General features: G+C 36.7%; 2 protein-coding genes, 1 long non-coding RNA gene and 1 pseudogene across 10 annotated transcripts in view; 1 reads left to right on the forward strand and 3 right to left on the reverse strand.

The window, feature by feature from the left end:
* Nucleotides 1-2,653: 2,653 nt before the first annotated feature.
* On the reverse strand, nt 2,654-26,458 carry TRA2B (transformer 2 beta homolog). Of its 7 annotated transcripts, none has more exons than XM_087933080.1 (10): nt 26,346-26,458; nt 17,934-18,213; nt 17,534-17,667; nt 15,364-15,526; nt 13,356-13,544; nt 12,377-12,492; nt 7,939-8,022; nt 7,057-7,113; nt 5,904-5,977; nt 2,654-3,022 (listed from the first exon to the last, which is right to left on the reverse strand). In XM_087933080.1, the coding sequence occupies exons 4-10, from the start codon at nt 15,394-15,396 to the stop codon at nt 3,012-3,014; spliced, it is 564 nt and encodes a 187-aa protein (XP_087789206.1). In that variant the 5' UTR covers nt 15,397-15,526; nt 17,534-17,667; nt 17,934-18,213; nt 26,346-26,458; the 3' UTR covers nt 2,654-3,011. The 7 variants fall into 7 exon arrangements, with proteins under 7 accessions (XP_087789206.1, XP_087789204.1, XP_087789207.1 ...); XM_087933078.1 differs by having other exon boundaries at nt 15,322-15,526; XM_087933081.1 differs by lacking the exon at nt 26,346-26,458 and adding an exon at nt 22,581-22,756.
* On the reverse strand, nt 25,235-25,429 carry LOC148125838 (uncharacterized). The gene is made up of 2 exons (XR_015743546.1): nt 25,316-25,429; nt 25,235-25,282 (listed from the first exon to the last, which is right to left on the reverse strand). It is a non-coding gene; the product is annotated as an uncharacterized LOC148125838 (long non-coding RNA).
* A 7,728-nt stretch (nt 26,459-34,186) lies between the features above and the next one.
* LOC148125839 (uncharacterized) lies at nt 34,187-36,262 on the forward strand (annotated as a pseudogene).
* Nucleotides 36,263-41,844: 5,582 nt separating this feature from the next.
* ETV5 (ETS variant transcription factor 5) overlaps nt 41,845-72,089 on the reverse strand; it is a 32,888-nt gene continuing 2,643 nt past the window's right edge. For both annotated transcript variants that reach the window (XM_026701373.2, XM_087933076.1), the window contains 9 exons: nt 72,076-72,089; nt 59,093-59,222; nt 57,427-57,714; nt 54,109-54,365; nt 50,838-50,900; nt 49,465-49,533; nt 48,835-49,004; nt 44,213-44,314; nt 41,845-43,938 (listed from right to left, as the gene is read on the reverse strand). The exon at nt 72,076-72,089 is cut by the window's right edge and continues 37 nt beyond it. In XM_026701373.2, the coding sequence (XP_026557158.1) occupies nt 43,717-43,938; nt 44,213-44,314; nt 48,835-49,004; nt 49,465-49,533; nt 50,838-50,900; nt 54,109-54,365; nt 57,427-57,714; nt 59,093-59,222; nt 72,076-72,089 (1,315 nt within the window). In that variant the 3' untranslated portion in view covers nt 41,845-43,716. The remainder of the gene's footprint in view (nt 43,939-44,212; nt 44,315-48,834; nt 49,005-49,464; nt 49,534-50,837; nt 50,901-54,108; nt 54,366-57,426; nt 57,715-59,092; nt 59,223-72,075) is intronic.

Genomic DNA, 72,089 nt, shown 5'->3' on the forward strand with positions numbered 1-72,089 from the left:
AACCTGGATGAATTTGGTTCCATGTTAACATTTGAAAATATGAAATATGATTTGGAAGTTCGGCTGACATAAGAAACGTTTGCCACTTTTGCATGGATATTTAAATGCTGAATTGCAAAGTGATGACTTTCTTTGGAGGTAATGGCATTAGACTGATTTTCATATCTGTACATCTTAATGAAAAAAGGGACTCAAGTAGAGTGAGCAAGTTTTTGGTTGTTATATCAAAACCCATAGCCCTGGATCCAGCTCAGGATTACTGACAATCCCAACTTGAAGTAAATAAGTAACAAAATAAGTTGGTTAAAAAGGAACAGTTCTGAATTGGAAATACTGATTCTAACAGTCACCTGAGAAATTTTCTTTGCACACGATCATCTGGTACATGAAGATGTTTCTATATAATTTATAGAAGCCATATTTGCAGGCTGTGTAGTAGTGATTTGACCAAACATGTGATACACCACAATGTATTGATTTAAATCCACAACTATTTTTGGAAATTACAAAAACTATGGAATAAACCCCTAAAAATTTTTATTGCAGAAAAATAACTATAACTAAAAGATGCTTGTTGTTTGGTTTTGCTTGACAAAGGATAAGGGCAAATAGAAAATGATACCTGAGGGATTGAACCTTACGTACTAAGTATTCGGATTGGGGATATAGTGAGATCATCCTCTCCTCACTAAGACACTGTCATAAATGTACTTTCTTGGATTTGGAAGATGGAGAAAAATAATCCAGGTAATTCAGAGATACGAGATTTAGTGCTGGACAATTTGGAATTAAAGTTGGTTTGGAAAACTTAAGTTCCGCTCTGAACAGAAGATTCCTCGCCTCCCCCCGGAAGGAATACAATTTGCAAGATTTCTGCTATTTTCTGATCTGAAGCATCCACTGAGGCACCTATGACGACTCATGGACTTCAACTCTCAGAATTCCCAGGTCATCCATTTGAAAATCCCTTTTGGATATACAGAGATCATTGCCCCTGAAGAAGTAACACAGAATAACTCCAAAAGATGGACATGGCAACATGCAATCTGAATATCCACATGAAATTATTCATCCTTCCTATCCAATTTGAGGAAATTAGATTTATAGTAGATACAATAGATTAGCAAGTCCAGGAATTTTGTCTAAAGATTGCATTTTGACCCACTAAGAAATGTTTGAATTAGAATTAATTTTACTTTTAAAGTATTTTTATTTTTTTTGCATTAAACAGGATTTTGAGGATTCTTCTGTTTATATCAGCCAGATACATATTTAACAACTCTGCGGAGCTTTTTTTTATCGGCAAGTATACTTCACAAGGTTGCTGCTATTGGGCAAAATGACAGGAGAGAACATTATGTATGTCATCTCAAGTTGCTTAAAGTGGGATACAAGTCTAACGCTGTTGTCATTTCAGGAGCTGGGCTGGGAGAGAAAACGGTTCCTGAAGCAGAAGCGCAAGCTATAAATATTAGCTTTGAAATGGTGGTGACTGCCCTCTAGTGGCACTTAAAGCTCCAGCTGCACTGGATAGTTAGGGATAGCAAAGCTGGAATCTCAAAAGGAAAAAAAAAAACATTATATCCTTGCTTCCCAAAATATAGTTATTTGGATCAGGAGACTTTGGAATGGTGTGTGATGTGATCCTCTAATGGCAATTTGGAATTCTTCCAATACTGACATGTCATCTGAATAAATAAAACTCTGAGTTGAATTGTGGAGTTTTTGGTATAGTTCATCCTTGAGCTAGTTCAACCCTAAGCTGCAAATATTTTCTTCTATTGGTAAATATGTTTGGCATTTCCAGTATCAAACCTATTGTTTTGGTTGTACAAAGCATTTTGATCAGGATACCTTAGATGTTATAATAGCTGTAAGTGGAATATATCTGTCTTCCACAGACCAATTCATAGAAGTTAAAAAAGTTTTTTTTTATTTAAATAGATAGGAAGAAACAAAAAGTATGCGGTTTGAACAAATTTGAAACTGATAACAGAGAAAGTACTAATGAGAGTACAGAAACAGAACTTAATTATACCCTGGGTGAAAACAAAGAATGAGTTGGTTAACGGGAGCAACAGTCAAATCTTGGTCAACTATTTCGTGCCTTACATTGTGATGAGAAATTAATCCATACATGTAATATATGAACTGGAAACACAAAGTGTCATTATCTTCCTGCATCCTTAAAAACAAACTGGGATGATACTGCAAGCATTAGTCAGTCACTGACTAGGATACAGGATACATGATTGTTCTGGAGACCTGTATTGCCCTTCAGCACAGAAAGGTGAACAAATATTAGTCACACATTTGTACTGTTATACAAAACATAGGGGCAGCCACTTTTTAAGGAAGTTTTCTAGAGATTATGAATATTAGGTTAACCTCCTAGATAACTTATGTTAGCTTCAAAATGATTTATGATCATATTAAATATATGCTCCTGGATTACTATTGGTCATCAATTTGTAAGATCTTAAGATTATATTTGCAGTCTGTACCATAAACCTGCAAAAACACATAACAATTTTCTAGTCTTTTCACATACATTAGCAGATTTTTGCCATAAAATTAGTTACCAATCCAAATTTGTGTATCACCTTTTCCCCTCTGATTGTACATTGACTAAAGAAGAGATACAAACTTCAAAGTAAGTAAAAAAATGTTTATTATGCCACCATTTCAACACATCTTACACAGGTTTTGATCTTCAAAATACCCTAGAAACTGAAAAAAAAATATCGAAGAATTTAGATAACAGAAATCCTTCTGCAAAGTTCAGACTAAACACATGCGAAAGACATACTCTTCTCAAAAACACAATTCTGAACAAAGCACCAACTACACAAATATGCAGAATGGTACAACACTTTAAAACTTCACCAAAATATTCTCCATAAAAGGTGTAAAAGTCACCTAATTCACTAGGCACCATTCAACTGAACAAAAATAACAAGTATGCAATCACACTGCAGTGTTTGCAGCTATAAAGTCTTCACTTTTTCACTTCAATAGCGACCTGCAATGCAGAAAGAAGTCAGTTAGAATTTTGAATCACTGCAATTCTGTCAAAAGACATTGTTAATTTATAAACTATACTATTTGGAAAAATAATACAGAATACTATTGGACAACTGTTGGAGGAATTTCTCCCTTATGCATAGATTCAGATTTCCTGTTTCCAAAATTTGAGTGCTAATAAAGGGGAAGTGGCAATTTTCACTAATTTAACTAATAAACTGCTGTGCCGTTTTCCACTATTTTGTAAATGTTTTGTTAATCTAGAGAATGCTTGTGATACATTCCAAGAAATTATACACTGCTCAAAAAAATAAAGAACAAAAAAATAAGACATCCTAGATCTGAATGAATTATTCTTATTAAATACTTTGTTCATTACATAGTTGAATATGTTGACAACAAAATCACACAAAGATTATCAATGGAAATCAAATTTAGCAACCCATGGAGGTCTGGATTTGGAGTTACACGCAAAATTAAAGTGGAAAAAAACACTACAGGCTGATCCAACTTTGATGTAATGTCCTTAAAACAAGTCAGAATGAGGCTCAGTAGTGTGTGTGGCCTCCACTTGCCTGTATGACCTCCCTACAACACCTGGGCATGCTCCTGATGAGGTGGTCTCCTGAGGGATCTCCTCCCACACCTGGACTAAAGCATCCCCCAACTCCTGGACTCTGTGGTGCAACGTGGCATTGGTGGATGGAGCGAGACATGATGTCCCAGATGTGCTCAATTGGATTCAGGTCTGGGGAACGGGCGGGCCAGTCCATAGCATCAATGCCTTCGTCTTGCAGGAACTGCTGACACACTCCAGCCACATGAGGTCTAGCATTGTTGTACATGAGGAGGAACCCAGGGCCAACCGCACCAGCACATGGTCTCACAAGGGGTCTGAGGATTTCATCTCGGTACCTAATGGCAGTCAGGCTACCTCTGGCGAGCACATGGAGGGCTGTGCGGCCCCCTAAAGAAATGCCACCCCACACCATTACTGACCCACTGCCAAACTGGTCGTGCTGGAGGATGTTGCAGGCAGCAGAATGTTCTCCATGGCGTCTCCAGACCCTGTCTGTCACATGTGCTCAGTGTGAACCTGCTTTCATCTGTGAAGAGCACAGGGCGCCAGTGGCGAATTTGCCAATCTTGGTATTCTCTGGCAAATGCCAAATGTCCTGCACGGTGTTGGGCTGTAAGCACAACCCCCACCTGTGGACGTCGGGCCCTCATACCACCCTCATGGAGTCTGTTTCTGACCGTTTGAGCAGCCACATGCACATTTGTGGCCCGCTGGAGGTCATTTTGCAGGGCTCTGGCAATGCTCCTCCTGTCCCTCCTTACACAAAGGTGAAGGTAGCGGTCCTGATGCTGGGTTGTTGCCCTCCTATGGCCTCCTCCACGTCTCCTGATGTACTGCCCTGTCTCCTGGTAGCGCCTCCATGCTCTGGACACTATGCTGACAGACACAGCAAACCTTATTCCACAGCTCACATTGATGTGCCATCCTGGATGAGCTGCACTACCTGAGCCACTTGTGTGGGTTGTAGACTCTGTCTCATGCTACCACTAGAGTGAAAGCACCGCCAGCATTCAAAAGTGACCAAACCATCAGCCAGAAAGCATAGGAACTGAGAAGTGGTCTGTGGTTACCACCTGCAGAACCACTCCTTTATTGGGGATGTCTTGCTACCTGCCTATGCTTTCCACCTGTTGTCTATTCCATTTGCACAACAGCATGTGAAATTGATTTGTCAATCAGTGTTGCTACCCAAGTGGACAGTTTAAGTGTTCCCTTTATTTTTTTGAGCAGTGTACAATGCAAGCAGACTTTGAATCATGCCTGCACTTTCAAAAGCAAAATGGGTTTATGCACTTTAACTTAGCCCAATCCAGTAACAGTATAAATTTCTATTTAGATCCAAGGGGTCTCTTTAAAATATTACTTTTTAATGAATGACTAATTTTAAAATGAATCTAAATTTAACTCAGAAAACATTTTGTTGGTGTGTTATTCCAACAACGTTCTATTTGAATCAAGAATATAGTTCTAAAATTTTCAGTCACCTAGGAACACTTGAGGAACAAGAATTAGTACAAGTACACATGTGTATATAAGAATGGGGCGCATGGTAAAAGGTACGCTAATTAATTTAATAGTTAAAGTATTTTCTTTCCAAAAGAACATTTCAGTATCAACTGCGAGCAAGAGGTTGTTTGAAATCAGACAAAAACTTGGCAGTATTGTATCTGTTTTTTTAAAAGCAGAAAACACAACCGAGAATTTTTTTAAAAATAACAGGAATAGGAAGCAATTACACTTTCTAAAAATATTAGATTACCACACTGTCCAATAAAGGACAAATGTTAAGTTTTTTTCCCCTAATTATGTTCTGTTGGGCAAAAAACAGCCTCCAACTAGTGAAACAACTGCTTTATTTCATTTGGATACAACTAAATTAATTCAAAGGTCTGATAAACATTGTTTTCAGTAACTGAAGATAATGGAGATAATGAAATGAGCAGAGGACAAATGACTTTTGTGACAGTATTCTAGAAATGCTTTGCAAAACATGTTAGGCCAACACTGCTGATGAAAAGATTAAAGCAGGCAACTCTAAAATCTGTCCCCATTTGCCTGCTTTCTGCTTTGAGCACGAGCATGTTTCTGATGGATTTAGCTGGCCTCTTTGACAGCAGAGGTTTTAGTTTTTTTGCTTGTATTACTACTCTTTGTAAAGCATAGCTTTCAAATGCTTTGCACAGCTAGGAGTTTACTATAGGTTTATAGCAGTATGTAAATATTTATATACTACTATTGTCCACCTTAACTCTAATGGCCTATAATGGCAAAATTATATTCAACTGAACTTGTTACTTACGAGGTGAATAGGATCGAGACCGGGAACGGGATCTATAACCGCCTCGGCTATAATATGGAGATGGTGATCTTCTCCTGTACAAAAAATATGATGATGTACATATGGGTATATACACTAACTTGCACTGCTATAAATAACCTTGGCAGCTACATATATCAAAGGCAGTAGACAAGAATACTGGATCATCATGGATATTTCAAATCTACTAGTTCATGTATCTACTATTAAAACTCTCATGATCTTTAACTGGAGAAAATGGAACGCATCATAGGGCAACCATTTTTGAACCCAGTACCTCCAATGGTCTAACTTACAGAATGTGCCCAAAGTCTGGGACCCATGACTTCTGAGATAATAAAATTCGGAAAAGTTGTAGTTGCTCCAATGCTACTGGCTGCTTCAGTCATGTGATCTCCATTTTTCAGCAAGTCTCACAATCCCTTGTTCCCTCTCCCACCTAGCAGCAGCCACTTACCTCCCCCTAAGGAAGGAGAATAGATTTCCAATGCTCCCTGCCAGATTTCCACAGAGAAACTTAATAGGAAAGCTGGCAGGAAGTTGAAAGTCACTCCTGCTCCCATAGCTTTTTTTGTCTACCCTTGATCATTCATTTTTGTGTTTAGGTAAGAAAATATCTTCTGGAAAGATGACCCAAAGGGGCACAGGTTGTCTAGTTATTATTAAATGCTGCTATTTTTACAATCTGCTTAGTAATATTGTTCAGTAGATATCAAATCAGAAAAGCCAGGAAGAAAGTTAGGTTAATCTTAAAGCTAGTTTTTAGCCCAAACAGTAGTGTTATTGCATCTGAATTAATGTTACTTGAATAGCATATAAATGAATTACAACTGAAAACTGGGAATGATAAGATTGCTCAATATAATGCATTTTAATTTTAAATGTGGTAGAATAGTGTCACATAAATGTTCTAACTAAAATGACTACTTCAGTCTAATATGTAACAATGATCTGCCTCCACCTCTTAATATAGCTAGATGAAAATATTTATTTGGAAACCAGGTAAAAACAGTCCCTCACCAGTACTGACTTTGAGGGTACCCCCTCCATATAGACTTATACCACTGTCCAAAAAAGATTCCATTTCACTATCATTTGCGTATTTTAAAAATCGTATCAAAATCCTTCAACATACCTGTACATCTGATCCCTATCTTGGGCAGCTCGCCATCCTCCTCCACCTCCACCTCCTCTGTAGGATAAGCAGGTTAAGCAAACATTTTAAAAAAAGATTTCTTAAAATCGCAAAATACAAATAATTGATATAAAGGAATAATGTAGAAAAATACAACCCTGGAATTGAAAAAAATCGTATGATCTGCATAACAGCACCAGCCACAAAATATTCTGAATAGAAAGTATGTTGAGTCCTAAATCCTTTGTTTCAAGCTCAACACAGACATTCTATTTTAAATTAAATGTTCCAGTGCTGTTCCAACTATCCCATAAATTTTCATCCTTGAAAAAGGCCCTTTCTTAACTTAGGACAATTGCTTTAAGTTCGAATGGTATTTTGACTCGGTGGCGCAGTGGTTAGAGTGCACTACTGCAAGCTACTTCTGCTGTAGCCAGCTGCCTGCAATTTGGCAGATCGAATCTCACCAGGCTCAAGGTTGACTCATCCTTCCAATTGTTGGGGGCAATACGCTGACTCAACTTTGTGAAACATCTTTCCCCCAAGATCTGGCAGGCCCTCACCCTCTTACCCTTCCAGGCTCTTCCCTCATGTGCTGGGGATAGTGTGAATTTGAAGCCTGGAAATGATTATGTTGGAAGAGGATTTTTCTTGTATAGTTCTTTTGTTTTTTATTGCTATTGTGAATCACCCAGTATTGTAAGTTGGGGAGCCATACATATAAATTACAGTGCAAAAGAAGAATATGCATTCTTATCAAGCAATTAATTAAATAGATTTGGGAAGACTGTCAGTACTATTAAGAAAAAAGGGATGAAGTGGGTGACAGAAACAGAGAGAGAAGAAGGGGAGGAACTGAGATAAACAGGCAGGCAGACTCACCTGTATGATCTACTATAATAGTCACGGTCATCATAGCCTCTATCATAACCTCTGTCATAATAGTCTCTCCGTCGGGAACTACCACTAAATGGGAAGTTTATATAATATAGTATTAGAAAGACAAATGGATTATATATGTATAATAAAGGAAAGTAAAAAGCATTACAATTTCCAATTTTTCTATCAAATACTGCTCAGATAATATAGTATATATTAAAAATGTAATATCAAGACATAAAAAATACTTCATTAATACCAGAAAAACATGTTAGTTATATAAAGTTTTACACTATGAAGGCAATTATATTACTTGCAGAGGCATGTTAACTGTTAATTTTCTTTTTTTCTCTAGGTCATTGCTGTATTTCTAAATAAGAATGATTTTAAAGCGTTTTGGGGGTCCACAATGTGCTAAATACATATGAAACAACTGCTATATGTACTATGCTATTAATGTGGCTTAAGAAACAAGCGGACTTGATTCTCCCTACTCAATACTGTATTTGCAGACTGATATGCAAAATCATAGAGCTCTGCTGTCAATCTTAAGTTTTAAAAATACAAGTGTTAATGAATGTCTACTGGGGGAAAATAAAATACATGTAGTCCTTGACTTAAGACTGGTTGCTTAGCAAATTTTCGAAGTTACAATGGACATGCCTTGGGGTTATGTACAACCCAGATTGTAAGTTCTGATGGTTGCCCCCCCCATCACATGACCAAATTTCAGTAGTTCAATGGCCAGTTGCAGTGTCCTGCAGACACATCATTTGTTTTACAACTGTTTTGCCAAAAAACTGGCCTATACTTCCAGTTTTTGGCAAACTTGAACCTATAGTGAGTCACTGGCTTGCTTAATGACTATGCCAGTCACTTTATGATGGTGCAGAAAAGGTTGTAAAATCAGGTAGGTCATATGACGGTTCCACTTTATAATAGTCACAACATGATCATGATGGGCAGGCTTCATTATAGTTGCCGGCCAAAGACTACTGTTACTGTAGCCAAAACAGAATGTTCTGTGTCTCATATTCACTTTTGTAAAACAAAGAAAGCTGTATATAGCTCAATAAAAAATTAGAGCTGTGTGTAGATCCCAGTTTAAAGAACACAATGTAATTTGGAACATATGTAGGCATGCCATGTAGAAAGTGTCAGCAGTGTATCTTTTGCTGTGCTAACATGATTATTGGTGTACATTCCTGAAAAAGGCTCATTCATTGGAGGCATGGTCTAGAAAAACAGTAATTTTCTCCTCAAATACAGTTCTCTGTCAAGCCTTATGATTGACTGGCCTGCTGCTGCATTCTGCCATGGATAAATCCATCCCCATCTTGTTTATCACACTGTAGAAACCAATACCTTTTTAAATTTATGATTTGCTCAACTAAGTTTTATGGTTTATGGTTTATTAGTTGTACTGATTCATAAATCAGGTCTAAGTAGAACAACATACAACAGCATTCTGCTTGTCAGTTGCAGGAACATATTACATATTGTAGAGACTATAATTTTTTTTAATATATAAAAAAGGTACAGGTTTCCGCTGTCATGTCTGACTCTAGGAGATGGAGCTCATTTCTGTTTCCTAGCCAGGGTGGATTTAATTTAAATCAAGTCAGTTTAAATCGTGATTTGAATCACTAGTAAAAAGGCGTGATTTAAATCAACTCAATTTAAATCATAATTTTTAAAGAGCAACTGTCATCTCTGGTCCCACAACGGCTCCTCTTCTGACCCACTGTTGCGGCAATGACACAAGGTGAGGAATATAGCCGGCAACAGATGAGTGATTGCCCACTAATAGATGTTGCCATGATGGATCTGAAATGACAAATGCTCTTTAAATGTAAGTACTCATTCTTGCTGGTAGTTAGAATCTTTAATATTATTATTTGCAAATAAAATGAAGGTTTCCTATTTAGCTTTCAGAACTTGGATTCATTGAATGAGTTTACCAAAAATGTAAAATTACAGAATATACAGTTTCATGCTATATAACTAAGCTCCATTTCATGCTGAATAATAAACTAAATTATTAATGTATCTTAAATAGAAAGCTATCTTGAAATACATTTTTACTCCAAAAGCATTTTATTAAAATAAATTGGATAAATTTTTTTTAAAAAAAGCCAAGTTATTTTTAAAAATCCAATTTTTAATTTTAAACAAAAGTTGATTTTTATCCACCTTGTGCCTAGTCCAGAGTGCCAGTGTTGTCTGAAGAGGCTCCCACGGTCATGTGAACACCATACGCCAAGGCGCATGGAACCCTGTTACCTTCCCACCAAACTGGTACCTACTACATTTCTCAGACTATAAAACTCTCCGAAGTATAAGACGCACTTAGCTTTTGGGGAGGAAAACAAGAAAACGGGATGCAGAAGCTGAAAATGGGGTGCATGGAGGCAATAGGCAATGCTGGCAACCTGAAACAGCTGATCGTCATGAGGCTGATTGAACGGACAATTAGCTTGTGCTAATCTGACTGTGCTGAAGCTGACCAGGCTTTTTGCTGTTTGCTGCAAGGAGACAAACTGCTGGGAAGCAGAGGTTGAAGGGTGGGGTCTGGTGGGTGGGCAGGGCTTTGTCAACATTTGCTGTATAAGATGCACAGACAATTTTGGGGGGACGAGGGGAGTGCATCTTACACACCCCAAAATACGGTTTTTATCTACTTGCATTTGCATGCTTTCAAACTGCCAGGTAGGCAGGAGCTGGGGCAAGAATGAGAGCTCACCTCATCACATGGTACTTTGGGTCTCACACTATCAACCTTCAGGTGGCCATGCTCAGCATCTTAACCACTAGGCCACTTGATCCCCTTTCACACAGACTATGAAATCAGGATAGCAAAAGAAAATGAGACCCTTTTTTGCAGTAGTATCTTGTTTTTTACCAACTGATTCTTTCCTACTTGCCTGTAAGTAAGACCTTAGTATTACTACAACACATAATATTGTATAAGAAGACTCAAATGCAAAGTATTTTATATCTGAAAAGTATATATGTGTGTGTGTCTATGTCTGCAGTGTGCACACACAATCATCCTCATATTTTGAATACCCATGATAATTATTTCCTACCTATGGAAAACCAATGCTCATGGGATCATCATTCTCATCCAGTGTCTAAAAGCTAAAGCACTCCCACACACAACCCAAAGTATGGATTCAGTATGTAGATGACATCTTTGTCATAATGAAAACTAGAGAGGACACTTGAAACAATCAACATCTGCAAAGGAGTAACATTCATGAGAAGAAAACAATAACATACTAGTCATCAACAGTGGAAATGGCAGCAAATTAGAAATACAAGTCTGTTGAAAAACCACCAAATCAGGCATTGGCTTACCCGAACGCAATTTCTCAGCATGCCTTTGGAGAATAACAAGTGCTCCACTAAATAAGTAACAACCCAACTTCCCACAAGAGGCGCTAATAACATTATTCAGACAAGCCCAAGGGCACTGCAGTAACCCAGAACAGTTTCCAACAAATTGATAACAAGCTAATTTATCAGAGCGCCTGACTACTTAACCCATTACAACACAAGCTATGAAAAAGACAACACTGACATTCATCAAATCATCTCAAAAACAATCGACAGACTATTCCAACCGCACACAATCACATAAACCAATGAAAGCTTTCAAAACATCTTGAGTAAACTGAAAGATCCAGTAGCCCAAGGGAGTGGGGGGGAACCCTGGAGTCATCTGTAATATACAGTGTAAAGACTGCAACAGCCACTATAGTCAGGCAAGCAGAGCACATCCATGAACATCAACTCCTTAATTTCACAAAACATGAGACAGTTTCAATTGGGAAATTGAGCATCTTAGAAATTCAAGAAGTACTAGGGAATTTTTGGAAGCTTCAGAAAAATAAGCCATCAATAACAGAAGGAGATAAATTAACATTGACACTCTATTCAAAAATCAATAAAAAAGCTAAACAAGTAAACAAGCCCAGAACACCTCCTTGCTAGCAATCAACATGTAGATAAATCAGGGATTAGCACCAAACAATCAAGCAGCAACCAATAGCCTAAACAAGGAAATACTAAGGAGACAATAATACCCTCACCAACAGGGAAAGCTACTCTATGTAAAAGTGGTCAAAATGCCCCATTCCTGTCTAGCAAAAGAAGAGGTTACCTAGTTGGTTATGAAATATTTGAAAATAAACAACCTAGCTCAAACAAGGACTGCATAATATTTCTAAAACAGTTCTGCAAAAATGCAAAATAACTTATGTTTAATCATATTTTTAAAAGGTTTAACTGATTTCATAATTGTAGATTGTGTACCAAATCTGAATGTTATTTGATACAGAATGCTGTGTTCTATATTCAAAACTGCCCATACATAACACTAAATATGGAATTGCTTGTTGGAAACCTTGACCCAATGAATTAAGAGACAAAAACTTACTAAGTAGGTCTCCCCATGTAAATTCCAGGAGTAGGTGTGTGGGGCCTTTTGGTTATTGAGAAATCAACTCTGATTCTTCTCCCATCAAGCTCCATTCCATTGGCTCTTTCTTTTGCCTAAATGAGGATTACAATATATATTGCAGAATAAATTAACTTAATCACAACTAGATGTAAAATTAATAGCTGGAATGGAAAGCCTATCAGAGTAGCTATAACAATGTTGCAATACCACACATACTATCTGCTCTGAAAAAAAAGTGTCATAACTTATATAATTTCTTGTGAATTTATTAATCATAGCCTGGGTCTTATTTTCATAAAAAGTTGGAATTTCTCTATCACGAAAGAAGGCTAAGATTCTTCTGGACGTAAGAATGAAACATTTTGTAATATACAAAATGTGCACAACTGAACAAAACAGGACGGCATCAAATAGGGTTCAAATCTCTACAACTACTATTAAATTATTGGGACTATCTAACCAATCATCTCCTCTCAAATTAACTTATTTCATAGACTAGAATAGAAAATTATGTAACTCTTTCCAGAATATGTCATAATAAAGAAACTATTCTTAATATGACAATTCAAATACCAGAGACTATTAAATTTGCATTGAAATTACTTCAGTCATAAAATTCAGTGGACAACTACACTGTCTTAAACTCTAACATACTTTACAACTCAAGAAGATAACATGAGGGAAAAACAGATATAGGCTCTTTAATTTAATGGAGGAAAAACAAAATATAAACAGTATGTATATGCAAAAAGTAAGATATGCATGAACAAAACTCTTGATGCTTGTAGCATACAAATTTCAGTTGTGGTCAATTTTAAAAGTATATGTAGCTATTAACATGAATCTATGTTCAGGAAATATATTCCTTTTTTATTCTGGAAAATACGTTTATACAACTTTAATTAGCATGATTTTGCACACATTAATATAATTCAATATAAAGACAATTCCTAACCTCCTTAGCATCATCAACACTTTCAAAATAAACAAAAGCAAATCCTCGAGAACGCCGAGACTGTTGGTCATATACAATAGAAACATCAGCAATTGGACCGTATTTGGAGAATACTTCTCTCAGATCTCTTTCTGTTGTATATAGGCTTAATCCAAATACTCCAAGACAACAATTTGGGTCTGGATTTGCCTGCATAAAAAAGAAAAGAAAAGAAAAGAAATTCTCATAAGAAGTGAGTGTTCTATAAAATAAAAAAAATACTTTCAGATACAATTTTAAAATATCTATTAGATATTAAATAATAAACTGCCTCTTCTAGAGTAAAAAAAGGTAAGCAGAGACCAGAACACTGTCCAAATCTCCAGTATGTTCTGTTGTACTCATTAACATACAAACTAAGTTTAGAATACACTAACGAGTACTGATAATTATCGGGAGCTGTGATCTCTTCATGCTTAACATGATTCACTTTTGTATTACCACAGCATGTTTCTTTTTATGGTTGGACATGACAAGCTTCCTTTTTTCATAATACATTTGCTCACACAATTTAGGTACGTGTTTGTTAATCGACAGGGACCCTTTTGGATAAATAATACAGAAACATTTTTGCACTGAATAAAACAATAGTGTATGTCTCTTTAAAATAGAAAAGGGATTTTTAACTAAAGGTCCAAGGACACTTGTGATTAGAATTCAGAAGGTCCATGTACGGGGAAAAATATTATTTTATTTTCAATAACCTCTAGCTGAAATTTTTTACTGATTCAATGAATTAAGAAACATATATATTACATTAAAAAAGAATTTGGTAACTATATTTGAGTACAGGTAGTCCTTGTTTAGCAATCTTTATAGGCACGCCTTTGACAAAAAAGTATAACCCATACTTACATTTATGACTGTTGCAGGTTTGTACAGGTAGTTTTGACTTATTACAATTAGCACGGGAAATTTATTGCTAAGTGTTATGTCAGTAAGTGAGCTGCGCCCGATTTTACAAATTTCTCACACGGTTGTTACATAAATCACCATGGTCATTAAACAATTCATGCCTCTCCCACAGACTTTGCTTGTTGGAAGCTCCCTGGAAAGGTAGTTAAATGATGATCACTTGATCCCAGGATGCTGCAACTGCCATAAATACATGGCAGATGCCAAGTATCTAAATTTTGATTAGAGTTGTGGAAGTGCTGCAACAGCAGTAAGTGCAAGGATTTGGCAGGTACTTTTTTCATCATCTATGTAACTTTGAATAATTGATAATTGAATGATCATAAATCTAGGACAACTTGTATGGAAAGGAAAGCTGAAGAACATAAGCAGTCTGTTTTGCTTAATGACCATCCCAATTGTAATTGCTAAATGAGGACTATCTGTATAAACTGTTTTCTCTATAATACAATCTACAGCCATACATCTTATTTTATGCATTTAAGTAAGTTGTCTTAAAAGGGCTATATAGGTTTCAACAGATTCTCAAAGGGATCCACTGCCCAAAGAGCCTAAGAAACTCTGAATTAGAGGATTTTGTGCAAGTTTTTTAAAATTATACTTTTACTGAAATTCTTTGATTGTTTATACAAGACATTTTTGTTAGTACATGAAATTGGATAGAAGTGAATGTATGGTTTTTCTGCAGTGATCATTAAAATCACTACCATGTATAACTATGGTCAGCTGCTTTCCATCTTAAAATATATTAAACTATATACATAATCTATATGAAAAAATAATCTGACATGACTCATTAAGAGTTAAAAATCTTAGCAAACTTTAAAGCAAACTTAAAGGTTTAAATTAAGACATAATGCAAATCATTAGTATACAATATTTTAAATAAAATTTAGTAAATACATTTAGCATCAATACAACTTTAACAATATTAGCATTATTTAAAATACAATTATAACTTTACAAGATTTCTGGGTAATTTGAAAACTTTAGAACCTCCAAAGACACACACAGCTGAATTATCTCTGGTCAACTGCTGCCATCCCAGCCTTACTCTGTTGCCAACATGACGCCGACGAGTAGACATAGGAGAATGGCTGTGACTATGTCGGCGACGATAGTCGCGGCTATAAGATCTGCTTCTTGATCGTCTGTGGGATCGAGAACGTGAACGTGACCTTGTATAATGTCTGCGAGAACTTCTCCTTGATCTGGATCTATAAAGCATGCAAATTAAAAATGTCATAGCGAACGAAAAACACACACCTCACATCTTATTAATAATGGACCTATAAAATTTCTACTATATTAGAACTAAAATGTACAGCGTTTATATGACAGGAGTATATGTATATGCTCCTATCAAAGAATGGAGACTGTAAGCATCTTCCTTGAATTGGTAGAACCAACATTTTCAACTGACTCAGAAAGAATACTTTTTGGAATTAAAAGGCAAATAAGTTGAGTTCACAATATTTCTAGTTATATAATTCTGTGGCCTCTGGGAGGTGCTTTCAAAAAAAAAAGGCTAATAGCAACAATAAAAATAGCTCAGATCACATTGGCTAATTCTGAAACAGATTTTACATCGTACCTGCAAGTTAATACAGAAGAAATGAACCAATGCACAAAACATTTCAAGTGCAAAATCAACAATGCTTGAGTTTCTAACTCAAAGTTAGTTACAACTTTGTTTTGTTCTACTGCAATGTAGGACTGTTGATTGGTCCAGGCTCAATATTTTTCTCATTCTGTGCACACCCTTAGTCACATCAATACTGCAACCAAGGTAGTGGTCCTGTGTTGCCTTCAACTATACTATTTATGGGAAGGAAACCTGGAGCATGGACTTTCCTGAAGAGCGCAATAGGAAAAGGATATATCAGAAACATATTTGAATTACAATATGTTTCTGGTGTAAGTGAATCCAAGTGAGGCATCAGGAATTTCAAAGCAAAAATATATGATGACGTATTTTTAAATTCCTCTCCTCATTGACATATTTTTCTACTGTGTTGGTGTGTTAACTTCATGGACAATTCTGGAATCCACTTCTCTGAGTGGAATGTACATATATAAATACATGTACACCTATGTTGTTATGTTTTTACATGTTACCAGACATTCTTTAAATCTAGAGGTAATAGAATATTAAACTTTTAACCTCTGTGTACAATTAATCCTCAAGCTTACTGCAATTAAAGCAGGACTGCCATCATTAAATAATGTAGTTGTATGATATGTCTTATGACTGCATCACTTAGCAAACCAATTGATATTGTTGTTGTAACTCAAGATGTGCATGTCACTAAGATGAAAATGGAGGGAGTAAGGTAAGGAGCACAGGGTGCTACAGTGGGATGGAGCGGTCCTGAAGGTTTTTCATTCCTAATAATTAAGTCAGATGGTTCTTTCATGTTTAGTATGCTGTGTGGATCTTAGGGTAGGGGTCCCCAACCCTTGGGCTGTGGACTGGTACCGGACCATGGCCTGTTAGGAACGCAGGTCATGCAAGTACGCGAGCAAACCTTCAACTGTGCATGCATAAGATCTAGGTTCCGTGTGAAACACCCCCCACTCCCTGTCCATGGAAGACAACTTTTCTTCCAAAATTGGTTCCTGGTGCCAGAAAGGCTGGGGACCAGGGATGTGTGATGCATGCAAGTACAAGGAGGCTGGGTAAAGTGTGTGCAAGTGAAGGTGCATCCGAGTGAAGGAGGGCATGGTATAAGCAGGGCAGGAGGGAGACTTACCTGAGCAATGTGATCTTTCTTGCTAGATTCCCCAGACTTTGCTTGTGGGAAGCCAGCAGGGAAGGTCAGAAATGGTGACCAGGTGACCACGGGCTGCTGTAACCAGTTGTAAGTACGAGCTGGTTACCAAATACCTGAATTTTGTTCATGTGACCATGGCAACAATCAGAACTTCAAGGACCAGTTGTGAGTTCTTTCATTCAGTATCTTCATAGCTTCAAATGGTTGCTGAATGGTCATAATTTGAGAACTACCTGTAATGAACTCTAGGGTCCAGTTATATTAGGATCCAGCTATATTATTTATTTGCCTAGCAAGACTTTAATCACCCATTGTTTCAATCCATATTATCCGTATGTACAATATAGCTTTTAAACCCACTAGGGACAATACAACAGCATTTACCTGTATTTAGATAGCTAGTTAACATTTGAGATAAATTTAACAAAAATATGCATCACATAAGCTTACCGAGATTCAGACCTCGATCTAGATTTTGACCTAGATCGCCTTGAACCCTCCTTGGATCTAGATCTAGCAGGGGAATGCCTTGGAGACTTGCCAGAACCATGAGCACTTCCACTTCTGGAAGCAGAACGGGATTCCTGTGTATAGAAAAAGTGTAATTTAGTTTAAGTTCAATGTCTTTAGTATTTTAGTCTAAAGAAGTTCTGGTGAAAAATAAAGTTCTTTGTCTCCATTATGTGTCCGGGCAGTTGCCACTAGAACTGCCTAGATTTAGGATTTTTTTTTGCCTGTTAAGCACTTTTTTTAAAAAAAACCCTGCATGTTTTTTCTTCAATTAAACAAATAATGCATGCATGCATGTTTATCAAAATATACAGGGACACATAAACAGACTAGTAATTACTTAGCGTAGTGCATTCAGATTCCAGATTACTTCTTATCTTAACTTCATTTTTATTTCTTTTCTTCATTCTTCCGTTTCAAATTCTGACTTCTTTTTCATCTTCCCCACTTCACACAAATTGCTCAATATTCTATAAGTGGGACTTCTGGTCTGATAATTAGCATGCATTCACTTTCTTTTTTTTCAAATTTCAGCTTCACTTATTCCTGAGCTTCAAATAATTCTCATTTATAAAACTTGTCAAATGGCGACTTCCGCATTTTCCTTCTTCAACATTAACCTTAATAAAAAAAGAACAGGATGAAGAATATTTAAAACTCCAGGATAGATATCTAGTGTCAAAACTGAAACTAGAAAAAATGCTATGTGTTTGCACGGCTTTTAATTAGTATGCAGTTTTGTTCTATTATTGTGATGCCAGGGTTATTTTTTATTTTTATTTTTTTTAGAAAAATGTCAATTCAATTGAAAAAGTTTGACCAGCTACGAATTTCCTTTTTAGGCCTACTTTAGATGTCCAAATATTTGCGGACTTAACATACTGATGACTTTTTCATATTTAACATTTAGAAATTAGTAATGTTTTTCAAAATCACGTATTTACATAATTCCACTCAACTATTTTGAATAGTGACAGTATAAACTGAAGAACCTTATTTCTCAATAGTATATGCTTTAATTTCTTCAGCAATTATTGATAATTCTATCATATGTAGGACAGCAGTCTTAATCTATAACAAAGAACACCAGGAACCCCCTGGCAGTATTTTTGACTAAAAATCACTGAAAAGCATATGCTTGTATGAGCTTTTGTGAAATTCAGCTAGTAAAATGGAGTGAGGCTCGTAAAAGCTTATTATAAAAGCCTTTTCATAAAATTTCTTAAGTCAGAAAACTGCTGCCAGACTTCTGATATATCACAATGAAAATTTTATGCTAAAATTTTAATTTATCACGACAACAGAAAATACATTTGTTTTAAACAACGTATTTTCCAAGCTTATATATTCATATTTTAAAATTTGGTAGCTTTTATGTTAAATAATTAATACCAATTATTTTAGAACTTCATTTTAATTCTTTTTACAAATAACATCTATCAATCTATCTATCTAGTTCCTACAACATTTGTACGGACAATACAAAAATACTATAATACAACTGTTACTGTACCATATACAAAATACAAATGTAACATCACAGGAAGTCTTAGGAGAATTTAATAAGGACATTATGTTATAAAACTATGTGCACTCTCATGCAACATTTCAATTTTATCACTCATTTATGACTAAATGAGAATGACTAAAAACTTGTTACTGCTAAAGGCAAGTTCATTGATACACTGTCTCACCTGAACTTCTTGTACATCTCTTTCCTCAACACTCCCACACCCCAAGAAAACAGAATCCCAAACTCACTAACATTTGGTACGTAATGCTTATTTGAAAAAAATTGACCTGGCAAAGTATTCACATTAAAGGTGGAACAAATATTTTTTTAAAAAATAGGATTTACTTATTTACAATATTTGTATAAGTTTTTCATTTAAAAAAGAATCATGAAAATGCCCTATAAAACTAAAAGCGTTTATCTTTTTAAAAATGTACAATTTAAATCACATTTGGTATTTCATGTATTTTCTAAAAATGATGGAAGATTTTGTAGCACACTACATTTACAATTACAGTATTATTTATACATTTTCATTTTTATAACAGGGCCATATTTTTTGTAATTTTATGTAAATAATGACTGCAAAATAGTGCTATGTAATATCTATTATATCCAGCAGTCATGAGATTGAGAATGTAGTTATGGGAATGGCACACAAAAATAGCTCAGCTAAACTGGAAAGTTACTGAGCAAAATAAGAGTTTATTTTGATGGAATAAAAATGGAAAATCTGGTTAATATACCTGTTAGAGAATGAAGCATTGTGTATTTAGACAGAGTATGCTACTTACTTTTCACACAATTACATCCCAACAACTAGTAGCCTGAACTTCCCTCCAAATATGGAGTATTTAATGTTTTGTATTAGTGTCATATAAGCTGCATTAACTGAAATTATGGACATAGTTTATACAGGAAGTCCTTGAGATGCAAGGTCACTTAAAGACCGTTCAAAGTTATGACAGATGCCCCCAAACTACATATTAACCTGCTTCAAAGTTATGATGATGCAGCGACCCTGCAGTCATTCACCCTTATGACTCCACCATAAGGACATTGAAGCACTTCCCCACCCCTTTCACCCCATCCTGCCCTGATGTGACCCATGCCTCCAGGAAGCAACTTCCATTTTCACATGCTGGCAATCCCTTGTGGCCTTTGTGGTGTTCCCATAGCCTAGCAAAAGCCACAAGGGTTTATTATCTCTTAACAGGCAACTTGATCAGACTAGAAAGCTACGAAAGGTTGGGAAACCGGTCTTTGTTTTGTCCCAGAAAAACAAGAGCACCTTGGTAGGAGGAAATGCAGTGGCAGAACCAAGAAAGGCAGGCCCAGTATTTTCCTTTCACAATTTCTTACTGGTAGGACAGTCAGCTATGAATTGTGCATGTGTGGGAGACACTGGGGAAGAACAGCCTTCTTTTCCTTCCCTTCTGGAAGCAAGCACAATTTCGAAGGGCCCACAATTCATTATGATCATTCTGAAAATGGCTCTTGCTTCTAGGCTGCAGCTATGCCGCCTAGGGACATGAAGAGACAGAGCAGCTTGCTCTCGTTTCAAATGCAACAGAGCTTCCAGGAGGAGGTCTATGTTAAAAGGTAAGTGACCAGCAGGGAGGATCCTGCATGTGGGACCCATGGGATGGAAAGGAAAGCAAAGAGTGTCTCAGGGGGCAGGCCATGAGCAGTCTGAGGCAGGTGGGTTTGTGCCTGAACTAAGCTTCCCAGGATTATTATCTCAGAGGCACCCCATGTTCCAATTAACAATCCACATGTTCATTTAATGATTGCACTGGGTGATCAGGGATGGCTGGTTGTTACTTGATGCAGTTCATTTAATGTTTGTTCTGGCTGGTAGTTGTGACCATTTCTGAAACAGAAGGCCCTGAATATAAACGTTTGTGGTACAGGTAGTCCTTTACTTACATCCACAGTTGAGCCCAGAATTTATTTTGCTAAGTGAGACATTTGTTAAGTGAGTTTTGCTCCATTTTTCCACTTTTCTTGCCACAGTTAAGTGAATCACTACAGTTAAGTTAGTAACACGGTTGTTAAGTGAATCTGGCTTCCCCATTGACTTTGCTTATCAGAAGATTGCAAAAGGTGATCACATGACCCTAGGACACTGCAACTGTCATTAATGTGAGCCAGTTGCCAAGCACCTGAATTTTCATCACATGACCATGGGGATGCTGCAACAGTCATAAGTGTGAAAAACAATCATAAATCACTTTTTTCTGTGCCTTTCTAACTTTGAAGGGTCACTAAAGGAACAGTTGTAAGTTGAGGATCACCTGTACTGATACTCATTGACCAGATTTCTATGATTTATTGTATGAGGGGTTGCCCTGGAAGACTACTAAGAAACTTCACATGATGCAGAATGCAACTGCCTATGAGGTAAGGGCTCAGACACTTTACTGTCACATTACTCCAATGTTAAGGGATTTGCTTTGGCTATTGGTTAGTTAATGTGCTATTTATCTCATATGAAGCCTTAAATGTCTTATGGCCTAGATATTTTCAAGATACTTTATTCTCACTCCAAGTATACAAACAGAAAACACCGGCTGGATGTCTACATCCAGTACAGAAACCAGCACTTTGTGAGTGCTCCCTCTATTAGAACAGAACAATTACTAGATATGAAAGTGCCTCCCTCTTGGTAAAATTTGATTATTCTAGAAGCATTTTAGTAAAATGTTGTCCAAATAAGATGGAATGCTATGAATTCTACTGCAATTTGAGCTTATTGTAATTGACCGTTTTACTTTCATTGTGTTAATTTATCATGTGGATTGATTTTATACCATTTCTGATGATGTAAACATTATATAAAGCAATAAAAATAAGTTGTAATTGTATTAATTTTTAAGACTTCAGCACACGAAATGTAGTTTGATACATGGAAACAACCCAATTTCTTCCAAACATTCTGGATTAGTTTCCACAACATCCAACTTTGGTCATGTTGGAACATCATGAGAACTGTAGACAAAACATCTAGGGCAGGAGGTTGCTTACATAAGTACAAATAAAACGTCAGGTTCACATGCATTTTCTATATGGATGGAAGAATGGTATTATATATAAATCAAGTAAAGAAACCTAGCTTTTAAAAATGCTAGTTTGTCCTTAAAGCTGTTTTTAATGTTATGTTTTTAAAACATAATTTGTAATCTTAAACAAGAATGCTGGTTGATTTTCTAAGTTTTTAAAGGTGAAAAGTTCTGCTCACAGTCATCCATACAACAATTAGTGCTAGAAGACAATATTTACTGCAACCAATAAGCTGTGAACATCCCTCCTGTCACCTTTTAGGTACCTTTTATTATTTTGCCCCCTTGTTTCCAGACATGGCCAATATTGCAAATATTTTGTGGAAAAGCAAGATTTACATAGCAATTTTGCAACAGCATTCATGATGTGCTTTTGAAACTCTGAAAATGTTCACTGATCAAAAAAAATTACCTGCTTATGCTACATGAGCCAACAAATGCATTCCACATAAAAATAATCTGCTTTTAAAACGCATTCTCTTTGGTTTTGGCAGCAAAGGTTTTCTAGAAACCAGTAAAGCGTGTTCCTCTAGAATCTTAATGGTTTTCATGTTTCATGCAGATTCATTTTCTTCCATCAAACTGATTCTCAAGTTAGAACAATATAATTGAGTAAAAGATAAAAGATAAAATTCGGTATAATTTTCAAAAATACGTATGTCACTTATTCATGCAGCTTTTTAATGAAAATCCACATGCAGAGTAGCACTTGTGCTCAATTTTTTTAAAATGAAAAATACCATGAGTTGGCTACAGTAAGAAAGCCCAAAGAATTCATGATTTATAAACATTACTGCAGAGTCCTTTTCTTCTTTGCCTGAAAGTAATCTCAGTCTGTTCTATCCCTCCTTTTTTAAGGATTTAGGGAATAGAATGGTCCATGAGAAGCTTTCATTTTTCAATCAATTAACCTATCTTTAAAAGTTAATCCCAGCAACAAGCAAGAATCAAGTGTAAAAACATTGTTATCAAGAAAAAAAATCTTAAAAACAAAATGAATTTTTAATAGGAGTTTCAGCAAATATAAATCCAAATTCTGATTTTTTTGGGGACAAGACACATTTCCTATAGTTTTTAAGGGATAAGCTTATTCAGAATTAGAATTGTTGGAGCCACAACCACAAAGGTTGACTTATATTACAGTAGAGTTTGCACTTCCCTTTCTTTATTCAATCTGGCAAGAGACCAGTATTTTCTTAAAATACTATAGTATGATTTGCTTCCTACATTAGGGAACTCCTGAACACAGAACTAGCCTGTATGACTTTGTTTTAAAATTCAGAGATTATTAGCACTTCAGCATTTCTTTTAGTCTGCAGTCTCAATGAGTGTTAAATTAAACATTCAAAAATATTTTGAGGAAAAGCTTTCTGTATTACATTTTCAGTTATACGTTTACAAATTTGTAAATTCCTTGTCCTCACAGATCTGGCACATCCCTTTCAGTTTAACAACCACACCAAGTTCATGCCTTCATAATTTTATCTCCATCTATCAATTTTCTATGCCTTCACTTCCACATTACTCTTTTTCCTCAACCTTTATCCAGGCTGTGGCCATACTAATCTCTACCTTGCAGTAATTGCATTCACAGCTAGCAGCATGTTCAGCAATTTTCTCCAGGAGTTAAAACCCTCCCACTATGCATTTCTGTCTTGCCTACATTTACTTGAGTGTTTACCACACAGTGTTGCTCTCAAGAATATTTGTAGACCCATTTTGAATATATTGGCAAAGGGATATGCAGTCATCCTTTCCAGCAGCATTGAATGGATTTTTTTTATTTAAAAGTCAATTATTTTTCTGTGAAGCAAATCTGAACAATTAGAAACTTTTTTTCAAAAGGTAGTTAGTCCTCTCACAACCAAGTTAAAAAAAATCCACAAAATTTAGTGCAGAATTATCCTTGGCAGCTGCTGATAGTATAAAATACACTTCAATCATTCAGCTTAAAGAAAGGCATAACCTATGAGCCAAAATACAATTAATTTGCAAACCTAAATTAACTTAATGAAGAATTGAATATGTATTTCTTAAGAACAGCAAACTTCTCTTTATTTTACTGCATGTTACTAATTAATTGTCTCAAAGGTGCTTTCCAAAAGGCAACTGGACTTCCTTGGGTTTTTTTAATTTAAGATGTTTCACTTCTCATCCAAGAAACTTCAGTTCTGAATGAGAAGTGAAATGTTTTCAAGAAAAAAAACACCTTGCCTTCTGAAAAGCATCTTTGGGACAACCATGACCTGGATGACTGAGAATCACCATAGACACTACTAATTAATGTAACATCACCTAGCTCAGGGGTCTCCAACCTTGACAACTTCCAGCCTGGAGGACTTCAACTCTCAGAATTCCCCAGCCAGAAAAGCTGGCTGGGGAATTCTGGGAGTTGAAGTCCTCCAGACTTAAAGTTGCCACGGTTGGAGACCCCTGACCTAGCTGATTCTATTGTAGAAAATATATGGGATTAGATTAGATAGGCCTAATTGGAAGATCACCAAGCAGTACTAGTGTGTGATGCTGGGAAAAAAATCTCAAGGAGGATGGAAAGGTTTTTGCACTGTTGCTGAGAAAGCTATACTGATATGTCCACTTTGGTTTGAGAATGTCTTTGTCTACTTTCAACGCATTAATTAGCTTACCAGGAAATTAGTATCTTTTAAAAAAAAGAACAAGCAATTTTTAAAATTTAATAGCTTGGTCTACAGCAGTGACATCAATGAAAACTTAGTGCTAAAAGAAAACCATGCCTATTAGGAAAATTTACTGTAGCCAATTTTACACAATAAAAATGGTACTCATTTATAGCTAAGCATTATAGTATGTGCTAAATTATACCACTGAATGCAATAATCATATTTAGGATTTACAACTACAAAGTAGTAAGCCATAAAGTATGCTTTAAAAGATTAATAATGGTGGCTATATAAACGTTATTTTCTTTGCAATTCTCCCCCTCCTGAGCTCAGTTGAGTCTCAGTGCAGAAAACTACAAAGGTGAAAGGAACTGAGAGCCATTTTCTTAATTTCTCTTTCTGAATCAGCAAACCAATTTTATTAATATATATACCATGGCTGGATTAGAGAATTCCTAAACATGCGCCTCAACAGCTTAGCTGATTTGTATTTTCCATAATTCCAGACTTCATCTCATCTTTTGCACAAAATCTACATTTTTGCCATGCAACTTTCAGTTGTAAAAGTTGTAAAATGACTGTGGCCTCCTCCTGTAATATTGAATGGAAGAGCCCTGCAAAGCAGCACCTAACTTATTAAATACTGTATCGCAGTTGATGTGCACCTTATTTTTTTCTGCTTTGTTTGATTCAGTATATTAAACCAATTCCTTTATTGCTAATTAGCAGGTAAACCAACATTACCTTGTTTGAGAAGTCAATGTAGTTTGAAATAAAAATTTCAGCTTTTTAATTATCTTAGACGAAGCCTCATTTATTCTGCCTTTCTATTCCACGAACACTAATAGGATATACTATGCTTACATTCAAAGAACCCATACTGAACATTATTTTTAAATCTGTTTCAAGAAACGCTTTGTATGCTTGCGATACAGCTATGCTGGGCTTTGGTGACAATGCCTTTCCGTTAACAAGTCAAATTATACAAGAATTCACGGTGCACGTGTGCAAGAGCAGAAAATTTGAAGCGAAGCTGAAACACCATCCAGTAAAGCGAAAAGAACGAAATCTCTAGCAATCAGAGACGTCTGAATGCAAAACACCGCGAATGGCGCTTGACATTTGCAAAGAAATCAGCTCTATAGCATTCCAGCGAGGAAAGGCTGCCAATCTTCCGCGGCCATTTTGTCCCCGCGGCAGTGCGTTCCTGCGGGTCAACTGCCCAAGATGGCGTCGGAAGAGGGGCTCACCATAGAGCTCCACGTCACAGCGCGCCCTCTCTACAGGAAACGGTGAGCCATTTTCTCGCGCCAAATCAAGACGATTCAGGTTAGGACGAGAGCGGGCGTTAGGCCGGAGGAACAGCCGCTTGTTTCCCCATTCAAGGTCTTTCTCTCTAGCTCCACGCCAGTCCCAGAGAAAAGGGAAGGGAAGTCAAGATGCTTTTTCTTTAAAAGGAAAAAAAAAGCCGAAAATGCGTATTTTCTCTTTTAATTAAACAGGCTGCTTAAACCGCGCTCGCAAGCACTGTATATTACCCGCTCGCCGTAGTTCTGCTCCCCGCTGTCGCTCATTCTCCCGTTTAGGAGCTCTGGACGCCAACCGCGGTTTCTAACGCCAAACCGTCTCTTTGCTAGTCTTCTCCGCAGAGGAAATGACGGAGTTTCTAGAGCCCCGCCCTCGCGCTCGAGCATTCACTGCCTCGCTCCTTCTTCCTTTCTCTACAGCTCCGGCGCCTCCCTCTCTTTGGGTGGGGCTCTCTACTCGCCTTGGGAATCTTGTTTTGTGCGAGGAGTCTTGTTAAGACGAAATTGTCTGCCAGTCATTTACCGCTCATATTCTTCGGGTTAGAAATAGCTCCATGTGCGGCCCATAGGAATACTTAGGTGTTAAACATGAGAATTACCTTTTAAGGCAAGGAACCCAGTTGTGGAAAAGGTCGGAGAAAGAAATGACGACGACGTCAACCCCAGAAGCTAGGCAGACTCATCCCATCCTCCCCATTCACAGGCTATTCCCAATTGACCAATGGGAAGAATCATGGAATTTGTTTTTAGTATTTGCTTTGGTTGGTGTATTTGATAGGATTCGATTCATACCTGCTGCAGCAGAAGAGACTTCAGCGATTTCACACCATATGGGCAAATAATGCAATAATGTTCACTGTGTAATTAATACAAGCAACAAATTATACAGATAAAACGAAGACAAGCAGCACAACATACAAACAATTAGAGAATTAATAAAATAGATGGCATGACTACATACCCCAAGTATTGGCTACAACAATGCTGTCTTTAATATTTTTCAGAAAGCAACTGGGAAGCTGATCAAATTTCTAGGGAGAGTCTCTTCGAGTACAGGGAGGCAGCAATAGAAAATTAGTACTTTGCAGAAGTGGGAGGCCACTAGGAAATTTTCTCATGGTTTACAAATTGAAACTAGAGAAATAGTCTTAGAAATGTTTTGGTTCAAAGTGATATAGGGCTTTAAGATAAATTTAAGCTAAAATGTGCTAAAAGTTAATAGTTAAGGTGCCAGTCTAGAGCAGCAGCACAGGATGGCAGTGCTGGTTCTGTTCCAGAGAATGCATATTACATGCTCTTATTGATCTGTACCAATAAACGAATGCTGCATTCTGGACCAGATATTCAAAGAAATGAGTCTTTTAATAGAATTCAAGTGTGCATACTGGACCATTCTTCTGGAATGGTTGTAGTTTGCGAGTAGTCTATAGGAACAGTCTTATGTAAAGTACTTTGCAGTACAGTAGTGTAGGAAGTTAGCACCCACCCTTCTAGAAAATTGAAATATCCTAGGAAATATTAAAAAGGCAGAATATTTCCTCTAAAAAGAGTACAAACTCAGATGCAGAAACTCACCTCAGAAGTAGAAGCTCATCCCCACATTTGTTAATGGGTGGACCATTAAGGTGTGGGCCAGAATATTTTACATAACAAAGATCTCGAGGTAAAGCTATAGCAATTGTCCAAAGCCTTTTTTTATTACATCATCATCCAGCAAGGCTCAACCAAGTCTGGAACTCAGAACAGCCTACAGAGTTGCCCCTGCATGGCCCCAGGGGAGTATGGCAACCAATCAGAATACAAGCTCAAATTCAAATCTCAACAGAGGGTATAAAACCAGGCACTCTCAGCATCTCAGCCCTTCTCTTTTCCTTCACCTTGAAGCATGTGATCATCCTCCTTTGGAGCTCCAATCCATGTGGTCCTGTCCACCATTAAACCATCTTCCCAAACAGCCTCCATGTTTCCAGTGTCTTTTTCCCCACTTGGAACTGAACCCAGAAAGATAATTCTTCCAACAGTAGTCTAACCAGGTAGTAATGAGAACACAACTTGCTGTTACCAGGTCCTTTTACTGCAGGAAAATTCACAATTGGCATACAACTAAAGTTGACTACAGCGTATACTATAGAACCTTTTGGCCATGTCTTCCAAGTCCCGTTGAAGCAGGAGCTATGTGTTCAAAAGAAGCCCCAAATTAAAAGATCTGATTTTAGTGTTTTTTCTAAGATCACATTGGTACTGATAGAAAACCGCAATGTACAGATAGCAGCTTTTTCTTAGTTGCGTTTAACTTTAGCTTGTTCTCTAGATTCTTACAACTTGCAGGCATTTGATCAAGGGTTTTTTCAAAAGTGGTTTGCATTGCCTCTTTCATAGGACTCAGAAAATTAGTAGCCTAAAGACACCTGTTTTTGTGTCTAAGGCAGGACTAGAACTCATAGTCCCACAGTTTCTTGCCTGATGTCTTAACCACTACACCAAACTGATTCTCATAGAACCATTATCAATCTTTAAATAGGGAAGCCACTCTACAAAAAAAAGTGAGCATACCCAAGATATATTTTTGTAAAAAGGGAGAGAATGAAAATTATTCATTGATATAATAATTATTTGCATATTAACATTTACAACTTAATATCAGTGCAATATCTCCAAAGTTAATAAGGGAGAAAATCTTTTCAAAATAAAAATCCCTTTATCAAGGTTGCCTTGAATCTATTCATTCAGACATATTTCTAGATATACTGTATAAGGCCTAGGATTACAGTGAGAATGTACAATAGAAAAAATCAGGAATATGTCATAGTTTGTGTATTTAGTAATAGACTAAACATCACATTGGTTCTGTCCTACATTCTACTACTGCGGAACAAATACACTGTATTAACACCTTTATGCTGTCACCTGTATCTTATCGATAGATTTCTGCTGAGGCAACATATGTTAGTTTTACTCTGATTAGTAAAAGTGCATTTTCTTTCTTCTTCTGTCTCAAGTTTTCTAAATGAAAAAATGTACACCTTCTCAATGATATTGGTATTGAGGTAAGATATATCCAACTCTTGCTGACCTCATGCAACTGATGGTGATCCAGCTTCTCTTCTCTAGTTCTTAGGCATTATATTCTGGGTCTGATTCTTTTAAAACAGGCTTTCAGTGTATCAACTCTCAGTGAGCTGATCTGTGGGACTGAAGAATTGCTAGAAAACAGAGACCTCTCCCTTCTCTTGCTACCTGTTCAAAACCAAGGTCTAAGGTCTTAGAGCCTGATACCCTCTTCTAGGTGTACTATTATGTCTCATGGGAATGACAACAGAAGTGAGGATAAAAGCAGCTTTTGTCCAGTTCTGCAATATTGGGAATTGTGTGTATGTTTATATACATATGGAAAGTAATTTATTTGGACGGCAGAGGGCAATGTTTCTTATTTTTCTTAATCTTATAAATAAACCTTTTGTTTATGTATCTCTTTGTTGTTTCTCTAATGAAGATCCTCTTGCAGGTTCTTTAGATATAGGAATTGAAAATGATCATTTAGACAATTGAATGAAATACTCTGACCTGTATAGGAAGCCATAGCAAAATATCTATGACAGTTGGATAACTGTCCTCTGCTAAAACATATGACTGGAATGAGAGGAATCATTTCTTTGGATGATTAGCCCCATTTTTAAAGTACTCTTATTGTTAAGTTTTACTTGAATTCTAAAAATAAATCTATCTGTAATTAAAATTATTACTCTAAGTCTTGCCCTTTTAGACAATAAGGAACAGATCTTGATTGCTTTCTCTATGACATGTATGATCTGTATAATATGTATACTATTAGTATTATTATATTATCTATATCTATATACATATTACTTTAAAATTAGTTTAGAACCAATTTGGTGCAGTGGTTAAGGTATCAGACTAGAAACCAGGTGACTTGAGTTTTACATTCACTTTAAGCACAAATCCAGGTGGGGAAACTTGAGCTAGTCAATTTTTCAGCCCCAGAATGGCAAACAACTTCTGAAAATCCTTGTCAAGAAAACTACAGGGCTTTGTCCAGGTAATTTCTGAGAATCAGACATGTTGAATGGAAGAAGAAAAATTGAGGATTAGGTGAAACAATATGTAGCAATATAAGTACATGATGTAATTAACATCATGCGTATCAGGTGTAAAAATGCATACGTGAAGTCCACATTTCTTATAACTTTTCTGATAAAATGTTAAGTACATTTCAGTGATTCTGTTCCATAATTCATACTAACAGTAATTTGCTTCTAATGACATGTACATTTTGGTCAATTTGCCTGACATTTAGACAGGTTCACACATTGTACTAAATCAAAATAGGATTTGTTCACTGTTGGTTTAGCATGCTGTGCAAATTTATTGCATCCACCTTGCAAAACCCCAGACATTCATTATGTGGCAATAAAGAGCAACAGACCTACCTGCTTCCAGATTTCTGCATCCCAGATATACTGTAGTATGCCTACTGTTGTGCAAACTCAATCATTGTGATTTATAAGGAGGAGTTGTGGTGCCAGTCAGGTGGGTTTCTACCGGTTCTGTCCACCTCTGTAGAACCGGTAGCTCTGAAGAGCAGCAGACATAGAACCGGTTCTATGTCTGCTGATGTTTTTGCCCACCTGCCCACCTGGGCTCTTACCTGATCTTTATTTCCTGATTTTTGAACTTCAGCTGCCGAACAAGGCACAGCTGCAGTTAAAAACAAAAACAAAAAAGAGGGCTGTTTCAAAGGCTGCTTCTGGGCAAGCAGCGTGCTAATGATGATTAACAGGCACACGGCTCACAGCGGGCAGGGAAGCTCGTAAATCCTGAACCGGTAGTTAACCCTGTCCTATCCCACTCCTGGCCACAGTGGTTAGAATGCAGTAGAGCAGTAGAGCTACTCACTGGCCAGGAGTTTGATCCTGACTGGCTCAAGGTTGACTTAGCCTTCCTTCTGAGGTTGGTAAAAATGAGAACCCAGGTTGTTGGGGGCAGAATACTGATTCTGTAAACTGCTTAGACTAGAGAATGCGTAAAGCACTATGAAGTGGTATATAAATCTAAGTGCTATTGCTTTAAACCATAGTTTATAAGCTACAGTGCTATATGAACTTATCTATAATATTTATTCAATACAGCATTACTTAATAAATCATATTTAATGTGATGTATAAATATATTTCTTAGTTTTTCAGAAGTAGAGTTGTCAGGTAGTGAAGTACTATAAGTTAAATAAGGAATGTGTATCTAATTAATTGCATAAAGAAGCAGAAAATTTCCCTGTAATTGTACCATGGCATATAATTTTCCAAAGAAATACAATGTTAGTCTTTTGCACAAAAAAGGCCACAAATAAAAACAACCCCACTTCTCAATTTTGTGATACATAAGACTGATTGATTTTATTACCATGTAGATGTAGATGTACATCTGTTTATGTACTTTTTCTGTAAGCTGTCTTGACTGGTCTTTCTATCTATGAAACATCTAGTAAGAAAATAAATAAGCAACTGATTGCTAAGAAACATTGAATGTAAACAACCTTTCTGGACTTGTAGTGACATGTTTGAATGAGCCTGCTGTGATCATCCTTCCTTTATGGTTGGATAGGCTTTAGCCATTCAGTTAATTAATTATGTACTACACCAAGACAAAAGAATATGAAATAGTTTCTTGTGAAGAATATGTGGAAAAATCGGAGACATAAATCTAGTGTAATCTCGTAAACAACGGGAGCCTTTGGGCAGGGTCCCCAGCATTTAATGAAAGCATCTGCAGTCTGCTGTGTAATGGCATCACAGATCAAATTAACTAAATTAAATTTAATTAAAAGAAAACTTTCAAATGATGGCTGCTTCTACAGATTTCCTAATTGGTCAAGCAATTTTCAAAATTCTTTGTATATGAAGTTATATTCCTAGACCTTTTCTAGGGCAGAGATGTCATCTAAAATATGATACATAGTTTGTACATATTTCAAAAGGCATCTCATCTTAAACCAGAAATTTGAAGTAACACATATTCTATAATAAGTTTATAGTTAGAATCTATGGTGCTATCACTTGAATCTTATGGTAGTGACAGTAAGCTTTTCCAATAGAAATTAGTTGTAGAAAATAAGAGGGAAATAACCAGTGTGTCATTTTTCTTGTGTAAAAATGTGTGACATTGAGTCTGTTACTCTTCACAGATACTCAGCTATGTTTTTGTCTGAAGGCATCTTTTTCCTTAAATTTTATTATATCTCCACCTATTGGCACTATTGTTTTTAATTTGGCTTCACTTGATGGATTAAGGATTCTAATAGAATGTAAAGTAGATCCCTCTGGACTGAAGGTTGCTTAGCCCAGATTTAATCTACTGCCTCTTGTCAGAGTTGTTTAAAAATTCTGCCTCGAAAGCAATGGAGCTGTTGCATCAAGGAAGTCACATGCTTCTAATACTCATCTGTAGTCAATTATCTGGTTGTATCATTCTTGATTAGAATAACAGTTTTTAAAGCATAAATTGTAACTAAAGCTTATGTCACTTTCCCCAGATCTGATATCTCCTCCTGGTCATCAGATTCAGGCTTGCATGTAGACTGCAGACCTGATGAATCTCAATTAATGTAACCTCATCAACACAGATTTAATCTTATTCCTTCATGTGCCTTTAATTGTTTGGAAGCACCACTTGTCTGGACAAAACTTTCATTTGTTTGTCTTCATCAAGTGTAACTTCACATACAATGAGCAAAAAATGTATACATTATCTATATTTTCACAGTAATGCATTTTTGGCTTCCATCAATACCAGGAGGAAATATCTTTATAGTGTTCCTCCTATAGGTAGATGTTAAAAAAGAACTTCCACATATTTCACACAAAAAGTTATGTTCTTGACATAAATTAAATGGACACGGTACTAATTATCTTATTGGGTTTCATTTGGGATTAACAGCAGAAGCCTTTCTTGTATATTTTGCTTGAGATCTGAACTTTATTTTCTTGTTTTAAAGTATTTCAGAATTGTTACCAGTATTTGTGAAACTCAAACAGATTACCATTAAAACTTAAACAAATAAATATGTGAAACAAAGGTTTAACAACACAGGAAATAAGTTCTCAAGAGACCACTCAGAAATTTGATTTGAAATGAACATAATACTTTCCATAATCCAAGACTATGTTTATTGGCTTTTAAGATGGTGCACAGCAGTACAGTTATGCAATCTGAATTTTAATGTTTTGGAGGATATTTATATAGCCTCTACTGCGAGACATAATCACAGTGAAATTACAGAGAACCATCAGTTTGTGTTTCTGTTTTTTAATCTTAATACACATCATAATATATAAGGACAAACCAGATCACCTAGTATATAATTCATGGCAATCAAGAGAAAGGGGGGTATGTGTCATTCACCTATCCATTTTGGATATATGAACTTGGCTATATCAACCTTTTAGAATCACAGCTTCTGCTATTAATGTACATTAAACTTCATCAATTCTGTCAGGTTCTAGATAACATAGACTAGGGTATCAAACTCGCGGCCTGCCGGCTGGATGCGTCACATGCTGCCCCCGCCCCCACCCAGTTTAGCAAAGGGAAAAAAAGTCCTGATACATCATGTGACACCACCGTGATGACACAAGCTTGACACCCCTGATGTAGACCAACTCCTAGACTTCTCAGAATAGCAATGTATAAGAGATATCTTCTGCAACACCTCAAACTCAATATATGGCCTACAAATACAAGAACCCTTTTCAAACAGTGACCACAGTATGATCGACTTTTGTCTCAATTTTTGCCCTCACAAAGAAGATCATAATGATGGATTCCCAAAATACAATTTCAGAAAGCCAACTATGATCTCATAGATGCTAACCTATCATCTCTTGATTGGCACATTCTGTTCTCTAGCTGTAATACCACAGAAGACCATTATAATGCATTCTTGTTTGAACTTGAAAGAGTCATTAAACTATATGTACCATTAGTAACCCCCCCCAAACAAAACAAAAAAACAAATTACCCATAACAATAAGGAAACTTCAATCAAAGAAAAGATCGCTATGGCGTAAAAACAAAACTAGCTACGAGGGAAACTTTAAAAACCAATACAACACCCTATGCTGACAGATAAAGGCAGAATGCACAAATTACCACTGCAAGTAAGAGGAAAACCTACATACAAAATCCACCTGTGCCTTCTAAAACTTCGTTAACACCAAACTTAAAGAATCAAGAACCATCCCACCCCTAAAAGGACCAAATGGGAAAGACTGCAACGATGAAGCAGTTAAAGCCAATCTCTTCAACACATTCTTCAGTCCAGTCTTTGTAAACAGCAATGGTTCATGCCCCACATTTCCTAGTCATACCACAACTAGCTGTAATGACCTACTACATATTGACTTTACAGAAGATAACATAGAAAAGGCACTACGAAACCTAAAACCATCCCTATCTATTGACCCTGATGGATTATGTGCATACTTCTTAAAAAAGCTCTCCTCTGCCATAGCAGAACCCCTAAGCATTATATATGAGATATCATTCAGAAACAGCTCCTTACCAAACCTATGGTCCTTAGCTACAGTCATCCCTATCTTCAAAAAAGGTGACCCCAGCCTGGTTGAAAACTACAGACCAATCTCACTGTGTTGTGTCACGTGCAAAGTCATGGAATCAATCATTAATTGGCCATCAATTCATCACTCTCCACTTAGAGTTAAACAACCTACTCTCCAAAAAACAATTTGGTTTCAAGAAAAAATTGTCCTGCAATCTACAACTCCTACACTGCAAAAACATATGGATTACTCTATTTGACCAGGGTAAAGTTATAGACACAATTTACATAGACTTCTGCAAAGCCTTTGATTCAGTGGTACATGACAAACTACTGTTAAAACTAAACTCCTACGGCATTTCCGGATCCCTCCATAAGTGAATTACTGCATTCCTGTCAAACAGGCAACAAATAGTAAAAATAGGGAGCGCTGTATCAAACCCTGCTCCAGTTAACAGCAGTGTCCCCCAAGGCAGCGTTCTAGGACCCACACTCTTTATACTCTATATAAATGACCTTTGCAATCACCTTATAAGCAACTGTGTCCTCTTTGTGGATGATGTAAAACTAGTTAACACCACTGACAATGCTACTATTCTTCAAAGTGACCTTGATTATGTGTCTGAATGGTCAAACATCTGGCAATTCCAAATCTTGACCAACAAATGCTCTGTCCTACACATTGGTAAAAAAAATGAGTACACCAAATACAAACTAGGTGGATATGACCTCATTGATGATCCTCAGTTTGCAAAGGACCTTGGAGTTCTCATATCAAATGATCTAAGCGCCAGAGCTCACTGTAACAGCATTGCCAAAAAGGCATTAAGAGTTGTAAATCTAATGTTACGAAGCTTCTCTTCCGGAAATATCGAATTGCTAATTACAGCACACAAAACTTTTGCCAGACCAATACTCGAATACAGCTCATCAGTCTGGAATCCGCACTGCATATCAGACATTAATACAATCGAACGAGTCCAGAAGTATTTCACGAGAAGAGTACTACACTCCTCTGCTTGCAACAAAATGCCCTATATCACTAGGCTTGAGATTCTGGGCTTGGATAACCTTTAACTACACCGTCTATGGTTAGACTTAAGCGTAGCAGACAAAATTATCTGCTACAATGTCCTACCAGTCAATCACTACTTCAACTTCAACCACAACAATACAAGAGCACACAACAGATACAAACTCAATGTAAACTGCTTCAAACTTGATTGCAGAAAGTACGACTTCAGCAACAGAGTGGTCAATGCCTGGAATGCACTACCTGACTCTGTTGTTACATCCTCTAACCCCACTCCTTTAACCTCAAACTAACAACTATTGACCTCACCCCATTCCAAAGAGGTCTGTAAGGAGCATGCATAAGTGTACCATCATGCCTACCGTCCTTGTCCTATTGTCCCCATTTATTCATACCTATTTCCTATATTCTTACTCATGTTTATACTTATACCTGTTACCTTGTAAGCAATTGACAAATCAAATAAATAAATAAATAAAATAAAATATCTCTACTGTTGCTTCTATCCTATTCAATGATGATAACAATGGTTGGAAAAAATGACAAAAAAGCATATAGACTTGAAACCAGAGATATTTTATTGGGAATTTTACCTGAAATATATAGTAAAGAATTGAAATATTTGATTGTAAATGTATTAACAGCGGCTAGGATCGTATTTGCTAAAAACTGGAAAAATGAGAAACTACCAACACAGGAGGAAGTTATTAAGAAAATAAAGGAATGTGCTGAAATGAGTAGATTGACATTTGAAATCGGAGAACAAGAAGATAAACAATTTTATAAAATATGGGATCTATTCTATCAATGGTTAGACAATAAAAAATGGTAATGAAATATGTAGATTTTTAGAACATAATGAATATATAAAGATGTATTTTTTATTATATCTACAAAATGATTATAGGATAGATTTGAGATGGAAATAGGAACTGTCATAAAATAAATTAAGTAAAATATGGATTATTTTGTAAAACATGAATGAATAATAGTATAGTCAAATGATTGATTAACAATGATATTAATGTATTTAGGAATATTTGATTGACAGTATGAGAACATATACAATGTAATTCTAATTGAAGACTACGAAGTGGAAGCACAAAACAATTTGTAAACCAACCGACACACTGTATGTACATATTTGGAAGATGGTTTGATGTTTTTATGTTGTGTTTGTTCATGTTTGTCTTAAAAAAAACAACAATAAAACTTTTTTAAAAAAATACCACTGTACGCTACTAATTTTTGCGTCTTTATTTATAGGGTGCATTTCTTTATTTTTTGTAATAGCTTTTGTGGCTTCCAGATTGAAATACTATGTTCCTGAAAATAATGATTCAGGAACATTTATTTTATAACTAATATTTAGGATTGGCTGTATAAAACTCCTGGGGATTTAGTTCCTTTATTTATACATAAGTACAAACATGCTGGATTGATGCCAAGCACATTTAAAATGTACTAAGAATACATAGATATAAAGATAAACATGCACATATACAATCACCTACATTTAATAGTCCAGTCTAAGAGGTTCGGTTAATAACTAGCATCTGTGAATTTTCCTTTTGATTCTTAATTATATGGCTTGTTTGATCAAGGTTGAAATACATTCTGGTGAGGATTTGTATTCTATCTACATCTTGTAGAAAGATTAGAATTGCCTTTTAACTGATTGAGCAGCCAAGTCTTGTACAATATGGATAGATTTTTGCCAATTTTTGGAGGACATAATTGGTTCTTCTTTTACTAAGTAACAAAATGACAAAATTATATAGTTATATTGTTAAACAGTGCACTTTAAATTGTGTTTATTGTTTGTTGTTTACAGTTATATTTTATATTGTTTTATTAAAATTCTTGTATGCATTACTGACAGCTTCCTTGAGAACAAAAGCAGCCTACAAGTACTATGAGTAATAATAACCTGTGTCAAAAGATTTTTGGTCTCCTGAACTCTTCATCAGGGAAATATCACAAAATGTGAAGAATGGGGAAGAAGCAAAAAACTCCCAAAATTAGATTAATTATTTGAATGAGGTCTGAAAACAATGAGAAGGCTGCTCATATATGACTACCAGATCTGGGCTGCAAAAATACAGTCACAGGAATGAACTGAACTACATAAAGCCCTCTGCCATGTAATGATCATCCATATCCATGCAACCGTAATACAAACATATAATGCAATACATTCCCAAGGTGGATGTCCATAATCATTTATACATACACGGAGAATCAAGTAACTATTAATGTATACCAGGGTTAGGCAATTCATATTGGTTTGGGTTTATAATTCTCATAAGGAAGCATACTAAATAGTCAGATACTGAGGGTTATAATCCCAAACATATGAAGTGCTTCAGATGGCCCACCTCCAGAAGCTGAATCAGTTCATAGAAATTTAATTGAAATCATTCTTGCAACATAACAGAATGGAAACAGGGAAACTTACTGTGAATGGTAATTTACATTTCGGGTAATGTCTTCTTGTTCCTGCAAACAATAGGGAATAATATAAAAGTTATCTAAAGAAAGGAACAATATAATTAAATACATTTGAATCTACTTTGTGTGTGCAAGAAAATCACAACTAAAATTTATCCATCAAAGTGAATTCAGGGAAAAAAGTTGCCTGTTAACAACATTTGAAAGGAATCTGAGACCAACTGTCTCCAATGGCTGCTTTATATAGAGCACATTCATAATGATCCAAATGGAAAATACCTAAGATGACTGGTCATGAACAAGATCTCCTGGGCCAGGAAAGGGCATAATTGGGGCATATATAAAGGGCTTCCTAATCTCAGCTGCTGCCTGGTCTTCAAGCAGGCGTTGTGAAATCAGGAGAACATCAGATTTTGCACCAACTCTAGTTGGGGAACATTAACCTTCCTTCTAACAAATATCACTGTTTAGAGGTCTAAGAGACTTGTTCTTTGAATTGTCTCTAGTCCAATTTGCTTAGGAGGAAAATCTGACAAGAGACAACTTTTAGATATGGTTTGAAGATAGTTGTTAATAATATCTTGGACTTAAATAGTTGTAGACCAAGTAAAGGATAACTGGTCCCTAAAGGTGATGATTAGTAGATCAGAAAGCTCCATGTTTTTGGCATGTGAAGCACACCATGGGCTAATAAAAATAATATTGGCAGGTATAAATAATGATTTGCAGGCTGATAAGAATTTAGGAGAAAAAATGTAGACACCCGCAGACTCATTCCTTAGCAGGGAAGAAAGTGTCACCTTCTCACCAGTCCTCAATAGGCTGGAGGAAAGAAATTCTGAAGATACTATACTCATTTTAGGAGACAAATTAGTATAAATGGGAAACAGTTTACCTGTGGAAACTGTTTTAATCTTATCATTTTTATTTTAATAAACCTTGTTAAGAAGACTCCATGATTCATGCAAATTTACTCCTGATTTGAGACAAGTGTTCAAAAACCTGATACCAGACCAAGGAAAGAAGATAATGGCAGATGGTTTGGATCAAATAGGTGTCCCGGGAAAACCCAAAGTTATTAAATATGAAAGGTAAAGATGGTAAGCAAAGAGTTTTCAGAACTTAAATTGCTACTTAATATGCTTTATAATTTTTTATTCAATTTTTTATTTAGGAGATATCCTTACAATATAATTTATCCTTTATAAGACACATCTTCTTGTAACTGTATTCCACAGAAAGGGAAATTAATTGCCATGGTAACTCAAGAGTTCACAAGCTTTTCAACAAATACATGCACAGAAAAAGTACTGTACTGTAATTTCACTGTTTCAGAAGCAAAACAGGTTTAAAGCAATTTAGTCTAACGGCTAAGGTTTTGGCATAGAAATGAGGAGATCATGAGTTCTACTCCTGCCTTAGACCTGAAAAGTGGCTGTGTGATTTTGGGCCAGTCACTCTTAGTCCAATCCTCTTCACAGGATTGTTGTGGGGAGAATAGGAAGAGGAGGGACTATTAATTATGGCAAGTAACTTATAAAATAATAAAGCTGAGATAACAATCTAATAATTAAAGTTCTGTCTTACAGGAGTTCACCTCAGGAAAGTAATCTTCCAGACATTTAGCATTACAACTATCATCAAATTGGATTATTAGCACGACATCATGCTGGAAATGCTATAAGACTCTTAATCTCTAATTAGTAGGGTACCAATAATGTCAAAATGACAGTAAAATATAACATTATTTTATATAATTCTTGAGATCTATGGGATAGATAGATTCTCAAGGCAATATATGTACAGTACTATGCTTGCTATTGGCAGAAAAAAATCTGGTAATTGCTAGTGTCTGTTGAGTTCCTTGCAATCTTTCATTTCAGGTTCATCACAGAACTCCCTCTCTCAACAAGCTCCAATAAACATGTCAGATAACATTAAGAAATCACAAATAAATGAGGCTTCGCTGGCTATCATCAAAACACGTTATATTTAGAAATGCAGTTCATACTTAACTTCAACAGGTGAATTATATTGTTGAATTCTTTGAAGCCAAGAATCTCTGAAAGGTTAAATACTGATTCATATGCTTGATTCCCTTTCCTTCCATGTATTTATTGTTCTTTACATATGGGTAATTCAGTATCAGTGCTAGCATTTTGCATAGCTAGCTGGAGAATTCTGGGAGTTGAAGTCCACAAATCTTAAAGTTACCAAATTAGAGACCTCTGCTTTAAAATAAAGTTCCTAATATTCACAAATTTAAAACTATCTGTAGTAAGACATGCTGCTTAGGCCAGCATTTCTTTTTCAAAGGGCTTCTCAGAGGCAAACCACAGATCTATTCAAGTCTACTCCAGTTGCCTTCTACAATACAAAGGTTTCAGGGTGCAATATGCAATGAATAGGCTATTCCTCTGCTGTTTGTAGCTGACCAGAAAAGAATGTAAGAAGCAAATATTAATCCTTATTGCTTCTGCTTATTGTCAGCTTGTTAGAAAAGGGCAGGTGAACAGCTAGTATCTACTAAGGGGGAAAGAAATTGAGCCAGGAGATTGCATGAATTAGCAATGAGACCTCTGTTTTGGTATGAGCCTTTTAAAAAGCCAACATGTCACCTTCTCTTTTTGAAATTAGCTAGATTGGCTTTGACTTTCTGATTCAGGACACAGCTAGCCTTGACCTGCTTTTGGAACCTCATTTATGGCTATTATGTAGTCATTAGTAATATCCTTCCCTAGAAACCAAAGGCAACCACCAGCAGATTTGTGAAGGTATAAGCCTATTTAAAGTAGAAGTGATTTGCTACTGAAGCCAGGACACCAGTAAATGCTTGTCAGCCCAATAATTTTATAGCCGAGTTTTAAAAATGGTTACATTTTTATTTTAAAGTAAGGAAAACCAGTCAGATACTGGCATCTGCACTTCCTACTGACATAGCAACATCTGTTAAATATTTACTCTTGTACAAAACAAGTAGTTTTCACATTACTTCTTCATTAGCTACTAAGAAATGGAGAGGATGTTAACAGAACTAAGTGCAAAAAGGAATAGCAATAATTTTAGATGACTCGGCAGTTAATGCATTATTAACTGTTCCTACTCAATTGCAAAACACATAATTTTGCCTAGCTGAATTTTCAGCCCTCAGCCTGCACAACAGCCTAAATTTACACAAATCATACTGGGTGACCCTGGACTGGATGTGATTATTCAGAGATATTTTATCTTTGAACTGTCACCAAGATAAATATCTGGGAGCAGTACCATTATATTCTCATATTTTGAATGAAGAATAAAACAATTACAATTTTAAAAATATATTCCAATCATAACATATTTTGGCATGCATGGAAAGGAATCTGTAAAATAAGATGGGAGATGCTAAGGGTTAGTGATGAATGAGATGCCATGTGATAAGTGTTCTGGGAGAATTGCAAAGTTCTGCTATTGTGATATTGACTGTCCTTGGGAGTCACTTAGATCAGCAAAGACGCAGAATGATGAGGAAAAATGACTTGCTGGCTTGACAGACTGCAGGGCAAATCAAAGTAGTCAAGAAGCCCAGTCACAAAGACAGCAAGACTTGGGGGGTGGGTCGGTTGAAGGAGCAGATCAGCCCATCTTTACAAGACAGTGCTTGAAACACGAAATACAAGAAACAATGCTAGCAATGCCTGAACAGAAAGGAAAAGTCCTTTATTGTACACAGTACAGAACGTAATGCAGCTTTGCAGGAGATACATAAGCCCTGCTCAGGCAATAAACATTTCACATCAATCCTCAGATTAACTCTTTTTATTGTCGGGTTCCAAGTAATGCAATCATCAAAAAACGAACTCAGAGGCATTGCAATTCTACTAAATTCTGGCTTGACATTTGTACTATGTACTCCCAAACCAAATTAAAGAAATTGACAAACAAAAATAAAACAGCTAATTCCACTGGTTTGGTTCAGCCCTGAGGCAGAATTGGGATGGCAGCAGTCCTGTGCTTTGTGACAGGCCACCTGATACATTCTGGGGAGAGTTGCTGAGTCGTTTATAAAGAGTTTTAGAAAAAAAGGAAGTTAATCAAAAAAAACCCCAAGTTATCAAAGCAGAAAAAGGAATCCTATACAGCATTTACAATGAAACATGGAGTTGAGATGCATATTAGGCCAAGCACATTACTGGTACGTGCCAGCAAGGCTCACAGGAAAGAGCGGGGGGGAGGGGGGATTTCTGAAGGATCCAGAGAAGTTTTATAAATATATACATACATGTATGTATGTATACTGTACACACGTACACTGAGTAACTTGCCTTTCTCCCCATTCTCTAAATTTTTACAAAAAAGTTTTATGTCTTAAAATCGCCATTAGGCAACAAATATCTGAAAGCGTAACACAATTTAAGTGAAAAATACATCTGTTTACACATGCTTCATCTCTCTTACTTGCAAGTTCAGCAACAATTGGAAAAAAAACAGTTTAGCAATAGCCAGCCAGCCAGCAGTAGCGAGGTGAATGCTACCAAGGATCAAAATTGCTATTTTGGGAAAGTTCAGTGACTAGAGTTGCCTTGTATGGCAGACATGCTGTTCTCTAACAGATAAAAAGCCAAGCAACTCTCATTTGCTGTTTAGAAGGAACACATTTTTAATGCAGAGCAAGCTGTGTAAACGGTTTGGGGCAGCATCAAGTGCAGAGGCAGACAACAAAGCTGCATAGGGTAGGGCATGCATTTCAACTACTTCCTCCCAAGCTGCAGCACCTTTAGTATAAATGCTGCCAGAAGCAAGAAACTGTCTTTGACTAGGGAATAAAAAAGCCCAACCACCAAACATTTGAATTCAAAAGTTGCCCCTTAAACTTGGCAGTTTTGTGGCCATGCTTCCTTTTCCTGTGTCTAAAAGCAAACCATTCACATGCAGCCTTTCAGCAGAGAGGGTGGCCTGCTGGATTCAAAGGGTCTGCGTATTTTAAGTGCTGTCCTTTGGACTGCCTTTCTGAGATCAATAATAACCACAAAAGTAAGGAGAAAGACAACCAGAAGAAAAGGCTTTCTCAGATTGAAGAGTTCTGCACTGAGAATATAGGAAGAAGTGGCCAAGTTAGCTCCGACAAGTCAGCCATTCCACACTAAACCACCGCCTCCTCCAAAAAGGCTTTCGCAGCACTGGCTCATTTTCTCTGCAAATTAGAGCCCTTTCCCTTACACAAGGAAGAGTACAAAAAAATAATGATTGTTACATAGCATTTTTTCTTGACAATTTGCTAATCAGAGTCCCTTGAAGTCCTGCAAGCATGTACATCACACATGTTCCTAGCAACAGGATCCAGTGCCACCTGCCAAATGCTTTTCATGACTGCAGCCAAGGAATCAAGAATTGGATATCCTATTCACTAGTCATGTTATAGTCAGTTCTGAAGGATAGAGGACCTCAAAGTAATTTATCTTCTGATAATATCTGCAAGGAGCAGTTTTATGAACAGAAATTCTTTATGAAAGTAATTTGCCCTTATTTATTGGAGCTGAAGCCTCCAATGTCAGTTGCTGAGCAAGTCAGTAAGCAAAGGCCTCAGCATATGGGAGGCTGCTGCATCGGTCCAGGTCAAGGAGGTATGCGGAATTATCTTCAAAATGTGTCAGAGGTAAGGTGTCATCTTCATTCACATGGCAGTCGGGTTCAGCTTTTAAAAATGGACGTTGATTGTCAGGGAAGGCCATGGAAAAAAGGGCATCAGGATCACAAACAAATTTATAGACGTATCGCTCTCCGGCCACCTGGGAAGAAAGAGAAGATCCTGTTAGAATACAGGTGAAGAATGCTGAGATGCAAAGTAACCAGCCTTGCTTAAGTTCCTTCCACCCTTTCCTCCCAAATAAATGTAAGCTAGTTGTCTGGAAAGACACCAAGGAACAGTGGGCTGGCGTAGTTCATTCAGTCAGGCAGACAGAATAGGAGTAAAGCTAATCCTAAAAAAAGGTCATCTTTATATCCAAGACTATTTCTATGTAACCACACTGTTCTGACAGTGTGAATAAAAAACTTCCTTACCTTTTGCATGATGCCTTTTTCATAGTAATAACGAAGAGAACGACTGAGCTTGTCATAGTTCATAGCTGGTCGATTTTTCTGAATCCCCCATCGACGAGCTACCTAAAAAGATAAAAAATGCAATTATGAAGCTGTTCAGAGTTTGCCAGTTCTAAGAATATCACTGAAAAGGATAAACCATAAGGCTGGGTGTCAAATGAAAAATGTATTTTGTTTAGAATCTGAAATGAACAGATTGTATCTTGGAAATTCTGCTGAACTAAGTAAGACCTGTAGCCTGTGGTTCAGCAGACCTAATCCAAAATATTTTGGTTGTTCTCGTTTTCAGCCAAGACAAAAACAGGAAGATTTTGTGAGGTAATATGAAAAGTTGTCTTGCCTTCCTCTTGCCTCTACTTCTGAATGATTTTTTTGATTATAGTCTATTTTCTGATCTTCTCAATACATGTCCCTAATTGGATCTTTGGTACCAAGTTTTTAAATAGAAAAAAATAGGACTGCTAATAATACTAACATATTCCAACTTATTTTGAGAGAAGACACCAGTTCTTAGAAAATATCTGACATAAGAATGATCACCCCAGCCCCCAAACTCCCACTCATGGACTGACAAGAGTCATACAGGATTTGGGATTTTATAGGCACTTCACTCAAATCTAGAATATACATTTCTCACAGTACTGAATCAGGGCTACATACAACTTGCCATAGATGTCCATATATAATTTTCAAGTCACATCCAAGTTACATACTTAATTTTCCCACCCCACTCTAAACATATATTTCCCAACATGACTGTGGGAAGAAAGAAGGTTTAGCTTTCATATCATTCATATCATTGATTCCTTTTTTACAGATATCAACTCCTCCTTTACCATTATATATTTTGCTTTACAAACTATTTTTCAAAGAAGATTAGTATTGCTAAATGGTGCACTTTATAACTAAGCACAAAGCAGTAAAGACCTACAGATATTGTTAAAATAAACTCAGCTTATTTCAGAGATGTAAAGTACCACATCTGCTCCTTGTGGTTTCTGAAAAGTCACTGAGAACTATCCCAATATCTTTGGCCAAGTCATAGAGTATTGACCAAAAAAGCCATTAGCACGACATCTTTATTGACTACATTTGAACCCACAGCTAGTCAGACATGACAGGAAACAACAGAAGAACAGAGAACCTAATGGGTTGCAACAACACTGATTAAATTCTAATACAACTATGCAGCAGTAATATAAAGGGGATTACTCATTTCAGCTCTTTGAGAGTGGGATCTGATGACATAATCTGGTTGCCAACCAACCTGCTGTTTCCCAGGGGATTTATGGAACAGACAATCAGTCAGCACTCAAGAAAAGATTAATAGGATTTCCAAGCATTAAGTGCACTAAGACAGCCTACGTTCACCTGAGGCATTGCAAAAGCCTAGAACAGCAATCTCAATCAAATACATAGAGTGTTTCCAATGACCTTAACAGCTCTACAGATAATTATGTTCATATGTAATTATGTACTGGTTAGATTATCTTTCTCCATCAGAGTAAAGATAAAATGATGAAAGAAAATTCAAGAGTGAATTAAATACATATATTATTATCAGAGAAAGCAGAATTTATTCACTGAACGCCCTGCATTATTGCAGTTACTGTAGATAGCAATTCATGTATCACCCACAATATACTTCCTTATCTACTGAAACATTTCAATTAAAGCCACAAGAAAAGGGACATTAGAAAGAAAAACTGGTTTGTATTTCACATATCTTTCTTTGCTCACCCCCATCCCAAACTTTACTATTGCTCATTCATATCCTAAAGGGGCAATTATAGTCAATACATTCAGTAGCACTGCAGTATCAAAGCAAAGGCAGACACGTTGTAGCATACATCCTCTTTTTTAAGCTTACAGGTTTAAGTTAAACTCTAAAGTTTCCAGATCTGAAGTTGGCTCGCTAAATTTTGCATGTTTAGATAAAAGCTTTTTGCATTGCAGATGCCACACACATCCAAGCACCCCTTTAGCAATTCTGACATGATCGTGTTCCAACACCAGACTCTTGACACTATCCATTTTAACAGTAATTTTATTAAAAAATATAATTACAAAATACAAAAATAAAAAATAGAAGGCGCAGAAACACAAAAAATAGAGGAACAGAAAATACTAAATAGAAATTTATAAAGATATGAATTTTCCCTTCATCACAACCAGTATAAACAATTTTAATAACTTATCACCTTCTTCTATAATACAACAAATGATCTCTTCCCATATTCTATCTCTCTCATCTATAAACAAATCCTTAAAGTCTCATCATTTTACTGCTGATATCAGCAAATGTCCATGAAGGGATACCAGAGATCAGAATGTATTAAACTTTAATATCGATCAAATGAGCCAATTTTATAGCTATAGAGGCAGACACTGTTAAGATTATCTTCTGGGTTCATTGTTCAAAAACAGCCTTCAATATATCCAATGTTAAAATATTTTACTCCATTCTGTGAAAGTCAAATTTAAGGGTTCTTCTCCTTTAATTGTAATCTTTAGTTCCTTCCTGTCCCCTCTAGTGTTCAACCTTCAAAAACCCATTCTATCATGTTTTTTTTAAAGAATTCGAATCAAAAGCATGTTCCCATGGGGTGGATTCTTATAATTAATTGCAAAACATTTTTTCAAATTTATCTGACCCTTATTGTCTATTTGCAACTTTCTAAAATCCAAATTTTAACTACCTTTTATTATTTATTATTTTTTAAATTAAGTCTTTAAACATGTAATTAATACCTCCTTCATGAAGGATTGAAGGAAACTCACCCAGTGCTGTGTAAACAGTCAATTTAAAGGCTCCTAATTTCTGAAAGGTAGTTAACAAGCGATTTCCAAAAGTGATTAGAAAAGGAACTATGCAAACTTAGTGCTCTTTCAAAGGCACTGACTACAGTTTGAACAAGAGGGTCTAGGTCTCTAGGACAATTTATCACAGCAAACTCACCAGAGCCATTTCATTGAGGCTATCCTGGCATGACCATCTCACCGTGGGACAACTTAACACAATGTTATCTGCCATTATTTCTTCTTCATTATTTCTATTATTGCCAATGGAAATAATGTTGAAGAAACAGTGATGAATAACATTTGTCACTCTGAATTATCCCACATGGACTGTCTTGTGGCGAGCTGAGCATGCTGAGATGGCCGTGCTGGATTGGCCACAAGATGGCTGCATTGAGTTGGCCGTGATGAGTTCTCCCATTCCATGAGCAAGATGGTTAGTTCTTCACCTCCCAGAGATCTAAACCCACCAGAAATCATTAATGTTGGTTAATGGTGTTCTTGTGGCACTGCAAATACCTTATACAGAGATTGCAGATGTTTTTCAGAAACAATGCCATATACCAGTGATGGCGAACCTTTTTGGCATAGAGTGCCCAAACAGGAACATGTGTGCATGTGCATGTATGTGCATGTGCCGAAAAACCAAAGATCAGCTGGCTGGTGTATGCATGCCCGTTTTTTGGCTGTTTCGGGGGCTATTTTCAGGGCCATTTTTGGCCTGAATACAGCCCCCCAAATGGCCTGTTTTTTTGGCCATTTGGGGGGCTGTTTTCGGGCCATTTTCAGGCCATTTTAGATTGTTTTAGGCCCAAAAATGACCCAAAAAATGGCCTGAATAAAGCCCCCAAATATGATCTGTTTTTTGGTCAATTTTTTGGCCATTTTCCAGTGTTCCGGTGCGTGCGAAGGCTAGCTGGCCAGTGCTCATGTGCGTGCCAAAAACAGAGGAGCAACTGGCGATGGCATGTGTGCCCACTGAGAGGGCTCTGCGTACCACCTCTGGCATGTGTGCCATAGGTTTGTCATCACAGCCATATATAATATACATTTTGCTTGGTTCAACTGCAATTTTGTCTATTGAATGATATAATCATAATGGTGAGATAAGAGAAAAGTCTGAAATTGAAAGATAATTGAGCCAATTAAGAAAGGGAAATTCTTTTGGCAAATATCCAGAGCACTGCAACAACCAAATCAAGTGATTTTCTGCTTAACATATGCAGCAAAAGATGTGGAACTGACTTTCACCATCTCTTCTATATGTGACTTAAGATATTCTGGAGAAGACTGAATAAGTAGAGTCACATGAAGACAGAAATTGCTTTATTTGCAACTTTTCTTCCTGCTATTGCTGTGAGAACTATTCATTTGAAACTGAAAGATAGTTCTGAGCTAATAGTTACAGAACAGATAGATCTACTTATGCAGAATCATATTTATGCAGAATCAGTCTTATTGAGGTATAGTATTCCTTAGCAGTAAATAAAACATTCTGAGATACTGTAGGAATGCTAATAAAAGTTCTTTATTGCAGCAATGTGCAAGAGAAATCATAAATTCTGCAAAGGATAAAATATGTAGAAACGATCTCCATATCTACTTACTTTTTATGTTTCAATCAAATATAGCAGGCTTCCCCTGAAACGTGGGGAATATAAATGAATTGGCAAAAGACTTTGCAAGGTCCTTGGCAGAGATTCAACTTGGCCAATCTCTGATATTTGACTTATGATGGATACAACCGTAATGGTGATGTAGAGATTTTTTTTGTTTGTTTTTACCTCTTCTGGCTCGATTAGCTTGAATTCCATGCCCCTTCCAGTCCAAGCAATGAAATGAGCATTGGCTGGGTCATCCAGGAGTGTGACAAGAAACTGCCACAATTGGAGAGATCCTCTTCTTTGATAAGGAGGCCCTTCCCGATATACAGTGGGTTCTTGTTTCACTTTACCTGTTTGCAACAACACACATCAATTAGAATTAACATTTGAACATCTCCACCATTGGCTTCTAAAGATTCAGGGTTAGGGTTTCAATTTCAATGCTTCTACAGAAAGCCAAATGTATGGCTGCAAAGCTGACTAGCAATGGCTTTTTTTTTTTTTGCATATACTATGGTGAGGAGATATCTGTTAGAAGCTGAAGAGGAAATTTTTATGCAGCTGGTTACCAGCACTTTTTCTGTGTGGTGCATCATCAAAATAACAGAGAAAGCTTTAACAGCAAGGGGTCCTATCTTTCAGCAATTGTACCCATGATCTGTAGATTTGACATTCAAGATCTCCTTTAAAACAAATGGGATGTGTACTAGCTAAAAGAATGTGTTGGATTTGGGCAGCTATAACAAATTTGAATATTAATTCTTATTTTCAACTGCAGTTATAGATCACCACCCCACAGAGTGCCTTTACCTTCCATTCTTTCTGGTACAACACAAGTGTCATCAAAGTACAATTGGGCATCTTTCTCATAGGAGAATCCTGGGAAAAGAGAAGACATATTCAACAGGTGTGTTGCTGTGTACTTCTCTCTTACTCGCTTACACACACACACTCTCCTCTCTCTCTCTCAACACACACACACAAAGTAAGCACTTCCATTAAGAATAGTTTGATACAGGGCATCGCTTTGCTTGTTGGCAGCAATAATATTCAGCTGTTCACTAAAACTGAAAGGTAAGGCCTTGAATTTATTTGCAAATATGCCAGCTGCTATTTTTGCATCTCTAAAAGTCTGTGCAGAGTTGGCTTGTACATAGCTGGATTTGCATGTTGGTGACAAAATGAAAATATAGAAAAGCCAAAGTACTTCCAAATCAAGTAGGCTTACAATACCTTGAGATTAAAGTACTTCCAATAGAGTGCATCACCTACATAGACTCTGCCAGTCCCCAGTCTGCTATTTAGACTGGGAGGAACAAACAGTACAATCCAATTCAGCAGAGCCACTAGTGCTATAAAACATATTTATGGCTTAACATTTCCCTAAATCTCTTCCTACTAATTGAATGAACCTGAACCAAATCTGTGATTTCAATTAAGCTGTTCTGAAAAGTAGTAACCTTTGAAGTGCTCAGATTGTACTAAACTTGCCAAATACCTAAACTGCTAAAACTGAATCATTCCAAAGCTATGTGCAGATTTCTGTGGGATAACCTCTCCTACATATTTCCTGTATTGCTGGCCCAATTATGAGTAGTTAGACAACACTTTTTCTCTCCTCACACCCATCACTTCCCTTTCTCTCTTTATTTCTAAATTTGCTACCCCACTTTTTTTTCATTTTTTAAAAATAAAGTCAACATAAGAGCCCCCCTTATGTGGTTTCTTATGGTATGGGGGATGCTGCAGAAAGAAAATGTGTTTCTTAATTTTCTTCATTGCAGTTGCTTCTTTTACATGGCATCTCTCTCCCCCTCCCATCTAAACTGGAATTTTATGCATCCAAATATTTGTTGTGTGCTGTATAATAATGTATAAATCATCAGAAATGAATTCCAATTACAGTGACACATAAATATTATTTATTTATTAATTTGAACAATGCTTCTATTTCCCTAAGACCAGGAACAGTTGTTTTCTTCATTGAAAGCAAATCTATGTAATATCTCTAAAGTAAGCCTTAAAAGATTAATCACATTTATCTACCAGTAACAATGCATAACGAGTGGTGAGCAACATTCCCGTTCTCTTAGTATCTGTATAATTATGTAGCATTCCTTATCCTATATTACACGGAATTATGCTTTGCGAGTATATAAATGTGGGTGGAGTTAATGGCTTACCATCATGGTTGTTGGGAAAGTATCCCCCTCCTGTAGCATATGCTGATTGGCAGTTAGGCACTTCTAAAAAAAAATTAAAAAGAATTGAAGCCTGAGTAAATTCCAGAATAAACTATACACACTTCAATTCTTGTTCAAGTGAAGTAGTGGGCAGAAAAGGCTTCATGTATAAAAATGATAAATCTAAGCATTTCTACTCTAGTTAGAGAAATAATATTAAACTTCATTGCCCAATTCCTACGCATTTTTCTGAATATAGCCTTCATCCAAGAAAAAGATACCCAGTTCCCCTGAAAATGCTGAAGTGCATATTTACTTGAAGGAAAGCCCAGCAGAAAGTTATATGGCGCATTTCAAATAAAAATGAATAGGACCACAGTAACACTTCTGAAAGATATGAGAATCAAATAACTTCCAACCAAAAGAAATGGAATAAAGCAGCAGGATAGTCTGGCTTTGCAAATTACATCAGGCAACCTGTGTGCCCAAATGAGTACATGTTAGATTCTGGTGAACCTTCCCTTAGATACTATTCAGATGAATACTTTAAAAAACTGTACGGCATCAGATATGTGTGAAATTTAAGCATGTTCTGAAAAGATCTTTCTCCTGTCATAGTATTTCCAACCCCAACCCCCAATATTACTAATCAGTTGTGGAAGTACACTAAGGTACAAATTATTGAGACTCTAACCAGGCTAATTGGTTTATTACATCACTTGGCTAACACAGAGAACATCTGAATGGCAGTATAGCACAAATAAATGTTTGGAAGCAATTCCTGTAATTAATAACTCATATTTTCTCAAAACCAATGTTAATATAATTCCCCTAATCTCAACTTTCACTTATTAACATTCCTTGGATGTCTGCAAACTCTTCAGATAAGCAAAGTTGTAACAAATATCCAAGCCAGGGATGTGAATATTTAATAGTGAAATCATTTTTCAAACACTGGTTTTCAACTTTCCATACGTGAACAAGAAAAACAAATGAAGGTTTAAATACATGAAGCTGTTTTTATGAAGAATCAAACCATTGGATTTATCTACTGTAATACTAGTTTACTTTAATCAGTATTGGTTTTTCAAGCTGAAATCTTTCCTATTGCCTTCTATCTGATCCTTTCAATTAGAAATGCATTTTATGCATCTGAGGCATACATTAAAAACTGGACTATGTTCTTTCCCATAATACCTCCATATTTTCTGAGCCACAAAAGTTTAAGCCTCTAATGAGAAGTATTTGATCTTCCTCCCTTGGTGCTTAGTTTATTTACCTCCTGGGATATTCCAGTGAATCATGATGAATCAATATCTAAATAGAGAATACCTTGGATCTGTGAACAATAAATAATACAGTCCCTTGAAAATCAGGTGTGTCATATTATTCCTGGAAGTAGTAATGCAATCTGCCTCCCTACTGCAGCTGTCTTTCCCCAGAGGGCAAAGCCTCTTGCATCCCTTTTCAACAGCCCCTGGAAGAAATATTTATGAACCTGCAGAATAGATTGGCAAATGGTATTCAAAATACACATTTAAAAGATAGGCTTCATGTTTTGCATTCCACCTGACAACACATGAGAAGCAGGGAAAGAAGATAAAAAAATCCTTTAACTTTAGATCTTCTGCCATCTGTTCCACTTAGCTTCTAAGAGGTCTCGGTATTTTTAGACCTAAGGAGATTTGTAGCAATGTAGTTAGCTTTGCATCAGGAACAGCTGCAACTAACACCTAACCAGAATTCCTTCCCATCCCCTTGGCCCAAGGTGTGTTTAGAGGCAACCCAATGTCAGCTACAAGTTCAGAGATTTTCTATGGCAAACAGAAGATGGAAGAGCTTTTGCACACAAAAAGCCTGTCTGTTTTTCTCTCTTTGTAATGGCTTTTCAGAGTAAGTTTAAATCCTGCAACATTTGTAGAATGCCTCTTTTCACAAAATAGAAAAACATAGGCTTATATTCTAACTAGGTTAAATGCTGCTACAAATGGCAGCTTTTTTTTTCTATTTCACCAGAGAGATGGAGAGAAACTGTAAGGGAAAAATCCAATTTAGCAGATGGAGAAGCAGGTACAACTGTTTTTTCTATAGTTCTCTATATTATTTATAAATATGAATCTATAATAATTGGAACTGGCAATTCAGTTGTTAAGCAAAGTGGTTGCTAAATGAAACTGAGATTATGCTTACAATCTTACTTCACCTTTGCTTTACAGATATGGAAAGGTTAGAAATGCAAGAATTAGTTGCAAAGATACTTTTTCATTTTCATTGTAACTGTGAATGGTTCTTCAATGAGTCAGTCACTAAACAAGGACTATTGGCATCCCTGTTTTGCAAGCAGCAGCCACTGTACTCACTTTGAGGAGCTCTGGCATGTACCTTTCATTTTGTGGTATGCAGGCAACAATATTGCCTTGAAATATAATCTCTATATTAGCAATCCTTATTTGTATTATTGAGATAACACTGTTGCAAAATAATGTATATCAAAGAAATGAATATGGTGAAAGAGAGAAGTAAAAGGTATCAAGATAATGAATACAGGATGGACGATTATTTTTTTTGCAGTGTCAAAGGTGAACCTTGAGGAAAAAGGAAAAGAAAGGAAAAGACAGAAGAACTAGGAAAGAACTAGGAAATACTGAATGAAATTTATTCAAATGTTAGAGTAACAAAATAAATGGAAGGTGGATGTAAGATAAAAGGATGTAGAAGCTATTTTGTACAGAATGAAAGTGTTTATAAGTGTCATAGAAATGTGCAGAGCTATGGTTATGGGAAGTATGAAAATGATTGCTTAATGAAATGATAAAATGAAAGATAATGTATAATGTGTACATAGAGAAATATGTGAAATGTCACCAGAGTTACCATAGAATGGTTAAAACGAAAATAGCACAAAACGCAACAAAATGATTTTGATTGATTTTTTTAAAAAAAAATCTGTAGGTGGTTAAAAAGGGCTAAACAACGAGCCCTCAGCAGAGTGAATGCAATTGAGAATAAAAGTGGTGAAATGATTTGGGATGAATCTAAAATGGGAGATAGTTTTAGATATGCAAATACTGGTAGAAAATGGCGGTGGGTGCCCCTGAGGAAGAAAAGTTGTCAATCCTTGCATTAATGGTGCAACATGGATTATTTTATACTACGTTAGACAGCTGCTGAACATCAGTGGTACAAAGACTGCTTTATGTGCTACAGACTAAGGACTAAGAACAAGCTTCAATCTTCACGCAGCATGGAGGAATTCAATTTTAACCCTCACCTGAATCAATACAGTAGTCCCTGGGCTCTTGCTTGATTCCCATTGGAGACTGGAATCCATGAGCTGGGGGGCCTGGAATACCTGGTACCCCATGATCATAGAGTGGGTCATGATACTCTTGCTTGAATCCCTGAGGAGGATGGGCAGTAGGAGGGACAAGGGGCTCTGACATCTGCCGGTGGTAAACAGGGCGGTTGTCTCCAGAAAGCCCTGGCTGAGGATATGGGTGGCAAGGTTCAGACATCTGTCTTTGAAACCTTGAGGAGAATGAACAAAAGAGAGAGAATTATCATTACGCTTAATCAGAATCTAGATCTACTGAAGTCTTACTTCTGATTTAATTTACCTACAGAGGAGTTTGATAGTGAGATGGGCAGCATCCAAATAAATAAAATCCTGGTAAACATGCGTGCACAATGCAATTTCAGCTGAGGCCCTTCATAGCCCCCTTCTGGTAATAAGAACTGGGTGCAACATAACAGTAGCTTGTTGTCATTGAAAGAAAAAGTGTTAAAATAGTAACATGACCAAATGGAGGACATATAATTTTGGCTTCCCATTTTGCAGGCAACCCTATCTTTGTATGTTATCTTTCTCAGTTGTAAATTTGACCTAACATTTATCATTTTTAAAACAAGCACACAACCCATTACATACATACACACGCACATATTTAATACATAAATGAAAGAGACGTGGTGGTGTGTAGTGGTTAGAATGCAGTACTGCAGGCTACTGACTGCTGGCTGACTGCAATTTGGCAGTTCGAATCTCACTAGGCTCAAGGTTGACTCAGCCTTCCATCCTTCTGAGGTAGGTAAAATGAGGATCCAGATTGTTGGGGGCAATATGCTGACTCTGTAAACTGCTTAGAGTGCTGTAAAGCACTGTAAGTGATATATAAGTCTAAGTGCTATTGCTATTAGCACAATAAAATATAGGGTATTTACAATGAAAGCTATATCCTAGTATAGAAAAGGCCTGTTGTAAGAGAGCCCTATATGAAAGGAAAAGGCCCCAATAAGGGACAGGAACTATATTTTTCAGTAATTAGGGCAAAGATGAATAAGATTTGCCAAGAAAATACTCTCTTATCTCAGAGTCAAACTATATAATATGATATAAGATATTGTTGGATTTTCAGTGTTTAATACTTATTTATTTACTTTAGTTGCCTCCCATCTTGTTTAAAACCAAAATCTGGGTGTCTAATGTTTGATAAAAAGCAGCTGAGATGGATCAAAGTAGTAGTATCAGGAGATACAACTATATTCTCAGACAGTGTAAGGAAACAGAATCAAGAGAAATGAACTAACTTATCTGTAGCAAACATGACCATCTAGGCAAACATGTCTTCACTGAAAGGAAAAAACAGCTTGTTTTTGCCAAAGGAACAGAAAGTGATAAGTTTGACTTATATTCATTTCATTTCAACAAAGAATAGAATAGAATAGAATAGAATAGAATAGTTGCTAATCTGTCTCAAAAACTAAGGAGTAAATGTTTTAGCCATCACTTGCTGCAAAAATCACGCATGATCCAAAATGCTTGTAGATTGTATGGAATACACAGAGGTTGCATCCACATGCACCAAAAATTATTTTTATTATTTGCAAATATAACCAGATGCTTCATAAAGCAAAACGCTGGCCTTAAAAAAAAGTAATGTTAGAACTTATGTTTTTGCAAAAAATATGTTCAGCAACTGCTATCTTGGTTTTCAGGAATCTGGGTGAACCTTAGTGGAGACTAAACAAATACGCAACCAAAATCCCAATATTCTTAGTTTTGAAGTCCTGGAGGCCACAGCAATAAACTAGTCATATCCCTTCACATCCTTGCACCTTGAAAAGTGATTGTGATCAATCAATTTGTTTCCCATGACTCCAGAGGCACATGACCTTAATTTAGCTTTGAAATATGACCTACTGCAGCTGACAAGCCCAGATTATGCTACTTCCGATCTGTGTCCTTCTAACCTTCTCAAATGTAACTCTAGAACTGCACTGGTATGCTTTCTGCAGGAAGAGGAACTTCCAGATGGAATCATGCCGAATAGCTTTAAGGTCATTGGGAACTCAGGGACTGGGAGATATGGATGGCAGTCTTAAAAGCAACCTGAGGTCCTGGCAATAGAGAGGAACCAAGTGTATTTCAGGAACTTGGATGAAGATTTGTCATAAATATGAAAATATTTTTTTCTGGAAGTAATCCCATCTTGTTAAGCTTTAACCTGTCTTGTCTTTCAATCACGTGTTAGCCTAGAGTATTTTCAAAGCACAGCCTCATATTTGGGTAAGAACATCCAGGTCTGAATCACTGAAATTGTTAAGCAGACCCAAGTGAAAAAAATAGGGTAAATTTCATGAAAAATCCAACAATGGTAAATGTCACTATGGTTGTTAGTATTAATATGTCTTGACAAACAAGACATAATATTTGAAATTATTTCAGTCTGTTTGATTATCATTCTAAAATGGTGAAGCCTCTTGAAAGTTTCACAGAAGGGCAGGCTATAAAAACATGTGACATATTTCAAGTAGGAAGATTCAAATATTGACCAGTAAATATTTTATAAGATCAAGATCATATTTCCCTCTGATAGTTCTAAATAAAATCAAGTAATAAATGTAGTAAATTACATGTAAAACAATGTGTATAGTGAAGAAAAAGGCCAAGGGCCATTGATTAAAATGATGTATTCAGAATGTCAGCCACTTAACTCTTTAACAACATCAGTCTCTATATACTATCCAAGAAATAGCTGGCTTCCTTAACTACTGAACAAGGAAAAGAAAATATGAAACATTGATCTGAATTTTGAACGGTTGATTCCACTTTAGGTATATTTCCCAACATAAACGAACCACAATGAACATTCTCAAACAACCAGAGAACACAAAAATTAAGATGTGTGCATTCTCATAGTAAAAGATTTCTGGTAATAATCTGGGTTTTTGGGCAGATGTATCAAACGAATGATACACTTTCAGCAACGCCAACAGATCAGAACCTGAGAAGTTCAGCTTCACTTTCACACTCAACCTGAGCACCTCACTGAGTAATTTCAACCAATTTACCCTCTCACAGCCTAGCCTGCCTCACGGAATTGTTGTGGGACAAACAGGACAAGAGAATGTGAGGAAGATGATATGACTCTCTCACACACATATAGACACTCCATTTTGAACACAAGAAATGGGATATAGAACTAACAAATAAAATATACTCTCTGTCAGATCCTCTGAACAAGACAAAGGCCTCTGAACAAGACAAATGTTCTTCAAGTGTGGGGGGGAAAGCCCCCACCCTCTTTACCTGTGTTCTGTTGGATACTGGTTTTCAGGCATTATCTTTGGCATCTGGATAGGCTGATGAGGTGGTCGAGGTATAGCAAAGGGTTGCTGCCTTGGTTCCTGAAGAGGATGAGAGGCGGGAGGAGGGGCACCCTGCAAAGGGCCTGCTGGGCTGACATGTGCAGGAGTCTGCACAGGTGTGGCGGGCAGAGGTGGAGGAGGAAGGGCGCTGCTCTGAAGTGCAGGTGAAACTGGGGTAGTGGGTGGAGTTAATGGCTTGAACCCAGTGGGGGGCTTCCTATCATAGGCACTGTTCAGAGAGCAGAGAAAAAAGAAAAGAAAAGAAAAGAAGCACAATTTAAAACAGGCAGGAACCATTTACTCAGCTTCAACTTCAAGTCCTTGACAGTTCGGGTTTGTTTGCATTTCATGGTTGTCAGGAAGTAACAGTTAAGGCCAATCACAGGCCCAAGGGAATCTTTGTACTGCAAGCAAACGACAAACAGGCTGAGTCATAGGGCTCATTTTAAAACACTTTTCTCATAATTTTCTCAAGCATAATTGTAGCTTCCGATTGTGTGCTTTCTCTTCTTTCCTACGAAAGTGCTTTCCCTCTCCCTTTGTCCCCACCTCGAATAATTAAGAACCAATTCTAATCAGGAGAGCAAACCAATCATTGTGCAGGTTGCCCTGGTGCAATTCCCCCCCCCATAAGTGTGCCTCATATACACTTGTGTGAAAGTCTTGCAATAAATAAATAAAGGCAATTTAAATGTGTGGCAATGTACAGAGCCGTTGCTATCTGTATGAACAAGAGTGCTAGATAAAACAGCTATTAAATCAGTAAATATCGAAATTATTTATTGGGTTATAGCAGTTCTCCCTAACTTAATGGCTTTTAGAAGTGTTTAATGCTACTTTAGCAGCTGCCACTCTAACATACTTGAAAAGCACTAAGTTGGAGAAAGCTATTTTAGAATATCAGAAGCACCATGTTAGAACTTACAATGATTTGGGGGTGGATGATGTTCGGAAAAAAAAAAGCATGGGGTTAGCAAGATAAACAATTCAGGATACAGAACAGAATTGTTACTATCCCCCCCCCCCCCAATCAAAACAGCTTCAAGCTATCTGATTTGAGTTATACTGCATTGGAAGAAATCACGAAGGCCACAGTAATCCGAATCTATGTCCAGTGCCTTGCAGCTGAGCATAGGCACTAATATCAAGTTTCAAATAGCTTTCCAGGTAAATAATTAAGCTTGTAAGGCTTCAGGAGCAGCTCCCCTGAGAGGTGACTTGTCTTGGCATAACTTGCCAAAGTAATGGTTTCATTTTGCAAGACTAAAAGATTTAACTCTATTGTTTGCACATTTCCCCACAGAAATCAACTAACTAAATGTTAAAACAAAGTTATAATAATTATCCTTCAATTATCCAAGCATACAAAAAATGCTATCATGGGGACGTCTTGCCAAAGCAGTACTAAAACCATTTTTTATTCTTCTGTTTTCCTGGTCCAACCCTCCTTCAAGTGTTTTTAATCAATTCTTGATTAAACTGTTGATGTAATTGATTAATATTTTTAATCAATGGATAGAATTTCTTTGATTATTCAAATGGGTCTGATTCAGTTTCTAGAAACTCCCAATCATTTAATAGTGCTTTTGCAAACTGATTCTACATACCAATAATTGTAGAGGCACTTTTCTCCATAGTTAGCACAGAGCACCTGCTCATGACTACAGGTAGACAGCTCTGAAGATGGGCTGTGCAGTTCTCTCTTAATCTTAGCTGGTGGTGGCCCATGAAGTACCACTGGATTAAAAACAATGGAAGAGAATCAATGCATGTGTCATAAACCAGATACATGATTTATAACTTAAATTCCTGTAGATATTTATTATACACAGACAACCAGATGTTACTTATAGATCCTGAGTGACAGTATATCTAATACATCTTTACTTTAAAATGTTACTGAATTTTACAGGAATGCACATTTTAGTTTCTATAATTATGTATTGTCCATATGGGTACTTTATAAATGATATACAATTTCTTCATGTTAATATCCAGAAAAGAAAAAATTAAGTGCTGAGTAGCAGCAAACAGAACTAGTTGCAGCAGCAATATGAAAGGAAGTGGTGGAAAAAATAAGGCTACTAATGAGAATTGGGTTGGCAATTGTCCAGAAAAAGAAAGATTTTTGATTTCTCATTCCTAGAGTTAGATCTGATATTGTCTAAACAAGAAGGAAAACCAAGAGCACAAAATTGTGAACATAAGGGAATTATATCAATCCAGCTTCCCAACACAAAGCATAAAACTGAGTACTATTAGAATATAACACCATGCTTGACTGCAGCTGAATATTGAACAAAAAATCAATACTGGAAAACAAAGAATGGAATAAACACACTTTGAATTATTTATGCAGTTGAAATATTAAACTCTAACCCCAACTTAATGAAAAGGAAAATATGTTAAATCCATGAATTCTAGTATTCATAATTAATACTTTGTAGTTACACAGATTTCTGATATCACTATAGGTATGTATGCATACATTTATTTAAAAAAAATCATATGGCTGCCTATTTCACAGAAGATGACTGGGTGGCATACAACCAACAATTAAAACAATGTCACAGCTGTTTAAAACTAAAATAAAATAAAATAAAAACAAGATGGTGGGAGAAGTACTTTCAATTAAACACAGTATAACCATTGCACAGGGTGCCCTGAATGCAATAAAACTCTGCACCTTGAATCTGTCTTTATGCTGATGTAACAAAATACTGTGCCAGGAGACCTAACTGATTTGAGCAAGTGCCCATCCTTGTTTGCCACTAAAAGGAAAAAAGATAAGGTATCCTGACATTCCCACAAACTTTGGAGAGGGAATCATTTTTCACAGCATTGACATTTCTAAGCAAGATTTGACAAGAAGGACTATCTATCTATGCCAAGGCTGGGAGATCAATTTCAAAGTAGGAAATGACCTCATTAGGAAGAAACACCTTGCTTCAATACTAGTCATGACAACTCCCAGCTTAACTGGCTCTAAAAATACACAGCTCTGAATTCAACAAAAGCTTCCACGGGATCAGGTTTTTTGAAATGTACTTTGAGCATACAGATCACTGTACAGACAGTGGTATCTTTGTATTATTTTACAAGACAGTTTGAGCACCAATACAAGTTGCATAAAAGGAGTTTGTTTATACTAAAACTGGATCAACAAAAAGCAAGCCATGCTAAAATCTACCATGATGGTTAGAAACCAGGATTATGTGGATTCAGCAACACTGCCAAGTCAAACTGGCAAGTTCCATACTGTTTGTAGCAAAGCCTCTGTCAACCTAACATAGGAGATAATTTGTTTTCATAGGGGGATTAGATTCTTTATTTTAGCCAATGGCTACTTTAACAATGTATTGATGACTATATTAAACATATTGTTGTTCTATTGGTGCTTGCTTTCCTCTACTTATTTTCTATAGCATAGCAGATGCTCCTATTGGGATGAGATCATCTATCTGGGTATACCAATAAGAGAATAGATAACTTTTACAGTATGTTTCTTTCATGTTTAGCTCTTTTAAATACAGATTTTTACTGGGCTTTTTTTTTAAACATTCCCAGTTAGGCAAGTGTACTGTATGCTTAAAGAAATGTAAACTGGATCATGTATAGAGTCACAATCCATGCCTGGAAGATGTTTTTTGAAGCCACATAGATTGCAGAATTTGATATTATGTAGCTTTATTCATGAGGTGCCAGTGAATACATCACACTTCCTAAAAGTGCTATTCTCCAGACACTTTGAACTTCAGTTCTCATCAGTCTTAGTTATTAAGAAACTCAACCCAAATCCCCTGGAAAACATCAGATTTGCCATCATGTTGGATAAGAAATTGTTGATTTAGAATTGCAGGTCAGCATAAGTAATTTGACTCTAAGATAGAATAACAGCCTTTTTGTTTCAAGGAAGCATCTTGAGTGCAATCTTTTAAGCTACAATACAAAACAAGATGGAAAAGAAACATGCCCAGTTAGACTGATGCCATAAATTAGCAGAGGACATGAGTCTTGCCTGCTTCTTCTCAATACAAGTTAGCATTTGGCAAGCACCCATGGAAAGAAATGCACACAACATCTCTGACTATTCATCATTTATATGCTGATCAGCTGTACTCTGCCATTTAAGTACAACTGGGATATGTTTATGCACCAATCTGAACACACCCTGAAAAACTGGTGTTAAATGTGGAGGACCAAAGAAGGCATTTCAAGGATTGACCATTGCTTGAATCATAGCAAAGGGTTAAACTATATTTAGGGCCATGGGGAAGGGAAGGTTGCCAGGGAGAACAGTCTAATGCAGTTACTTCTATACCAATATTATCAAAGTAACTCAAGAGAATACCCATTTGTACAACCCAAGATTCAGCTGGGCTATCACATACCTGTTCCCTAGCACTTGCTGCATTATGATTCCAATACCTACTTTCAATCTTAGTGGCTGTCCTTATTTCATACTAGAGCTAATTATCCTTACAGGAACTTGTCCTCAATGCTCCCCGCACCTTTGGAGAACAGCTACATGGCAGATTTATCGCGGTACTGGAAAAAGCCTCAAGCCAAGAATGAGTTGATCAAGCATCTAGCTGGATACATTTCAAAGTGGAACTAATGCTGTTTTTCCACTCACAAGAAAAATGTTTTACCTGAAATGTTGGTTCAGCAAAAGGGAAAAGAAAGAAATTACATAGCACCGGTGTAGTATTCAGTCTATTAAACCACCTAACTCAGGACTGTATATATGGAATGGGTTGACATGTTACACTACTACACAACATTATTTACTTCTGACTGTGGATTGTGTAAACACAGATAATATGGTTTATAAAATATGAGTTGTGGTTTGCCTCAAGTTGTAGCCTGAACAGTTTTGTTTTATTAAATATACCATTGTTAAGTAATATTTAACATGGGAGGCAAGGTTATAATTTTGGAGTGGCACTAAGGGCCACTGGAAGAGAGGAGATGGCAAAGCTGTAGGAGGCAAGACTGAGATTTTTTTGGCCTTCTTTCAAAGATTGCTTTTGAAAATTAAAACAGATAGGTTAATCTATTGGACAATTGCCCATGTCAGTTCTAATTTGGAGAAAAAAGCAACAAATCATCCCTGTCCTCCCCCCCCTGCTGAATTTTAGTGGCACAATTTGGGAAGACACAGAAAAGGCAACAAAGACCCTTGGAACTTGCACATAATCTCTGAATTATGGGTTCAAGGAACTCTAGCTCAGCACAATGTGTGAACCAAGTCCCTGAATGTTAGCTGACCTTCAAATACTCTGATAAGGGTTCTCTTCCCAGCCCATCTAGAACTGCAAGAAATTAAACCTGGAACCTGGTGCATGCAATATTTGTAAACCATATCTGAATTATCCAGATGTTTAGAGCATTTGGAAAAAAAGTATATTCAATTTTTATATTTTGGAAGCACACTTTCCTACTTCAATTATTCAATCTCTAAATAACATGAAAGCTAGCAAGTCCTGGACTTAGTTTGAAACCTTCAAAGAAAGCACATTCCAACTTTCATTCCTTCTATAAATTTCTTTAGGAAAATTTCAAATTATGTGAGAAAAGAACATATAGTTTATTTATTTGGTATTATTTTAATCTATTTTAGCATTAATGGAGTCTGGGTGTGGTAAAAGAAATACTAATACAGAAACAAAAGTAAATTCTTAATGTAAACAGTACAATTAAACTCCATATCATTAAAAGTCAATAGCAACTAAATTATTCTCTGAGCACAGTAAACAATGGAAGTAAACAAGATAAAAGTCATTTCAAATAGTAAAGGCATTACAAGGATCCATGATCCAAGTAATTCAAAAAGAGGAGGAACTTGCAATAGGCTCATTTTTAATGACTAAATGGGTTCACTTTTGGTAACACTTAAAATGTGTATGTACATATATAGACATACACATGTACCATTATCCTACTATTAGTCCGTGAAGCTCTGATACCCTTAACTTTTAAAACAATCAATACATATTTAACATAATTTCTAGGAGACATTTAAGGAAAAGGCATATGCATCAGAATTTTCTACCTAAATAGTGACTGAACAAAACAGCTTTACTTAGCCAGAAGTGGAGTATTATCCACCCCGCATCCCCTAAGACTAAGTACACAGCTACTGCACCATGAGGAGGTTGCCCGGATGTGACAGCTTTCGGCCATCACTAAACAATTAGTAGTCTTGTCTTTGCAAGAGATTTAGAAACACTGACTCCTGCATTGTGGATCACTTCTGAGGAATGAATCTGAGAAACAGAAGTGGGATCTATCCAAATAATTAATTATGTAGGAAGACAAAATAGGAGATCTCAGAGCTTCTTGGCATACAATACTTCTCAAGGGCAAAATTAAGACCAGAATTCATTTTCAAGGAAAGGCTCCAGCTACCTTTTGTCTCCCACCAATTCAAGATAATTAAAATGTGCTTTTTTTAAAAAAGAACTACTGTACATGTCTCTAGTCACTACTCATATTGGCTGTCTTCTGGTATTTCAAGTGTTAATTTTTTCCCCTTAAAATTTCCCTCTCCCCTCTCCCAACCCTCTTCCTATTAGGCAGGGCCTTGCTAAACAGCAGGAAACTCACATTGGAGGTGTTCCAGCTGTCAGTCACAAGCATGTTTCTTTCCAACAATCTCTGTGTTGTTTGAACTGTTGTTTTTCTGCCAGCAGCACAATGGAGCTTAGTTATTCATTGAAGGAGGAGGGGGGGGGAAGGCTGAAAGAAGGCACCGCCCTCCATTCACAACCAATTTGGAATAGTCCATCCATTCACAAAAAAACCTCTATCCTCACAGCTGAACACTACCAATCAGGAGAAGGGAAATGACACTTAAGATTATAACAGAGACCAGCTGTCCTACACAGAGGAGCTTGTACTGTGGATGTTTATGTAAGGAATTCAAACACTGCAGAAATGTCCTGAACAAATAAGAAGGAGCTAGCTATTTCACAGAGTTCACTGCAAACCCAAATGATTGTGCAACACAACTTGTGGTGAGGTCCGGAAATGCCCCTTGACAAGGAGAAAGAAAAAAAACCCTAAAACATATTTTAAAAAGCAACTTTTTCTTTGTTGCCCATTAAACCCATTTGTCTTAATACTTGTGGATGTCCTACTCCCTCAATGCCTTTAAGCAGTTCTTGTATCCCCATTTATGTCAAGAATTAAGAAGTGTAAACTATAATCCCAGTGTAACACACTTGTTTTGTTCAAGAACTACCACAGCAGGAATAATTGGCAGAGAAGTTTGATTGGTGAAAGTAGGAGCAAAAAATAGGCTTTGGAAGGGGCAAGAGTTCTAGAATAGAAGCTCCAGTCTTGGGTTCCAGATTACAGCTGGGTTAAATTAGACAACAGCTACAATATTCCCAATGATTGTGATGGAATCAAGGTTGGAACGGAGTATAGACCCTGTTAACATAAAGAGAAAAGGGGTTTTTTAAAAAGTCTTTTCTAGGTTACCCAATTCGTACTCCCGTCATGTAGTAAAAAATGCAGGATTTGGCAGTGCTCTTGGATTTCGAATTGTCAATGGATTTAAATACGATCTTAATGACTAGGAACATTTATGTACAACTGGTAAGTTAACTGCAGCCATTTCTGGATGAAAATAGCCTGACCTCAGCAGTGTACAGACTGGTAATCTTCTGGCTGGATTATTCTAATCCATTTTATGCACAGCTGCTGTTGGAAGTCAGTTGAGACTACAATTGGTGCAGGATACTGCAGCCAGGAAAGGATATGAGCACAGAATATGGGAATATGTCATTTCAGCTCTGTGGGTATAACAGTGGCTTTCAACAGTGTACCAGACCCAATTTAATATGCTGATATTTATCTTTATCTCAAATGGTCTGGACCTGGATATTTGAAACAGTGCCTCATTCAGTACTGACCATATCACAATTTCAGAGCTGCTGAGGAGTGAGTGACTGCTGACCGTGTGAAGCTGCTAGACCAGGGGTGTCAAAGTCGATTTCATTGAGGGCAGCATCAGGGTTGTGCTTGACCTTGGGGAGCAGGGTGGGCACAGCCATCTTGACGGCACATGTTGGGGGCATTGGTGGTGGCCCAAGCATTCTGCCAGCAAAAATTGGCTCCCAAACTCTGTTTTTAGCTGTGACAGCCTCCTGCAACCTTCTGCCAGTGAAAATGGAGCTCCGTTTTCACTGGCAGAGGCACCACAGACCAGACCTTCCCTGTTTCCAGGGTGGTCCCATGGGCCACATCTAAGTACCCCATGGGCCAGATCCGGCCTGGGGGTCTTGAGTTTAACAATCCTGTGCTAGACCATATGTTTATGACAAACTTTTTCAACAGCAGCATCAGAGCTTTGGAGAAATGGGCCCCTCTTTTGGTAGAAAGTGGCTAAATGCCTGTTTATTTTGATACTTGAATGACCCTATCAAAGCTGGTTTTAAATAGTTTTACCAATAATAATAATCTTTTAGTTCTAAGCTTATTTTAATGTTTTGAAATGTTAGTGGTTTTATCACTGGAAACAACCCTAAATGCTCTGAGATAGTTATAAGTCTTTAAATCAAATCATCTTACAGTCTCCTCACCCTTCCCCATCACAGTGTACAGCTCCACCCATTGCACACATCCCCAGACAGGGCATTATTGCAGATTACAGGTATTGGAAGTATAATTGAATGTATTATAATGATTACTGGATATGTATGTGATTAACTGAACAGAAACCTATTATATTTTTAAGCCTGATCTAGGCTGGAACTAGAGATGGACTCAGGAATCATTCTTGGCTATTTTTTAAATTACACTCTATCAAATTTTGAATTTGATGCAAAAATTACCATGCTAAAATGGATCAGGAAAAGACTAACCAGATATTAGTTTTGTGCATTCTTTCACATTTGTTCTCAGCTAAGGGGAATTAATACTAACTAAAGAGGAACTATTGATTTGGGATGCTGTAAGACTAAAAAACAAAGTATTAATTTCATTACTTAATGAAATATTGATGGAAAATTGTTTAGCATTGTCTTCTATGAAATTTAAATAAATTCTAGTACTAATTTAGAAATTTTCATATACATTTAAACTTGAATAAACATAAATCTTAGGCAACATGGTGTTCAATAGGAAAGTACTCCTGTTTTTTTAACACCTAAAAACTTTCCCTTGATAGCCAACAGTCTGTTGCCTTCCAAATCTGTTGTGGCACAACTTAGTTTGCTGAATTGGGATGACAGGATTTATAGTCCATGCTACCTGGAGTACTTCAGATTACAGGAGACAGTTTCACTGCTGCCCAATTGAATAATCAACCAATCTCTCTCTCTCTCCCTCCCTCCCTCCCGGGGAAGATCTCTTCATACAAAGGGTTACACAAATTTACAACCAAACATTTTAGGAAGCTATCTAGAACTTGTCTGGGCAGACTAGCTTTTCATATTTCAGTTAGGGATATTTTCTCTCTCCCCCCTCTTGGTAAAACAAATGGCTTATGCAAAGATCTGCTGGATGAAAACAAAAACCGGAAAAGGGCTAAACTGGAACTGTGCTGGATCCTCACAACTGTTGGACTACTCCCTGCAGTTTTCTTGGCATGGTTTTTGGGAAGTAGCTTGCCACTGCCCCTTTCCTAGGGTGGAGGCAGATTGAGTAGCCCAAGGTCACCCAGCTGGCTTTGTGCCCAAGACAGGACTAGAACTCACTATCTCCCAGTTTCTTAACCAATATATCAAGCCGGCTCTTCCAGGCATATTTAACCTTGTTTATGTAACTTCTTGCTAACATTCAATTGGAGTGAAAGGGAAAAGGGGAAAAGTATTTTAAACAGATTACTGCCAAATATTTTAAAAACCTTCAATAGTAAGCCAAGAACAAAAAAAGGAAACCATTTTTTTCCCTTTGATACTCCAAGGAAACAATGAAACTTAATCCATTTCTATAATCTGCAATAGTTACAGTGTTGCTTGATAAAAATAATTATAAATAGCAGGAAAGTTGACTTTGAAGCATGCAATATTGAGTCTGGTCCCCCATGCCAATACCCAGTGAAAGAGTTCTGGAATGCCTTCAAATTATATTACAATTACACACCCACACACGTAAACACATGTACACACCTTTGTATATCTGCATACATGTACTGAGAAAGTATATGGTCTAATATCCTCATTATAATTAAGAGTGATTTGTATCAGTGGATCACATCAGATCAAAGCCAGGAATATAAGATTATTAGAGTGAGTGGTGTCTTATGTTTTTAATCTTGCCTGCTGTACACAGGCAGCAGCAAAGTAAACAAATAATGCTGAAACAGCACCAAGTATGTTGTACATCTTGTGCTTTATGCCATTGTGGCTTTGCCCCATTCTCTGATGCCAAAATAGAGTCAAAACTAAACTGCAGTTAGGAGGAGGCTGCTCAGTTCAGTTAAAGAATTGCAAAGACTTGCCTCTTCTCATTCAACTTTTTCCTCATACAAATCAAATGAAATAAATAACCAGCTGAATCACATCATGCAGCTAGATTATACCATGTTATGAGATCACATGCTTAACTTTCCTTGTTGAAAATCTTCTCTACATAAAAAAAATCAGAGCCTCGAAGACAAGGCAAGCTTGAAACAACATCAGTTAAAATAAACCATAACACAAAAATTGCACCCCGTTTTCTGACGAGGAAAAGGAAGTGCAATTCTTTATTTTTTAAATGCCAAACAGAACTGTCCAGCAGAAGCAGAACTAAACAATTCTTCTGACATAGACTAGTAATAAAATGGCAATTTTCACTGCAATTTTAATGACCAGCATACATTTTGGAGCAAGCCCAGACTGCAGGCTGTAAAGGAGGACCCTAGCCAAAAAAGAATTCCCAATAGCCCAAATGAAGCAATTCATACATCAGAATGAAAAACATTTGGAAGTTAGGGAAAAAGTGCTTAGGTATTCTGCTCTGTTGCTCTTATTCAGAAAGAACAAATGGATAATTCTTTTTCCAGGGAGGGGAAAAATCTTCCCGATTTAGAACCATTACAAGAGACATCTGGCTTCCCCAGTTACTCCTCTGTAAAAGTGCACAAAAGCTTCAGAGCTTTGCTTAATACCTACGAAGCCAAGCAAGCAGCTTTGCTTTATTTGTTATTGTTTCTTTATCAAAAAATTATTTAAAATATTTGCACTACAGGTAGTCCTCAATGACTACAATTGAGGCCGAGCTTTATGTTGCTAAGTGAGACAGTTGTTTTGCTCCACTTCAAGACCTTTTTTACTGCAGCTGTTAAGTGAATCACCACACATTTTCAGTTAGTAACATGGTTGTTAAGTGAATCTGGCTTCCCTATTGACTTTGCTTTTCAAAAGGGGATCACATGACCCCAGGGCACAGTAACCGTCCTAAAATGAGTCGGTTGCTAAGTGCCTGAATTTTGATCCCATAATTATGGAGGTGCCACAAAGGTCATAAGTGTGAAAAATCACCATGGGTCACTTTTTTCAGTGCTGCTGTAACTTCAAATGGTCACTAAATGAACTATTGAAAATCAAGGACTACCTGTACTATTTGAGCCCTACACGAGTGGTCTTTGTACCTCACCCCTTTCCACTGTGGATATTCCAGATCATTCACATTCAGAGGATCCAAGAAAATAATGAGGTAGAAGACATACTTTCTTTTAAGAATTTGTAAATGGTCACCCAGCAATGCAGTTGTGCAGACGGGGCAAAAAAAGAGAGAAGTTTTGTCACAAGTAATATCAGAAGCACCCATCCTCCAATGGATGTGTCCCACCACATAGTGCTAACTATGCATTTATGTTACTGTTACCCTAGGGAAAGAAACTTTCTTCCCTAAATCAAATTGTTACCACAAGGAAGGAAACAATTCAGAACCAAAACAACAAATGCTATCAACTGTATCTTTCTTCATTAAAAATAAAAAATAAAAAAGAGGAAATGCGTATTAAGATACAAGCACTTTAAAAAGGATAGAGACAATAAGATTCAAAATAGGTTTTTTAAGTAAAAAAAGAAGGCAAGCATGTTAACTTATAGCAGCCTATCTCAACTTGTTTTCTTCTTGTGAAGGAAGCTGTATCTAAGACATCTGGAAAATACTAGATTGGGGAAAGTACTTATAGCTGCTGTTCTTACTTTTTCAACAGTTTTAAATTAGAGGAAGACACACACAGAGACATACTGGTGCCTTTGCTTTCATAAAAATTATACTTTAAGCATTCTACATAAACAGGTACTCCAGAATTTGAATTTATGCAATTATATAATCAGAAGCATCAAAAGAAAGAAAAATCTTCCAACATTATCTCCCAGAATTTAAAATACATTTAAAACACTTACGCTAATCCCCCGCAGAGCAGACAAGCATTTAAAACAAGAACAGATTCAACCGTATCCTTAATAACTCCAACACAATATCCATTCATTTGGCCCAAAGCCTCACCAGTTTAAATGGGATTTACTTCTAAGTAAATATGTTTGTGATTAACCCAATAGTCATACCAGTTGATTTTTGCGCCAGAATCCACAATAATAATTTAGCCATGAATCATACACTATAAATCTATGCCATGCTAGCAGAGCTTCAAAAAAGCATTAAATGTGCAAATGGTGCCCTTTATTCATTTACTTCTTATATTATAGTATTCCTCTTCTTTATAGCAAGCTTTATTGCTACTGGGTTTCACAAATGCAGGAGAGATCTTTGATCTGTAGATTTTCCTCTCCAGATATCTTTCTAAAAAAGGCAATAACTCAACCCTCCCCAAATTACTATAACACCTCGTAGTGAATTCTGTAGAACTCTGTTGATAGCATTTGATCACTCATAGTATACTTAATTTATAGTTTGACTTGGATGTCTTAGCTTGAGTTTGCAAGGCTTCATGTGCCTCTTGAAAACCTCTGTCACAATCTTCAGAAACCTCCAAAAGGTATTACTAAATTGAACTTTTAATGTGATTGATGAAGAAAATCATGAAAACAATGCCATATTAATTATATTACATTTTAATTAAATTTAGTACAATATAAATTGACTCTAATTTTTGTCCTGCTCCATTAGCTACTTTTAAGGCGTGACTCTCAGATGTTTGGGTACCCATATTGTACAGCGTAGGTTTTTTTTTAACCATTTAATTAGATATACTTTTTAAAAAAATCCAAATCCAGAAGGATTTAACACTGTATTAACCAAACAAATTACCATTCCAGGCAAAAACCCATTTGTTCATATGTAAAGCTGCTTCCAATGGAAATATTTTCTGGCATTAACACGGTTATCATGAATGCTGATCACCATTAATGTACTGTTGTCTTCTCCAACACAAGAAAGCTAGGTTTACCGGGACCACCCATCTTTTTTTAGAGGACATTTGTTTTTTTTCATATAATCCTTCAGGTTCTGGGCTGGTTCTAAGCCTGGAGAGAGGTATCTGAACACATCTCTGCTACAACAGATCCTCCCACACAACCTAGCACACAGCCTAATTTCAGTTTCTACTGCTCCCAGCAAGAACTGGAAGGGTTGGGCGAGAATGTCAACATAGAAAGAAAATTTATTACTGCAGGCTCTCTTTCATCTCCAAAGGAGGGAAGGGATGGGACACACACATACACAAACAATCTTTCACACACACATACAAGCAAACCCCAGCAAACATGTTGCCTGTCTGGAGAAGCTCTCATGGCAACTTTCCCACTCACTTCAAAGTAATCAAAAGACAATAATTAACATGCATTTACTGTAGCACAAGATATTCCATTGCATGCTGTGACAGAGCTGAAATCAAGAATCCGTTCCTCTGCAGGCTATGTTTTTTTTTTCTTGCCTTCAGATACTGTGGCAACCAGAACAGCAAAAACATAAGAGAAGCTCCCTGTCCCAAATAAATACTGTCTGAGCACTGATGTTTAAGAACATCATTTCTTGCAACACATCAAGACCACGGCTGAAAACTATGCACAAAACATGCTTGTGTTAAGAGGTATAAACAGGATTATTAAACCCTGCACACAAGACAGAAATCTCTTGGTGATGCAGCGGGAGCACTCTGGTAGCTGGCTTCATAGAACTGCGGCTTGCCAATGACTAATACTCCCTAAAGCTGCTCAAGTTTCACCAGCAACGCTTTGTCCTTCATAGCTTCATGAGCTACAGCTATAACAGCTAGGAAAGTCACTGAGGGAATTAGAGGCAAAAGGCTGGTAAGAGTGCTTTTGTGTACTCACGGGCAAATGGATTTTAAATATCTCTTATAATATGAAGTATTCATGGGGACTTGAAAGGATTCTGCGGGATTCAAGGTTAGGCGCAGCCTCAAAGATTTCCGCACAAATGTTCCAAAATTCTTCAGTTAAAGCAAGGCCATTATGAATAGAGTCTCCAACACCATCCTTCCTATTCAGTCCCATCCCTTCCAAGTCACATGGACTTCACAAATCCCATAAACATGCACCCGCCGGAATTGCATTCTATTAATAAAGGGGACACACAAACGCAAGGGAACAAGTCATCTATTTTATCATCTTTTGTAGCCTTCAGGGCAAGAAAATCAAAGATTAAAAATGTGACTTACAGTTGTCAGACTGG

The sequence above is a fragment of the Pseudonaja textilis genome, chromosome 4 (assembly GCF_049901715.1).
Source record: "Pseudonaja textilis isolate UNSWEBS1 chromosome 4, rPseTex1.2, whole genome shotgun sequence".
In the NCBI taxonomy this organism is placed as follows: domain Eukaryota; kingdom Metazoa; phylum Chordata; class Lepidosauria; order Squamata; family Elapidae; genus Pseudonaja; species Pseudonaja textilis.

Coding starts and splice junctions, on each gene's coding strand:
- TRA2B (XM_026701375.2), bottom strand. CDS start 26,381: ATGAGCGACAGCGGGGAGCAGAACTACGGCGAGCGG. Junction 13,545..15,321: donor TGACCAGAGATAATTCAGCT/GTGTGTGTCTTT, acceptor TTTTTTATGCAG/GCAAATCCAGACCCAAATTG. Junction 7,114..7,938: donor TATTATAGTAGATCATACAG/GTGAGTCTGCCT, acceptor CTTATCCTACAG/AGGAGGTGGAGGTGGAGGAG.